The sequence below is a fragment of the Pararge aegeria genome, chromosome 7 (genome assembly GCF_905163445.1).
Source record: "Pararge aegeria chromosome 7, ilParAegt1.1, whole genome shotgun sequence".
Classification (NCBI taxonomy): Eukaryota; Metazoa; Arthropoda; class Insecta; order Lepidoptera; family Nymphalidae; genus Pararge; species Pararge aegeria.
Window position 1 is genome coordinate 1177101 of NC_053186.1, and position 72089 is coordinate 1249189.

The following is a 72089-nucleotide window of genomic DNA, read 5'->3' on the forward strand; positions in this document are numbered from 1 at the left end:
GATAATAGTCGCGGGTGAGTGTTTCTTTGCCGTTCTTTACGGCTTCAATGTCTAATAAAAGTATTTATACAATCGATCACTTCTAAAAAGATTTAAACTAATAATTCGTGCAATTCAAGTTTATATGTTCTAAATAGAGTTTCGCAGTTTCGAGTTTAGCAGTTTTCGAGGTTCAGATTAGAACTTCGAAAACTGCTACAACTATTTTCATGAAACGCTTTTCTTCTTACATCGATACATTTCTTAGTTCGCATCCCTATTCTATAGCAGTGCAATAATTTTCGTACAAAATACAGCACTTTAGCTTCGCCAGTTACTTTCGATACCGTATTCTCGACTTCTTTTATACAGGTTGCTCCAATTTTCTCATAACGAAGCGAGGTTTTAAAGATACCATAGATGAAATTGCATTTCATCAATCATCATTTCATGTTACTTCTAAATTAACGCAATTTGTTCCACCGACAATGACAGCGGGCATAAGAATTAAATATTTGCAATGCAAGGCTCAAAAGTTTTGTATTTCATATTATTTAATACCTATGTAATATGTATCCTATTTACTGTGTTTACTTGACGTACTAGTCCGGAGTTAATAAATTGGTGCTGTCCAACCCCGTACCTCGGAGAGTCTGTTAAGCGGTCGTTCCCAGTTATCGTGTTCCAAAAATAATCGGTAAAATGCCAGTGTAATGCGCAAGCATAACTTTACCCTCTAGGGCTTTATCTTATCACCCTTGTGAGAGCAAGCCCATGCCCAGCAGTGGGCCATGATGAGTGATAATAAGATTTGCTCGTAAAGTGAACACCCTGTACACGCGGTAATGAGTGAGCACGTACAGTGCGATGTATATTTAAATTTGATACCTAAGCTACGTTACGCCGGAACTCCGCAATGTTTATACATAAACATGTGTGTTTGTATTTACGTTCTCACTTACCACCCTAAATAGAGTACATCCAATGCAAGGACTGAGTATAGAGATCATTAACTGTGTTTTGTCTGGCGGGAGGCTTTGGCCGTGGCTAGTTACCACCCTACCGACAAAGACGTGCCGCTAAGCGATTTAGTGTTCCGGTGCGATGTCGCGTAGAAACCGATTAGGGGTATGACTACCATACTCCATAACAGGTTAGCCCCACGGCCTTGGACTGAGATAGCAGGGTCGCTGCCCACTGCGTCAATCGGCCGTCAATAGTTCTATTAATACTGACTCAGTGACCCAGAGTCAAAACGTACGAAACGTCTTACAAAAATAGTAAAAAATAGGGTAACGGGACATTTATTACTGGATTGCTTATTAGTTTTATGGACGTCTATGTCCTCGTCTAAAATGAACTTAAGACCGTGTCTTAGCTACAGGATTCGATTTAAGTAAGCGTTTTAAGCATGTTTTTTGCATATTTTTTTGCTTTCTAGAACTTACGAGTATAAGTCGTCATCACAAACTAAATTTTACACTTTTATAAAAAAAAAATATCTACACTTTGTCACCATTGTCAAATCATTGTGTGTCAAACATTGGCGTGCATAGAGGGCACGCACAGGGTATGGAGATTATATAAAATGATAAAAAAACGAGTTATAATAAACTTAAGGATAGTTAGTTTTTATAACTCGTACTGCATTATGTGTTTTAAATGTCTGGATATGGGTTTTGCCTGAAATAAAGAAAATTATTATCATTATTATCATTAATATAACTCATTTTATATCATCTGCATACCCTGTGCGTGCCCTCTATGCACGCCAATGTTTGACACAGTAAAACAACCAAAATACTCAGTTGTGACCATATAAGGTATTTTTAAATCTATTCCAAAATTTTAATAAATAACTAGGAAAAACGTACTTCAAATTTTACTCGGACGGTTTTCGGGAATCGTACCCTTCTTTCCTTGGCGTGGTGGAAAACTTTTATGGCTACCTCTGACTCTTGGGCAGGCTGAGGGTCCTGTGGGGCTCCCCCACTCTAATGGTGGTATAAACGAACTAAAAACAACCACGGCATGTCCCTCTTGTCAACCGTCAGACCCAGAGAGATCTTACTTTGTCTTGTACATTTATACATGTGGACGTCGGGGGCTCCATTTGTTGAGGTGTCAGTAATTCCTTAGGTACCCTGGGGTGTCACAGGGAGTACTCGAAATGAAAGATGTTAATGCGACTCACATATATAATGGATACACCGTGTTTCCCAAGCAGAGACGCGCCGAGTACTGTCGTTTCGCGCGCAGGCAAACTATCCATATATGTATATATATAAGTACAATCCACATGTATCCACAGTCTATAAACATTTTATTAATAATCAACGGTTATCGGACGGTTTTCGGGCATTTACCCTACATTTCTGATGGAAAGGCGCTTTTATGAAGGCAATCTAATTAGGACCCCTAGGTACGTCAAAACTATAAGAAAAACATCAACTCATATTCTAGACACGAACTGCTAAATAATCCAGGCTTCGGCTGCATTTTATTGCCTACTGCAGACGACGGCAACATTTAGGTTTAATACACACTGTTTATTGCTTTCGAGTGTAAAGAAGTGCGCGCACTTGCAACTTTGATCTTTGCTATAGTTTCATGTCTTTTTAATTTTTTTTTGTGTTCCTTCCTATTTTCCTCCGACATGAGGAACAGACCGACCTAGTTCTAACCTCTGGTTGGAGACTGTTCTAGGTCGGTTTCACTCAGTTATTGTATTTGCTCTGTTTTGTGTATTTTCATAAACATTGAGGTGCGGATTTGTCATTCGGTTTATATTCTTATCTATCAAGCTGATTATATGTTCCATGCAAGGTAGCTCTTGACTGCAATCTCACCTGGTGGTAAGTGATAGTAAATGGCATTAAACCCATACCCCTTATCAGCTTCCACTATACAACGGAAGCCTTCCAGACCAGACCAAAAAAAAAAACAAAAAAATCCCAAATTGCCCCTGCCGCACCGGCGATCGAACCAAGGACCTTAGCTCATAAGAGCTCAGCGTTCACCACTGTGAAATCCCAGGTCGTCAAGAACTTAAATATTTACGAAGATTTCATCACCATCTCCCACTGCTGGGAACAGGTCTCCTCTATCCGAGGAGGGTGGGATTCAGCGCTTACTCTAGGCTAGTAAGAAAAACAACATGTGATAATATTCTTGGCGAAATAGTATTTAAACACAAGCTAAAAAATTTATACCTTAACTTACAAATTGAAGCAGCGAGATTTGTCTATGCAAAATGAGTACTGTTTGGAATTATGTATATGTTATGTATTTATTTTTTGTTTTTTCTACAATTTCATTTTATTTTTTTTAATTACTTTTATTTACCTACTTGTTTAATTTAAGTTTGCGTTAGTTTTAGTTTTATTGGCTCTCTTTTACAGTTTATTTGGATTTTTTTTTTCTTTTATTTAAATTTCTTTCTTATTTACTCGGGCGTCGCGGTTGTTTGCTCAGTCGGATACTGGTGCAGACTGAAAATCAGCGCTGAGCATTGTTGCTAATGCACAGCATAAGGCTGAGTTTGCGGCCATTTGCCATATTGTTAATATTAATGGATGATTCTTTTAGTTATTAATCTTGTATTAGCAATAGTGTATGGCAATAAAGAATTTTTATTATTATTATTATTATTAAAAGGGGGTGGGTACTAATCCGGTGAGGTAGGACAGTATTTATGAAAAAGGACAATATTTGACACTCCAAATTTTCCAGACATCAGAAGTGTTTTAGAATTTCACTGTAAAAAGTTTTTGTTTCGAATACGCAGTGACATTCATAACATTAGTATTAATTAAATATGAATAAATATATTACAACAAAACACACATAGCCATCTGGCAATCACACACGTACACACTAAGATTAACTTTAAACTTATACCACGCCGTCGTTTTTGCGTCGGTGGTTAAAAACGGCCACTTGAAAAAATAACTTTGAGTTACTAGTTATTCAATTATTATCGATATTAAATGCCCGGCTGTCGCGAGCTATCAAATACAAAAGATGCTCGTCTACACACGCCCTTACAATATTTTTATAGTTCACTTTATTACAACTGCTCCAATCTTGGAAACATACGAAAAAAGACCTTTATTAGTTCATTAAAATATTTTAATCAACTTTTAACAGCAGAGGTTAGCTTTAATTACACTGTTATTCGACAAAAATAATTATCAAGAAAAAAAACGTGTGTACTTATGTACACGCGTTAGAAGTTAAACTCCTTTGGCGTAACAAGATAAAAATACTTTTCGAAATTTTTATCTTGCGCCTTATTCTACGTTTGTAGAAAAAACGATGCAAAAAAGGTATTTCAGACATTTAAAGTTTTATTATAACGCATTATCTAGTTAAATAAAGTTTATTTAACTAGATAATGCGTTAGATAATGCGTAGTTCTCACGCAAACTTGAAGGTGTCAGTTTATTGTGCGCGCGTTTTTTTTTATTTACTCTCATAATTTATCTGTAACGCGTCAAAAGAAGTATAACGTCAAATATACTTTCAGCTAAAGAGCTGTTTATCAGCTTTTAATGGTTAATTTTTTTTTATTAATAATAATTGACGCACTAAACATGGACATCCCGCTGTAACAAACTGAGTAGATTTTCGCTCGGAATTCGCACTGTTATTAACACGTCCTTCAAGTGCCGCCCTGTACGAATCAGCCTGAGTAGATGTTAAACCTTACTCGCAATCTATTAACATGGCACTGCAGAGCGCAGACCGAGTCCTTAAAATTGACCGAATATATATATTACTAGCTGTTGCCCGCGACTTCGTCTGCGTTTGATTTTGTTTTTAAAGTATTCAGTATCGCTAAGCCTTAAATGAGCATAGTTGTATATACATATAACATGTGACTGTCAATTAATTATAGACAAATAATTTGCAATAAAATAAAATTGTGACTTTACTTAAAGATCTAAGCTATCCTATCTCTTAAGTTGGACCAGACTGCTCACGGTGTGCCAATTTACTTTAAAATCGGTTCAGTAGTTTAGGAGTCCATCGCGGACAAACATCGTGACAGGAGATTTATATATATTAAGATTATTGGGACGATGATGTCAGACAAGTGGCAGGAGTCACATGGAACAGAGTGGCTCAAGAAAGAAAGTAATGGAAAAGGTCGGAGGAGGCCTATGCCGACTGGCAAGCAGATCTAGTAAAGATCTAGGAACAACTTATGACCATAGACAAATTGAATAATTTTTCTATTCATATCAACAATAAAATGACAAGTGCCAGAAGAAAAATATAAAATAATGCTTGTTTGAATCTGTGTCAGCGCGCCATTTATTTCCAACCGTGACGGCGTGTGGAGCTGAGGGTTTTCTGGATTTTATAATAAATAAGTACAGTGTTTTGTGTAGTGACTAGGTTATTTTATGTTCATAAAGCAACAAGAAAGCTATTTTATCAATTGGATTTGTGAATTTCGTTGTATTTTTATCGCTATAAAGGTCAAATACCGGCACCATGTTTTAGCCATTTTCATGCGATTTCGGTGTAAGTTGACGCATTCTTTACGATTTTTTATATAGACTTATACTTCTATAAATAGCACTATGGTAAAGATAAATTATTTAGGAAGCCAATGCCGTTTACAGAATCATGAAAGGTGGGATAGATATTTATACGCATTTCCCTAAAAAGTGTCGTAAATGTAAATTTTTAAAAAAAAGAACGGCTTCCAAATATGATCTGTTTGAAACTGACATTTAGATCTTTGAGGATGGATTCAGAGGTTAAGAATCAAATGTACCAAGTGATCTGAATATAAGGCTACATTATTATTATATATTATTGTTGACATACAAATAAAAACATTTAATTTCATTTCAAAGCTTGCAAGGTTATTACGCTGGTTTAACGCTTGTTGGTTTGTTACCATAAATGTTAGTGTCCACAAGGAAACCGCACGCTTAAACTCTTATATTGGCAAGGAACGAAGTAATGGGAATAACCAATTGCATGTTACAGAACTGTAAAGGATATTCTGTTAAACCAACATAGTGTGACCATGATGTCGCACATTTCACATTTTTTTTTTAACTTTAAAAGAGGTACAATCGCGTAATGCATCATTTTGGCAAAACCTAAACAGTTTGCGTATCGTACGCATCGGAAGCTCACAAAAGAGTATTTATTTCCCGTTTTTGCAACTTTTTTGTCATTGATGCTTCGTTACAGTCCTATTGGCATGATGGTATATAAACTATAGCTCTATAACCTGTAGCAATATAATATATAGGTTCCAGCAGTGGCGTGCATAGAGGGTATGCACAGGGTATGCAGACGCTATAAAATGAAAAAAATGCCCAGTACAAGTTATTAATACTTAAGGGTAGGCTTTTTATAACTCTTACAATGCATATCCTTAAGTTTTTTATAACTCGTACTGGAGATTTTCTTCATTTTATATCATCTGCATACCCTGTGCATACCCTCTGTGCACGCCACTGGGTTCCAGAGATTACCGCGGTCTGCAAACAAACGCTTCAGCTTTAAAATATTAATATAGAAGTTCAAATGATATTCTGTCTGGCGGAGGGGAGCACTGCTGTCTTTTAAGTAGGAGATTCCTAGTTCGTTCCCTGGCGGCGCGTGCAATTAGAGAATTTAATTTTTTTTTCTTTCTCCTTCCGCCTACAAATTAAAGTAAATGCCTTACCCCTACTATGTTAGCCTGCTACCATCTTAGACTGCATTGTCACATATCACCAGGTGATAGTGCAGTGAAGGGCTAACTTGTATAGAATAAAAAACAATCATCATCATAACAAGTACTGGTCTACTTTCAGAATAAAAATGGTGTATGCCGTAAATCGGAGTATGGCAATAATTTTTTTTTATTATTACTATTATTATCTGTGTACACTTTAGTGTCTCAGCTAACAGCTGGTATTTCCGGTGTGACGGACCTAAGTCAAGTGCACAACCAGAGTAAAAAAAAAAAAAAAAAGTTTTAATTACTTAATAATTAATTAAGTTATTACTTAATAATTAATTAAGTTAATTATTAAGGTTGTGGGTTTGTATGTGTGTAGGGTTGTGTTTGTGGGAAATGTCATGTCTGTGTAGAAGGTTGTGGTTGGACATGATTGTGATTGTGCGTGGGTTCACCAGTTCGATGTGTTCTCTTCACTACCCTGTAAGAATTTATTATTATTAAATCGTGGTAATTACAGGCATATGCGGCTCAACACCTACGTCTTAGGTTAATGGACACAGGGTGGCACTTTGTAGGACCAGTAATTTACACACCCTGCAAAGTGTTACTCTGTTTATAGCCGATGATACCGTTTACCATCAGCACGGCTAGAATGGGCAGGAGACAAAAATTATATAATTTTGAATTATTTCATTGTTCTAATCAGGTTGCTTATTTCATAGTTTTTAAATGAAAATGTGAGATGGTGATAACGAAAAATAAAATAACAACCGGCTAAGTTTGTTGTGGACTTCTTCTTAGACCAGGGCGCGTTTGGAACCCGTAGCTTTAGTTTTAAAAGTTGACGAATTTATTTACCGCCATCAACTCACTCCTATGTCATATTTTACATGTAATGTACGCATAAAAAGTGCCATCTATGTGCCAATTTGAATAAAGAAATATTTGACTGACATTTTTATAAAAATCGCGCGACAGGGGAATTAATCGGGGAATAACTTGTTTAACATGTGCACCCGCTAAATCATGGAAACATGGAATAGGAAATGTTTATCCCCGTTTATTATCTTATATTTCTTGTGTGCGTGTGTATGTCACTGAACTCCTCCTAAACGGCTGGACCGATTTGAATGAATTTTTTGGTATGCGTTTGGGTGGCACCCTGCATGGTTTAAATTCACAAATCCGCCCGACAGATAGCGCTGGGGTCAGCTAGTTACATATATATATATATATATATATATATATATATATATATATATATAGTATTTATACGGCCGATTGGCGCAGTTTGCAGCGACCCTGCTTTCTGAGAAAATGTTTGTGTGATGAGCATGAATGTTTTTCAGTGTCTGGGTATATTCTAAGTATTTATGTATATAATTCATAAAAACATTCATCTGTCATCTTAGTACCCATAACACAAGCTACGCTTACTTTGGGGCTAGATGGCGATGTGTGTATTGTCGTACTATATTTATATTATTTTATATATTATTTGGATATAGTGCTGTCGGCGTTGAAAAAGCTGTGGGAGAAGATAATTTTTTATCCTTTCCCCGGGGATATTATTTTCTCCTGTCCATGCTAGCCGTGCTGGTGGAAAACCTATGAAAAAAGAAACATGGTCACCCTACGAGGAACGGTAAAGAGCTCTCACATCCCAAAACGGCGGAATGATATATGTTTACTCGCACTTGTAATTTTTATCGACTATTACAGAATTCAATTCCATGAGTCTGATGTTAAGGGTTCATTGCTGTTTTATGGTCCAATTTTTTGTACCATAAAAGAGTTATGGAACTCGTACATTTAGTGCTAAATAAAGGTGTTTCGTATGAATCTTTATGTCGACTGGCGCAGTGGTGGCGCCACTTGGGAGATATCCCGGGTTCCATCTTTCTATCCGGTTTTCTCAATTCTCTCTAACCTGTAGCTCTAGCATGCACACCACGAGAAAATTATGTCTACACATTATCTCGACTACCATACAAAACCCCACAAAAGGCTAGAACGGTCTGCCTTTTGTGAAGTTTGGTTCTAAGAAATCTAAAGAATTTTTTTTGTAGGCGTAAGATTTATTTATACAATAATAACTTTCAATGTGTAAGACGTATTTTACAAAATAATACAACAAATAATTCATTAAAATAAAATTAATATAAATATAATACGACAATATGCATTTACAAATTTCATTCAATAATTAAATTAATTATGATAAAATAAAGTTAATCCCGTTTCCGTTACCCGTTTCCCGTTCCCGTTAAATATATAGGAAATAAATAATAGATATATTACTAAAACACTACTACTGAGAAAAATACTGGTGGGGAAAAAAACCCCAGTAACAAAACTATAAATTTTTTTATGACAGTTCTGTAAAACTGGACTTTTTTCTTAACGTTAGACTTATTGGAAGTTTTAAGAAAAAGATTATGGTACAGTAACATTATGATAAGGTCTTTTTAGTTGCAAGTTTTCCTCGGTAGTTAATCTCTAATCGTTTTGTCCAACTAAGTAAGTTGTGAAATCTTTATCGGTTTATGCGATAAAAAAAACGATATTAATAGCTGATAAATATATACTGATAAATATACACTATATAAGAACAGATATTATGATCTATTCATACAAAGTAATAATAAAATTTCACTATAAAATTAAATTATATATAATTTTAGTGCCCTATATCTAACTATTTTCCTATTATAAAAGGTGAAATTGTCTTTTGTTTTTATATCATGTTACTTTTGGTAGAATTTTTTTTCAGTGAGCAAATTTTAATGCGCGATAACGGCGCGGTGGCAGCGCTTATTTCACAAAAAAAAAAATCAACAGTAATATTTTCGAATATCGTAAAAATAACACATTCCGTGTTATTAATGCAAAAATGCTCTAAAACGAAAAAAAAAGCAAACGAAGAAAAAAAAACACAAAAGTCCTATATACTCTAAGACTACATTTTTTTTATAAGATGGCGTGTGAATGCCTTTAGTTAATTCTCTTATAGTCTTCTTAGGTTCATAGAAGACTTTGAAACTGAGGTAAACTTTGGTCCATTTTTCTTCTCTTACTTGTTCATGAACTCTTTTTACTTGAACAGCATCTGCAACAATTTTTATATTTTAAAGAATTTCACCTTATTTAAGACTAACCTTTTATTCAACCAGCGTGTTTTACTTTGCACACTTCAAGGTACCTGTGCATCTTTAAAAAGCACCATATGGTCAAGTGGAACTGATTTAAAGACCATGGATGGTCAACGGAACTATACATTAATTAGTATTACACGGCTTGCGATTCAATTATGGTACAGGGCTGCTAAGAAATTTATGCTCATCATGATAAAAAAGCTGATGGTGAACTCCTCAAACTTTAACATCCCGGTCTCGGGAAAAGCAATTTCTTGTTAATTGTTATGAGTAGTTGATATTTGGCTATTAAAACTTAGACAATTGCAAAACTACCCACTAGAGAGCGTGAAAAATTATTGACAAAAAAGAACATCGCCATGTGTATTTCTGCCGCTAAGCAGCAATATTTTAATGCTGCTTAACGGCAGCAGGTTTCGGTATCAAAGGCGTGGGTGCAAGTGATTTTTTTTTGTATTCCGCTACAAGTCAGCCCTTGACTGCAATCTCACCTGGTGGTAAGTTATAATGCAGTCTGAGATGGTAGCGGGCTAAACTTTTAGTAAGTATGATAGTCATATCCCTTATCACTTAGCGGCACGTCTTTAATAATAATAACAGACATATGAGGCTACCACCTACGCCTAAAATTGATGGGACACAGGGCGGCATGTTGCGTGACGTGCTCCGTGCATGCCCTGTGAAGCCTTAGACTTCGTTCCGGACATATTCCAACAAATAAGTTTGCCTACCTCATTGGAAAAAATGAAAGTCTAAATTGCCCCACATGTGGGGTAATTGAGGATATTTATCACGTTGTGTTGGAATAATAATAAATAAGTTTACTAGATAGTTATTTAAGTATAGTAGATGTAATTAGCTTTTTAGCGTTTCCTCTTAGATCCGAAATAAAACTGACATATAAATTAGTTAGAACATATTTTAGATTAAGAGAACAAATATCTATACATAACTAACAGGGCGACATAGTCACTTTATGTGACTAAGCTCTTCAAATAAAGAAAAAAAAAAGTGTTAGGCGACGGTTTTCCACTTACAATCCGGTGGGCCACTTAAATATAAATATAAATAAATATACTACGACAATACACACATCGCCATTTAGTCCCAAAGTAAGCGTAGCTTGTGTTGTGGGTACTAAGATGACTGATGAATATTTTTATGAATAATATACATAAATACTTATAATATTGTAACGTAATAAATGTCTATTTAATTACGTTACATAAATTTTATAATAATATTGTTGGAATTTGCGCGCGGGCAATCTTCCGAAATGTCGCGAAACTGGTATCCCGGCGCGAGGGGAGCGGTGCGCGGGGACCAACCGCGCTCGCGGCTTTCTAACTTCGCACGGCTCGTCAGTCGCCCAGGTCTCTGCTAGAGGCTGGACGCCGCGCGGCCGCTGTGCGGCCGCCGCCGCGTTATTTTTCTTACGACTCTCACTTGATTACTGTTTTTTTTTTTGCCTTAGTCCTTAGGGATGCTATCTAGGCCCCGTGTATCGGGTAAGTGTTGAACGATTCCTTAAAGTTTAGACGTTAAAATATCTTTTAATTAGGTAAATTACACGCATGCGGGTCGGCCATTACGCTCGTTGCCTTTGTTCTTTGTTCTCGCACATTGACCCATGCAATCGATCATATTTGGCTTAATCCTTGCATATTCTTTGTTAAAATTTCATCTAAATGTTTTAATTCCTATTTTTTTATAATTAAGTTTCCTATTTCGATAAATTCCCAGATTCTCATACTATAGTAGTTCTCTGTATTTTGCTAATAACCTCACGTACCTTTTGCTATTTGCTATCTTTTAATTAATATTAGTCTTAATGTCTATTGTTTTATTTTAATGCTTCTCACGCTCTCATAATGTAAACTCCGTCTGATTGTGAACAACGCATCCGCCATCTTGCGCAGTGCTTGCCGCTTAGCTGAGCCACGTGTTCGCAATCAGACGAGTTGAAGCGGAATTATTTTTCACACGCTGGACGAAAATTCCAGGGTTCGAGTTCGACGCTCTGCTGTTGTCGACGTCACCTCCGACGCCGATCTCCTGGTGCAGCTGAAGACCACCTCGTCTTCGTCTGCCTCGCTTCGAGTTCAACCCAAGTTCCGGGTTCGACTCCCTGTTGTTGTCGACGTCACCTCCGACGCCGATCTCCGGGTGCAGCTGAAGACCACCTCGTCTTCGCCTGCCTCGCTTCAAGTTTCGAGTTTCGAGTTTCGAGTTTCGAGTTCGAGTTTCGAGTTCAAGTTTCGAGTTCAAGTTTCGAGCTCAAGTTTCAAGTTCCGGGTTCGACTCCCTGTTGTTGTCGACGTCACCTCCGACGCCGATCTCCGGGTGCAGCTGAAGACCACCTCGTCTTCGCCTGCCTCGCCTCAAGTCTCAAGTCTCAAGACTCCCTGTTGTTGTCGACGTCACCTCCGACGCCGATCTCCGGGTGCAGCTGAAGACCACCTCGTCTTCGCCTGTTCCTTCTGGGCCACGCAATCAACGGCTACAAGGGCGGTACTCGCCCACTGCGGAATTTGGAAGCGAACTAATTGACGGGCCCTTTCACCCACGACCGCTGACCTTGTTACCCTAAATAAATTTGTGATTACGTGTTCCATCTTTTACTAGACCTAACTAGAACCGTTTCAATATAATATACAGATAAACACCCAGACACTGAAAAACAACAAACTTACTTGGTCAGTCAATTTACAAAAACAAACTTACGTTATCATAGAAGTTGTTTATTTTATTATTCAGAAACAGCAGTTGATTTTCCAGATATTCTCTAACGCCGGTTATGTTATTCTGAAACAAATGAAATACTTTGAAAAATTTGAGTTGAATTTTTTATTTCCAAAGAGGCAAGCCGTCAATCGTGAAAAATATGCCAACACTAAAACTGTCTTAAAATTTGAATAAGAGATATTTTCCTGACCACCCATAACGTAGCATGAGGGCAAAAAGAAGACACAAACGCTAGTGCCAAAAGTCTGCAAGAAGCCACTAGAGTATATAAAAAATAAGTCCCTTTTGACGTAAGAAATTCATTCAAAAGAGTTATTGTTTTTACGACAATACACACATCCCCATCTAGCCCCAAAGTAAGCGTAGCTTGTGATACAACTTACTTTTAAATGCAAAAAAATCCAAGTGTGTCGAATAATATAATAATAAAATTTGGAAAATCAAAAAGTGCACGCCTCATAATCTCATTTTTTTCACAATAAAATTGAATTTCCTTTAACTGAAACTTTCAATGCTCATTACAAATTTTTTTTTTCATATTAATTATTATTCATTTTTTGTAAACAAGACACGGGAATGTCATAATGATTGCACATTGAAAGTTACAATTAATATTAGCTAGAATAATTACATGGAAATTTAACGACAGTGAATTGAACGCTCATATTAACTAAGAAATTATGTCGTGTGTTACTTTAGATAATTAAAAAAAAATTATTCCGATACGATCATTTTTTCGACCAATTTTGATGCCACATACACCCGTTCATACACGGACGACCAGAAAAGATTATGTTTAATGTTATTATTTACTATGTTAAACAAAAAAATTGTTATTGAAATGTATTTTATGTGCCTGACAAATTATTTGACTTGATATTAGTGTACTCAAATTAACCTGTAAGTGCAATATAAATAACAAAAAATCAATTTCAGTTTCGAGAAAACTGCTTTTTTTGATATGTCGAGAGTAGAGCACAACCTCAACGCTTCGCTTATGAGGCGTGCAAAAGAAATATAAATAAAAATTGATAAAAATATATTGATACATGAAAAATTACTAAAAATGGAGACCTCCACAGTTTTTTTGGGCATGATCTTGGATAATGAGCTACAGTGGTGTGTCCATATAGATACACTAGCGGGTAAACTAAGCTTGGCTGTCTACGCAGTCAGGAAAATTAGACAGATTACTGACGTTGAAATACTCGTAGCTAGGCTTGTTTATTTTGCGTACTTTAATAGTGTGATGTACGGTATCTTGTTGCAAAGCTGCTGATATCGAAACTATATTAATCGCGAATACCTCCGTCAGAAATTTAAAGAAATGGGTATACATATAGTAGCTTCACAATATATTTATAATATTATAGTATTTGTAAGACAACCTATTAATCTTTATAAACAAATATATATGGATATAAACATGACATGTCGACATTCAAGAAATGGTCATAAATTAGTGGCATCTGCATATCGTCTGCAAAAGGTACGAAGTCATTTGAGGGATTGAGTATATACGCTTTTATAATATGATTCCTAAGGTAATTTTGAATCTACCAATGCATATGGTAAAACAAATAAATAACAGCGAGGTTCCTATACAATTGATGACAAGGTTGCTTGGAAGCATCCGGCTCCGCTTTTATCTCTCACAAGATAGAACAATTAATGTTGAAATGTAAAATGTAAATAGTTGATGTTGCAAAAGAGCAACCGCTGAATTTCTTGCCGGCTTCTTCTCGGAATCTGCGTTCCAAACTGGTCTTAGACTCAGTACAAACAGCTTATATTAGGCCTACTTGAAACAAATCAATTTAGGATTTTGTTTTTTTTAATTTTATAAATATTGTTACTAATGATTAATTCTTGAAATTATACAAACAACAAAGGATAGTTATTTTGAAGTTGAGATACAATAAATAAATAAAAAAGGCCTTTGATTTTTAATACCTTTTCTTCGTCCGCCATGCCGTCGTACTGCTGTATCAAGTCCTGGACAGCGCGTATGGTCCCCAGACATTCAGTTTTGTCATCTTGATTGGAGTCTTCAGTTACTGTGGTTAGATATTCAAAGCTCGTTTCCGTAGATTTCGCTGCAACGTCAAGTTTAATCAATTCATCAGTACTCTATCTCCAACCACAGTTTGGGCAAAAATAAACACATATTATAAACTCTACAGTAAAGAAAAAAAAGTGTGTGTCAGCTCCGACGCACGACTGGAGTTTACTGCTTAAGTACGATTGTCGAAACATACACCAAAAGAGTTTATTTAACTGAATAAAGATTAATACCATATGAAAGGGTAAATTAAAAATCCTGTGCAATTTATTCACACACGGCGGAAGTGTAACATCTTAAAAGCGACGACTTTGCTTTCTGACGACGACGACTCTTTCTTCCTTTGCAGCGACCCTGCTTTCTGAGTCCAAGGCCGTGGGTTCGATTCCCACTACTGGAAAATGTTTGTGTGATGAGCATGAATGTTTGTCAGTGTCTGGGTGTTTATATGTATATTGCTATTATTTATGTATATTATTCATAAAAATATTCATCAGTCATCTTAGTACCCATAACACAAGCTACGCTTACTTTGGGGCTAGATGGCGATGTGTGTATTGTCGCAGTATATTTATTTATTATTTATTTATAATGTAATCTTAGATTCGAAATCTTACAATATCTTATGGGGTCATCGTAATCGGCCCCCATTGAAACCCAGTCACCAAACTGAGTGCTGTCATCAGACGGGGCAGTTAACCATTCAAGAAAGTTGTGCAGATCTGACGGTAGTTCTAAAGAGTGAAAACGAATTTGTTTTTTACATCATCATTTGTTCTTACTTCTCGTAATCCTCGATCTATTTTTTAGATTAGCATTTGTCTGTAAGCACAGCTGATGATAATAAAAACCCCAGAATTAAGAACATATACATATATATATATATATATATATATATATATATCGATATATATTAGGGTGACCAAAAAAATTTTTTTTTATTTTTTTTTCCAAACAGTTTCAAAAGTTTCTTTTGGGGACTTCAGAATGGGGTCTAAAGCTTCACTCGTTAACAATTTTTAATCCTACCATGGGAACTATTTGAGAGATCGGTATAGAAAGTACATGTCCTTTTCCATAGCAGAGGTGACATGCATGTCAAAATTCATCCAAATCCGTTCTGCCGTTATTGCGTGATTGAGTAACAAACATCCACACTTTCACATTTATAATATTGAGTAGGGTCCTAAGAGTATACTCTGGCTTCTTCTTTGCATTATTGGCATTTACTTACTCGCACAAGTCTTCTGCTGTACCTGGATATCTACCAGGTCAGACATCATCCGTACCAGTTGTTGCATTATAGACGTGGCAGCTGCGTTCTCCTTGCTGCTCTCTCTCACTACAGTTTAAAAAAAATAATAATGTAATCGATATTTAAAAAAAGCGGATAGTGGGTAGGAGCTAGACTCACTTTCGGGGGGCCGGGTTCGAATCCCAGCACGCACCAGTAACTTTTCTAAGTTACGTGCGTTTAAAGTAATCAAAAATATCACTGGCTTCGACGGTGAAGGAAAACATCGTGAGGAAACCTGCATGCCTGAGAGTTCTACATAATGTTCTCAAAGGTATGTGGAGCCCACCGCACTGGGCCAGCGTGGTTGACTACGGTCTTAATCCCTTCTCATTGTGAGAGGAGACCTTCCTCCAGTGGGCCGGTGAGGGGTCGCTATGATGTTGAAAAAAAATTAAATACTATCGTTCGTAAGCACAGAATGGCTTTAATTTCGGGATCAAAAGTATCCTATGTCCTTCCTCATAGTGCGAACTGTAATCATGCCAAGTTTCATTTAAATTCGTGCAGTAGTTTCGGTTTGGTTAAAATACAGTTAGATGACGTATGTTGATCACTCATCTATTTACTTAGTTCAACGTGGCTTATCCAGCAGCAATCGACTCGTATTGGTGCTGCTATATATTATTCTTAAATAATAGACAAAACATTTCTCTATTATTAGAAGTAATTGGTGACAGGGAATGAAAGTAAGAAGAAACTGTAGTAGGTCGCCGGGTCGGTCATTTGCGATTGACAATCCTGATTGTGAATGTTTGTTTGTCATAAATATTTTGCTCGACTTTTACAGATCTTGATGTTTGGCACAGTAAGCTGTACTTAGAAAATCTGGCTTCAAATTTTTTGTCAGAGGTATGAACATTATATGTATGACGGCCGATTAGCGCAGTGGCGGCGACCCCGCTTTCTGAGTCCAACGCCGTGGGTTCGATTCCCACAACTGGACAATATTTGTGTGATGAACATGAATGTTTTTCAGTGTCGGTGTTTATCTATATATTATAAGTATTTATGTATATTATTCATAAAAAATATTCATCAGTTATCTTAGACCCATAACACAAGCTACGCTTACTTTGGTACTAGATGGCGATGTGTGTATTGTCGTAGTAAAAAAAAAAAAACATTTGGCATTTTTTTTGTACGTTTTACTGAATTTTGTAAAATGGATAACCATTCAGTCAGAAATATGGTCTAAAAAGCGTTATATTCTTCTTTCTTATTTTAGCTGTGAAGAAAAACATAGATTATTACTATAACATTACATAAATTTAATAAATTAATAAATAAAAATAAATAAATAAATAAACATTTGAGAGTTTGATTCTTTATATTTATTGTAATTATTAATTACAAAAAATATAAAGAATCAAATGCAACCTTACCAAAGGTGAGACTGTCTCTAGCATTAAGTTTCGCAAATGTGTAGAATGTATTTTTTTGTTATGCGAGTCATATTAAAAAATACAATCTATCCTACCTTCAATATTCTTTGTATTCTGTATAGCTTTCGCAGCTTCTTGGCAGACTTTCTTCATGTTAGCATTTAGAGCGGCGAAATTTTTCTTTGTGTTTCTACGTAGAGTCTGTGACAGTAAATAAAAATCAGTGTCAAGAATTTTTATAAACTAACAGACACGTTAGGTTTTATCACGTACGGTAAAACAGCCTCTTGGCGTAGTAGTGAGCGCTGTGTCTTACAATTGGAAGGTCCCGTGTTCGGTTACGATTACCATACTCTACTGACATAGACGTACAGTGTCGATAAGTGATTAAACGTTCCGGTACGATGCCGCGTAGTAACCTATTAAATATAAGTACCTTACCTGCTTACAGGTAAGCCAGGTGATATTGCAGTCAAGGGGTAAGTTAGAGTGAAAAAAACATATACGTCAAACATATAAACTGGGGTGACTCAAAACGCACGGGCTTCATAATAATGAAAAAATATCAGCCATCTCATCAATTCGGAGTGGTGAAGCGAGTGGCAAATTTTTGTTTTTAATAATCTAGCGCTTTTTTCCAATCAAACCTGATTAGAAAAAAGATTAGTAACTAAATGCAGTCTTACGCTGAACGCATTTACGTGTAAGATAATTAATAAGTTTATACTTTAAACTATCCAAAATAAAACAAATAATATTAAAAAACTATTTAAATTTTTTATCCTCTTTTCTTTTAATACCAAAATTTAAAAAAAATTTACTCAATAAGTATTCACATTATTGAAACTTACTCGATCACTGTCTCTTGCATAACGTTCTTTAATAACAACTTCAGAAGGTCCGAGAGTATCATTAAACGTTTTTCTGTAAAGATAAATAAATGAATGAATACTTCGGCGATACATATATCAATGCCGTCTAACTAAGATGACTGATTTTGAATTTGATAAAAAGTTTAATAAAGTTTATCTACTGATTGTCTTCATAGTAAAATTATTTTTCGGAAGTATTAACTCTATGCCTACAAATGATGATTGAAAATCACGTTCGATATTAGTTAGAGCATTGTGGCTCACAAGATTTAAAAAGATTTTAAGATGGACTAGAGACAAATGTTTTAGTAATACAGAGTATTTACGAATAATTTCCTAGCAATCGAAGTGAAAAACAGAGTGTGTAACTCGGTCATAAAAACCATTTTATGTCCTTGTTTCTCAATCTATTACTTATTTTTAATTATCTTTCTTGGTTATTACTAACCCTAATAAATTATCCGTTGCGCAAGTAGTTTTCTTCTGGATAGTATTCTGCTTCCACTTTCCTTTTAATTTGTGTGTTACATTACTTATTTTGCCTTGCAGCCAGGTTTTGGATTTATTAAGAATATTTCTAGTTTGCTTCCCTCTGGGATCGCGAATATCATCTGTGTAATCAACTTTTACGCCATATTCATTATTGTCATATAAATCGTTCCAAAATACTAAATTCTCTCTTAAACTTCTTTTAGCTACAGTTCTAGTTGCATTGTCCTCAGTTTTTGATTTGGCATTTGGTTTTTCTGTATCATTGGTAGCTAAAGCGAGCGCTACTGGTACAATGTCATCTATTTCTGTAATTTTAAATTCATTTTACATTTTAATAAGGATCTGCTTAAAGTATTAACGTGACTTTCGATACGATTGATTGAAAAATAAATTAAACAATGGTTTGCAATATTGTTATAATATATATTCGACGGCTGACTGGCGCAGTGGGCAGCGACCCTGCTTTCTGAGTCCAAGGCCGTGGGTTCGATTCCCACAGCTGGAAAATGTTTGTGTGATGAGCATAAGTGTTTTTCAGTGTCTGGGTGTTTATATGTATTTTCTTAGTATTTATGTATATATAATTCATAAAAATATTCATCAGTCATCTTAGTACCCATAACACAAGCTACGCTTACTTTGGGGCTAGGTGGCGATGTGTGTATTGTTGTAGTATATTTATTTATTTATTGTTATTTATTTGTTTTAGGTTATTTATCTTGATTATCACAACGAATCAATGTTTCTGTATCGCAGTAATATTTAGAGAAAGATGATATGATTGAATTTTTTTAGCATCATTCAAGAAACTACTACGTAATTCTGTCTCAAATCCGAGAGCTCTGAATTGTAAAGTAGTTAAGATTTCGATCTTTTTGTTTTTTTCTGTATTCATTTTGACAACTCGATAAGCATGTAGCCACAGTAATACATTTATTTAAAAACCTACAAACAAAACAAGGCCAAAAATGAGTCAAAAGTAGCCTAGTATAGTATTATTTTCATAAATTTAGTAACAATATTATCAACATAATGCAAATTGCGTTTTGTCGGTATGCAAAAAAAAACCAGATGTCTTTTAGCACGAAATGTGATGACGACAAGGACTAATGCAGTACATTAAAAAAAAAATACCTGCACTAAAAGTCTTTTTGGAATCATGATCAGTTTTAGAAATGGATTTCTCCATTTCCCGTTCATCTTTTACGGCGGAATTATCATCGAGCGACATCAACATTCTGGATCTGTGACCGATATTGTCTACCATTTCCACTCCATACGATGGATACATAAAGTTAATATTCTCTTCTGTTATTTTGCCTTTTGGTTTCGGTGCAGTTTGATTAAATCTAAAAGAATATGTTTGTAATACACTCATTTATACGGGATATTATGGGAAACAATGTGATGCAAAACACTTGTTAACGCTAGTGAAACAATTCAGTTAGTAGCTGTGATGCTGGCCAACTGTAGAAAGCCCGAATACAAAAATTAGAATTCATGAGAATCTCATAATTCGATTTTGAAAACGCATTTTTTTACACGTCGTGTAAAGTTGCAGTTCTCGGAAAGTTAGATACAGACTGGTACATAGATACCCAACATAAATCCTTGCTTACAACAAACTGCATGCCACGAGTTACATTCATACAAGTTGAATCTAACTGCGCAGTACCATCTTTTAAAAATTACTATGTGATTCGGTCATACAATTCTTTGTTATGACATTCAATTGGTAGGACAGTGGCGCCTTTGATCGCTCAATTGTAAGTTGTCACCCATTCTGAACGATCAAAGCTAAATAAAAAAATATACGAGAAATAAAAATAAACATACAAAGTATTATTATTTCTTTTAGATTCCTTTATTACTTCATTCTTTATTTCTCCAGATAATTTAGCTACAGTGTAAAACCAATTTGACATTATTTTCATAAAACCTTGAATACCGTTTATTCCGTTGTTAGATTTGTTTTTAGCTATATTAATAATATGACTTTTAGTAAGATTAAGTGAGTTGGTTTCATCTACTGTATCATTCAATTTATCCGTATCGTTTTTAATTGTGATATCCCTTGCAGTTAACTCAAGTTTACTTGTTTTATTGAATGTACTACTGATAGTATCATTTATTAAATCTATAGATTTTAGCGATCTTAAACATTTTCTTAAAGTTAAACTATTTGGTCGTTTATTTGCGATATTGTTATAAGCTGCATTAAATGGGCAATTTCCATGTGTTCTTTCTTTAATTTCATTCTGATTTAAAACACTACTTTTATCTATTATATCTCTCGTTTCATCTGCCATATTAAGATCCCCTATATTGAATACTTCATGAACACTCTGTAGTTTAGCTTTTTTTATTCCATCAGTGTCTCCATTTGTCACATATATAGATTTAGGCGTCCTTGAACTTTTTTTGATTGACAGTATAAGACATGACGTTGGAATAGTAGTTGATGCATCTAAACTTGTATCAAGTAAATTATACGATGGCATGAGTAATTTTTCTAATTCAAAGTTCATTGGGTTTATAGGCTGCTCCATAGGGTTGAGAGCTGTGCTGGTCCCATGGGAAGTTCCACAAAATTTCAAATGTTTTTTGAAGGCATCTAAGAAGTCTTTGTTATTTGATGTACTTCCAGGTCTGACATTGAATCCAAAATTAATCTCTGACGCTCGAGTTGAACCTGTCAAAGTAAATCATGTTTTTATTTTACACATTTACACTTTTAATTTTAATTTTTTTTACTGCTCTTGTGAAATTATACAATTCGTTATGGATATAATAGAGCCTCCTAAAGTTTAAATTAAAACTTTACGTGTGCTGGGACACCAAATTCATTAATCCCTTATCATTCTCTTCACTTTCTAATTTTTGGAGAATTTACCTCATACATACGTAGGTATCAGTAATATTACTAAAGCGTATGCTTTTTACGCATACACGTCAGTATACGCATATATCTACGGCTATATTGGGGTGTCATTCACGATTACTTTAATAAAAAATTATTAAAATAAAACCTTTTCCTGGGTTCCCAAAGATATTTTGCATACTGAAAAGTCTTGACAAATAATGGGATTTAGCCCTTCTACTGCTCTTATTTATATTTTCTTTTTTATTACTCAGCACTCCATAGTCACTATACGCTTGAGCCATTCTTATAATTTTCTTGTATTTATTATCGGCATAATCTTCAACATACTGAGTGTCACTTATTTCTTTTTCTCCTGTGAACAAGTAAACCCTTATTTACCTCTTTTACTTCGAATCCTAGTATGAAAACGAGTTTTTATAACATAACTAGAAAAGAAAGGCGATAAATTTTGTGTGATTTACATATAAAATGTGATTATGTTGATGGTAATGTTTGGCAAGAAAGAAGTGCAAGTTGTTGAGGAGGCTTCTGCCGTGACAAAGGCATGACGCCAATCAATTTCGCGCTCTGGTATGATGCAGAGTTGATTAGAGTATTACTTTATTATAACTGCCGTAACCTTAACAGGTAAGCCCGCTGCCCTCTTAGACTGCATCATCACTTACCACCAAATGAGATTACGGCTAAGGCTATCTGGAATAAAAAAAATAATAGGGCAGTCTGGAAAGACGTTCAGGTCTTAAGGTTTGTTGGCGAGTTGGTAAGTTAGTATGCACGTTCGCATATTGTACCTATATTTCTTTTTTCTTTGATATCTTTTGTATTCACAGGTACTTGCATATCGAGATTTTGTAAATCAGCCTGCTTTATTATAGCATTTAGTTCATCCGGGTAAAGCGGCATTGGTCCTTTCCAATTTTGATTGTAAACAATAGGAGGATTGTGCTTATCTTGGTTGAATTCTCCTGATATAATGAAATGCCCTTCCTGTAAAAAATTGCATCACTAACGATAAGGCCATTTAATCCATTTTTTCATGGAAATAAATAAAACTGCCTCTTTTTAAGTTCATTTATTATGATTATTTGTACGATAGAACAATACAAACACCAAAGAAAAATCCTTGTCTGGCCGGTACGGTTTCTATTTTGACGGGACTTTCAAATGTGGCAATCGAAGAACGTATACAAGACCTATGTTTTTAAAAAGTAAGTTTGATAAATAATTTACACTGCCTAAAAATTTTATTGTTATCTTAATTTCAACTGGTAATACGCTGGACATAAGAGAAGATACGTTATTATGATTAAGGAATAAAATAATTACATCGTGTCTTTTTTTCTTTTCCCCATGTCTATCCATATCGTCGTGACCCTCTTTGTCGTCAGTGAGTACTTCATTTAGGTCTTCGTAACCGAGTTCTTCATGTTCTTCGTCTTCCTCATCATCTTGTAAAAGTTTTCTCTGTCCAGTATGTAGATTTCTTACTAAATTAGGTTTAAAAACGGCTTTGTTCATTGGATTTCTAAAAAAATGGCTACTTTAAAATATATAATATCAAAAACGATTCGTCGACTGGATTTATAACTGATTAAAAAAGGGCACATGCAAGAAATAATGGGAAATCTTATAAGCGCCTATTATAAGTGAAGACTTTGAGTGCGCATCAAGGCACTTTTAGATTAATTTGTTTAAAGTACTTAGAACTCTTAAATAACATTGCAATATTCCAATAGTTGAATTCACGTTAATGCATCGACACTTGAAAAATAATTACGAAAAATAAAGGCTACTCACATTAAACTTGGAATGGTAAAATAAAGATCATCATCAATATCACTTTTTTTTACATCATTACCAAGCGTTGTTCTTATTGTAGTAAAATAATGAGCAAGATGTTGATGTGTTGGCCCATCATTCTTGTCATCAAATCGTTTAAACTGTGCTTTCTCTCGCATTCGCTTATCGTAGTCTTTTGCTGCTTTAAAACTTGTTTCAGAATTTTTATCACTATGGCTTTGAATACTTTTATGATAATTATTATTATTGGCATGATTATGTATGCTGCTTTCATGACCACTACTTTTGTCATTACTCTTTACAATATTGACATGCTCATTACTTTTTTCATATTTCTTTAAACTGTTTTCATGTTCGTTAGATTTCTCACCAACTTTTGGTTTAGGACTCATTTTCGTAATTGATTCTATTAAACTTTCATCATCTTTATCAGTATCATATGTTTTATTTGTAGTCTCCAAATGTTCATCGATATTATTATCGAAAATAATATCAAAATTATCAGTTGTGGCGTCAAATGTTGTGTATGGGTCAAGCATATCGTCAATCATTTGACTGTGTTTGTAGAATGGATTTTTCAAATCTTTCTCATGAGTTTTTTCATTCTTTACGTGAGAGCATTTCGGGAAATTCCTTTTTTTATCTGGATCGTGACGTATTACAACCTCTTTAGATTCAATCACGTAGCTAGGTAATTCTAAAGCACTAGCGGTTGTTGCGTATCTTTTTTTATCATTTTTATATATTTCACCACAGGTACTTTTTTTGGTATGTTTTTTAACTTTGTGTCTATTAGCTTTGGCGTTATCAATATGTTTATTTATTAACTTTTTTAAAGCTCTTTTGTATCTGCCTGTTTTTATATTGTCAATTTGGTAATTGTTGTTATTTGTGGTCTGCTTCAGTTTTCTAATTTGTGCGTCTGTTTGTAGGAGTTTCTTGAAAAACTCTAAAAGAATATTGTTATGAGTGTATAGTTTTTATATTCATTAATACCATATCTCTAAGACTAAGCGCCCAAGGTTGTTCGATACCATTTTATCGGTTGCACTTGGTCTTGAATAGAAGTGGCTTCTTTTTTACGAAATTCAGCCGCTAATCCAGGTTATTATCAGCATCATTAATAACTTTTAGCAATCCACTGCTAAACTAAAGGTATTTTGATTTGGACTTGTATTTTATATGGGCTTCGTTGTCTAATGCAAATAAAGAAAGCTTTAGAATCCATGCTGGAGCATCGTGAAGGTTTAAATGATAGAGAAGGTCTGTATTTCTCTCATGGCTCGTCAATACGCCAAGAACTAGGATGAAGATAATTGTGGGAAATATCAAATTTATAAATTTTGTGCAGTGTCTACTGTAATGTGGACCATTGGAAAAGTAGATCGTAGCTGAAATGTTTCCTACACTGACAAAGAGAGCAAACATGTATGGTAGCTTAGAGGTAAAGCGCTAAGGCAGCGATTTCCAGAGAGCCGCAGGTTCAAATCATGTCTGTTTGTTAAATAAAATTTTGTTAAATTTATATATTTGATATTTACAACGAATGCTTATTATCGACTTACCTCTTAACCTTTTGTTAGTTTGGCCTTCCATCATTTTTCCGTTGTCCAAGATACTCGCCAAGTCTTCACTAATGCCAGCTTCTAAGTCATCCATGATAATCTGTAGAAGAAAATTACTATTGTTAGCAATGAGTTTCAACCTAGCAACAAAGAGGGTGCATTTATTAATAAAATCAAGCTCAATTTGCTTTACTCCGCGGAAAGTAGGAGAATCTGTATGGTGTAATGTATAATTTATACTCCACAGAAAACCGATCTTCGACAATGTACCACTTCTCGCTTCGAAACCAGAGCATCCTCTGAAGAGTTTGACTTATCACAATTGCAAAGTCAACTTCTCCTCCTTAAATAATCTGTCAGTTAATAATACTGTTTAATTGCGGAGGTAGGATAAGAAAACCGGTAACAGACAGACATTTCCGTCATAAGTAGAAACTCAAAATAGTATCAAATATCAAATTCAAAACAAATTACCGCTGACCACTTAGCACGATGTAGACTGTGCCTGCTTAGTGGAAACAGGTGACTTAATCGAGAAACTTGAAATTACATAAAATATCCCGCTCTAATAGAAATACAAAGCTCAGATCATATGACACAAGCGATAGCGGGTATGTATCGCACTTTCGATCTAAAATATACTCTTTCAAACAGCATAGCATAGATTTAAAATTAATTTTATTTCTTTAGAAATCGTGAACTATTTGCACTTTATCATCTTATAAATAAATAAATAAATTATCAAAAATACATATATAGTACGAAAATACATTGCCATCTACGTATCCCCAAAGTAAGCGCAGCTTGTGTTATGGGTAGGTACTAAGATGACTGATGAATATTATTTTAATGAATAATATAAATAAATACTTATAATATATAGATAAACACCTTGACACTGAACAATATTCATGTTCATCATACAAAAAAATTTCTAGTTGTCGATCCACGATTTAGGCCTGTACCAGTCGCACTCATCGTCATCATATCAACCCATTACTGGCCACTGTAGGGCACGGGTCTCCTCCCATAGCGAGAAGGGGCTAAGGCAGTAGTCCACCACGCTGGCCCAGTGCGCATTGGTGGACTCCGTACACCTTTGAGAACATTATGGAGAACTCTCAGGCATGCAGGTTTCCTCACGTAGTTTCCCTACCACCGCTTGCTTCAAGCAAGTGATTAAATTACTTAAAAATGCACATAACTCAGAAAAGTTAGAGGTGCTGGGATTCAAACTCAGTCCCCCGACAGTGAAGTCGAGCTCCCTCCCACTGGGCTATCACCGTGTCGGTTTATCCAAATCAGCACATGATATTTCTAAGCTCCGCGTCAGTCCAAAATAAATGTTTTATAAACGCTTCCGTGCCCACTGCCTCCTATACAGCGTGACACCTATCGGCCTTAAAGACCCCAGCATTTTCTATATTAACCCTTCACAATAAATATGTCTGGATGTTATTTAAAAGTGAGCAGGTGGGGTTTTAGCGCGCGAAAATTATTCCACCGTTTAAGTGCTAAATAATGAACTTTTTTTTAATTTTAGCACGCCGCGGCGGGCATGGGTGATATTTATAATGGTCTTTAATGGATTTTCGACAAAATTAAATGGCATCTATATACTACCTACCTACTAAAACGGTGATAGCTCAGTGGTTAGGCCTTCAGCGTCACTTTCCGGGTGGCCAAGTTCGAATCCCAGCACACCTCTAACTTTCTTAAGTTATGCGCGTTTTAAGTGAATGAATAAATACATTGTACACCACAGAGGAAATCCACAGAGATACATATATATACAATAGCACAATAAGGTAGAACGTATATATAGCGATCTCTTCCAGCCAACCATAGGCAGTGGCGTGCACTTCATACATGCACAAAAGCACTGCATACCCAATTATTTTATATGTCATATTGGAGGAGAAAATTTCCATTTTATGCCATGTACCTGCTTTATGCATACCCTGGCCAAAAACCCTGTGCATGCCACTGATCATAGGCATACGGGAAAAACTGCGTGATTAAAATAACGTTTGTTTTAACGGTGTAGGAAAACATCGTGAGGAAACCTGCATGCCTGAGGGCTCTGCATAATGTTCTCAAAGGTGTGTAGACTCCACTAATCAGCACTGGTTCAGCATGATGGACTACGGGCTAAACCCTTCTCATTGTCTTTCTCATGTCTCATTGACGGCTGATTGGTGCAGTGGGCGGCGAACCTGCTTCCTGATTCGTGGCCGTGGGTTCGATTCCCACAACTGGAAGATGTTTGTGTGATGAACATGAATGTTTTTCAGTATCTGGGTGTTTATCTGTATATTATAAGTATTCATGTATTATATTCATAACAATATCCATCAGCTGTCTTAGTACCCATAACACAAGCTACGCTTACTTTGGGGCTTGGTGGCGATGTGTGTACTGCCTTTCTCATTTATTGTCTTTCTCATGTCTCATTGACGGCTGATTGGTGCAGTGGGCGGCGACCCCGCTTTCTGAGTCCAAGGCCGTGAGTTCCATTCCCAAAACTGGCAAAATGTTTCTTATATGAACACTAATGTTTTTCAGTGTCTGGGTGTTTATCTATATTTTATAAGTATTATTTGTGTATATTATACAATCAGTCATCATTGTATTTGTACCCATAACACAAGCTACGCTTACTTTGGGGCTAGATGGCAATGTGTATATTGTCGTAGTATATTTATTTATCTATTTATTGATGCTGATAATGAAACCACCTACTTACTATAGCTATGATAGCTTAGTGGGTAAGATTTCGTCTAACCTTTTGAGGGATCGAGTTTTATCCCCGGCACGCATCTCTAACTTTTTTTCAAATTCAAATTCATTTATTTCAAGTAGGCCTACTTTATAAGCACTTTTGAAACGTCAAGTATGTATGTTTGTGTGACTCTACCACCGGTTCGGAAAGCAGATTCAACCGAGAAGAGCCGGCAAGAAACTCAGTAGTTGCTATTTTCCAACATCAACTTTACAATCATTTTGCTATCTTGCGGGAGATGAGAGCGAGGCTGGCTGCTTCCATTCTACCTTGTCATTGAGGAATTCATCAAATGTATAGTAACCTCGCTGTACTAGATGCGTTTTTACACATTTTTTAAATGTATGCATTGGTAGGTCAAGAATTTCCTTAGGAATCATGTTATAAAAGCGTATACTCAACCCCACAAAGGAGTTCTGCACCTTTCGCAGACGATATGCAGATATCACTAATTTGTGACCGTTTCTGGTCTTACTTTGGAGTTACTTATGTGCGTTTCTTATTTATTCAATTAAAATATCACTTGCTTAAACAGTGAGGGAAAACATCGCGAGGAAATCTGCATGCCTGAGTTCTCAGTTCTCCATAATGTCCTATTCGGAACTGAAGAAGATGGCACATCATCTTACGTTTTCCCCTTCTCTTTACCTCCGAACTTCAATATATTTTTTTATTAATTTTATTTAGAAGTGGGACCCTAATGATGAGGATGATGAAAGTGTCTTCAAGCGTGTGTAAAGTCTACCTTCGGCTCCATCTCAGTGTAATCTGCCTTCAAAACCGGTGGTAGAGTCACTACAAACTGAAATACTTGACGTTTCAAGGCCTTCTTGAAATAAATTAATTTTGAATTTAGCTTATTATGCTTACAGCATGGACTTCCACAAACTAGCGCCAACTTATACCCAATAAATAACTATTAAATCCGGCGAAACTAAAACGAATTAATATATTTTATGCGGAATCGATATATTTAACTGCAACGTGTAATTGTTTCGGGAGAGTTTAGGAGTTTATACGGAACGCACACATCGGGTAATATAATGAAGTTCGTATGAGTTAAGGCGAAGCTTAATTATTACACTAGCAATTTACCTCGTTCTTGGTCCGCGTTATAAAGGTTTTTAAAAATTTACAAATCCCGTGAGAACCATTTGTTTTTTTCTGAGTTGAATGGATGCCTATGTTACTTTGCGGCTTTTCAACTAACTAGACATAAAACGGTCGATTGGCGCAGTTTGCAGCGACCCTGCTTTCTGTGTCCAAGGCTGTGAGTTCGATTCCCACAACTGGAAAAAGTTTGTGTAATGAACATGAAAGTTTTTCAGTGTCTGTGTTTTTATTTGTATATTATAAGTATTTATTTATATTATTCATAAAAATATTCATCAGTCAACATAGTACCCATAACACAAGCTACGCTTACTTTAGGGCTAGATGGCGATGTGTTTATTGTCCTAGAATATTTATTTCATTAACTCTGTACCAAATATCCAGAAGTTTGGTTGCTTGGTTAAGCCGCTAAGCAAGGACAAACCAACAAACACACTTTCGTATAAATTTATAAATTATTGACCGAGCAAGTAGATGGCTCATTTGATGTTTAGATGAAAATCATTGCCTCTAAATAGAGCCACATACACCCATCGCCATCTAACCCCAAAGTAATCGTAGTTTGTTTTGTGGGTACTATGTTGACTGATGAATAGTTTTATGAATAATATAAATAAATACTTATAATATACAAATAAAAACACAGACACTGAAAAACTTTCATGTTCATTACACAAACATTTTCCAGTTGTGGGAATCGAACTCACAGCCTTGGACACAGAAAGCAGGGTCGCTGCAAACTGCGCCAATCGGCCGTTTTATGTCTAGTTAGTTGAAAAGCCGCAAAGTAACATAGGCTTCCATAACTGAAAAATAATTAATTAATAGTATATAATTATCAATACATTCATGTTTATCACAGAGACATTTTCCAGTTGGGAATCGAACGCACGGCCTTGGCACTCGGAAAGCAGGGTCACTGCCCACTGCGCCAATCGACCGTCGAATCTCCACTGGGAACCTGCCTCCTCTCTCATAGGAGAAGAGGTTGTAGTAACTGACCGACCACGTTGTTTTTGCGGTTAGTGATAAAAGCCGGGATCAATTTCCTAATTCCACTTAGTATTTTACTGGATTTTGAATTTCTGAACGAAAAATTCCATATCTAACAATTTTTAGGCTAACCCTTACAATTTACTACTACTGGTTCTTTGGACCAGTTGTTGGTCTATGAATTGCGGAGAAAGTTATACAAGGAAAGTACGTATAACTTTATTTAGAAATAAAGTTTTAGTATTTGTGATAAAGCCGTTTTGGTCAAAATACCTCTAAATAAAGTTCGTATCATATTTTTCAAAGGTGTTTTTGCCCACAAAGAATGCTTTCCTCAATTGATACTAATGTATGATACCCAATTTTGTTTAAGGCATCATTTCTGTCTATAACGTAAAAAAAATATTACATTATGTAAAATACTTTGGTCCTTTAGTAATCACAAACAGCTTCCCCTTAACAGTCACCAAATTAAGGCATCGTTACTAACATGTGACGTACGCGTTACATTAAATCACTCGCCGTCTCCTTCTAACTCGTAACGAGCGAGCGAGAGAAAAACCCACTAAATTACTTTCCTAATCACTTACACTAGGGACGTGCGATGTAGCTCGCTGAAAAGAAAGAGAGATACATATCTATCTAAACAATGACGTGTATATTTTATTTGAAGACAGCCGCTGTGTTTCCTGATTCGTATAACTTGAGTACTTGAAGGCAAGATTATGCATAATAATGACATTAAATCATTAAAAAAAAAAAATTATACACATCCACATATTTGACACCCACATGCATAATATATACTCTTTTTAAACCTTAATTTTTATTATAATTTGTTGGAAAAAAATAGACAAAATAACAGTGTCAGTGTCAGTGTCAGTGCCTTGGCAAAATCTGTGATAATAGAGGTATAGTGTTTGCATGCATAATGCTTAAACTTATTATTTAAATTAATTAAGGGCAACATACCACGATAATGTATTTGGATTTGTCGATATTTCGACCCAGTTGCATGTATCGTGGTCACAACGGGACAAAGATCACAACATGCAATTCAAATCATTTTCATTTTATTTCTCAGTTCATTTATATCTTTCGTTCGCAAACAACCCTAACCGCTCGTTATTAGTTAAACAAGGAGAGTCGAATCAATTTTTGGGACGTTTGACTGAATTACTATAATGATCTTTGCATGTAAGGGCGTGAGTTTATTTATTGGCTTTAGATTGTTTTGTAACTTAACATCATAACTCTTTTGTAATTGCAGTTTAAGAGTCTATAATAGCGTTGTTGGTTTAGTTCTCGTGTTCACATGCGGATCACGAGGTCTCGGATTGTATTTCTGGGTCGGGTAAAAATGTAAAGTATTCGTTTTTTCGTTAAAGAATAATAAATAATAATAATAAATATCCTACGACAATACATACATCGCCACTTAGCCCCAAAGTAAGCGTAGCTTGTGTTATGGGTACTAAGATGACTGATTTATATTTTTATGAATTATATATACATAAATACTTAGAGAATACATATAAACACCCAGACACTGAAAAACACTTATGCTCATAACACAACCATTTTCCAGTTGTGGGAATCGAACCCACGGCCTTGGACTCAGAAAGCAGGGTCGCTGCCCACTGCGCCAGTCGGCCGTCAGGTAGTTGACTGGAATTAGGAATTGTGGTTGGTAATGCATTTTCTTATATGGCTCGTCCGAGAAAGTGCTACATACTTTACATTTTAACATCGAAAAGCCATTAATTAAATTTTTTATTGACGACCTCCCTGGGAGAGCGCTGTGAATTAAATAGTATAGTATTATAGTATATATTAATAGTAGGGGGACCTGGGTTCGATTCTGGCAGGGGCAATTTGGGAACTTGTGAGTCCTGAATTTCCTATACTCTGGACTAGTGGGAGGCTTTGGCTGTGGCTAGTTACCACCCTACCGACAAAGACGTGACGCTAAGCGATTTAGGGTGGATTGCACCAAAATTCTAGTTAAAATTACTGTTAGGGTTAACTATAACGAGAATCTTAACGAGCGTTAGTTCACATCGTCGAATTGTGTTGCACCATCATAAAATTCGCTAACGTTAAAGTTATTCGGGTTACTAGTGAAATGAGGCATTTATGTCCCTAAAGATGCGTGGGCAGTATTTTTTCATATGACAATACTTTATGAAAATGACAAGTTGACAATTGACAACTGTGATTGACATTGACGACATGACAGATGAATACACATTTAGCGCGATTTATTGGTTACAATTTGTAAATTTTGTGCTAAAGGTTCTTTAATTTATTGAAGCACATAATAATGAATTTCAACAATTCCTGGCCAAGTAAGTATTTATTCAGCTTCAGATGTATTTTTAACTTAACACGATTGCAGTAATTTGTATTCAAAGCTTTATGATCCCCACATAAATATGACTGATAATTTTTTTTCCGCTTATCTAGAGGTCCCCGATAGAAGAAATGATCATGACCGAAGCTGTGGACCGAAGTATTTATAAAAACCTAAATATTTGACAATAACTTTAACGTTTGACCACCCATTTGGCGGTGGTTATTGTTAATGTCAAAAATGACGTCATTTTAACCATAGTCAGATGGTGCAACTCATTTTAAGCTAAATCGTTAATTTGACGAACGATTTGACGTTAACGTTTCATATTTAACGATAACGTGGGATGGTGCAATCCACCCTTAGTGTTCCGGTGCGATGTCGCGTGGAAACCGATTAGGGATATGACTACCCTACTCCCTAACAGGTTAGCCCGCTACCATCTTAGACTGTATCTTCAGTTACCACCAGATGAGATTGCAGTCAAGAGCTAACTTGAAAAAAATAAAAAAAATGTTTATTACACTATATACTAATATATAAAGTTGAACAGTTTGTTCACTTGAACGCGATGATCTCAGGAACTAGTTGTCCGATTTGAAAAAATATTTTAGCGTTGGATAGCCCATACATCGAAGAAGGCTATAGCCTATATATATCATTACGCTAAGACTAGGAGCATAGCACCAATGATGAATATTTCAAAATCAGGGTTCTTTCCCTTTTGAGAGCTTCCGCTGCATGCTCTGCTTAAACGGTTAGAATTTCGAAAAAGCCATGTAAGACAAAGTTTTTCCCAATTAAAAGCCCGCGCTACCTTATGTCTGACCTATAAGGTTGACTTATACGCGGATGAAGTCGTGTGGGACCGCTAGGAACTTTATATTTCGACTTGTTAGCAAATACATTTTTCTACATTTCTTCACCGTTGAAGCAAACGATATTTTAATTACTTAAAACGCACATAACTTAGAAAAGTTAGGGGGTGCGTGCCGGGATTCGAACTAACCCCCTATCACCGTTTAATTAAGGCTATCATCCCTCTTTAAACTATCAGCGTATTGTAATTTCAAAATGGCAGCCAATGACCTTATCTTGGAGACAAAAAACAAGTATTTGGAAAGGTTAAAAGCGAGTTCCCACAGACAGCGCGGTAAAAGCAATATTAATAATACACCCTTGCATTTTTACGTCAAAACAGATTCCAAAATGGCTGACGGGACCACAGACTATCATAACAACAAAACAGCACAACAAAGGGGTTGAAAAATATAAAAAAAAAATCGTTGCCCATTGAAGGTTCACTCTCCATAGAAAATACGGAACAACTTATTATAATGTGAGAGCTAGGTACCCTTTCTCTGTTGCAACAGTGCCTTAGAATTATTTTTTTCAGCTCAGCGGTTCTCAAAGACGACGTTGTTTCTCTTTTTTTCTCCTTTGTTTTCACTTAGTACGTAATTGTAATGAGTATTGTAAGACGGTTTCAATTGATATTTCCTTTTCAATTTTGTATTACATTTTGTGTGTGCATAGGAAAGAGTTTGCATGAAAAGACATTTAATGTATTGTTTCTAAGACATATTTAATCCGCGCATAATAAAAATACAACTGTTTCATAAGAAGGTTTATAGTTATTTATTTTATCCTCTGTATTAGGTTTGCTGTGTTTTTTTTTAAAACATCTTTCATCTGTAAGCAGCATGTCACTGATACAATTTTTCTCTGATTACTCTTATGATGCCAATTATTATTTGTCATTTTCAGGCATGACAAAAGAAATTCGTATCATTGTCTTTGTTTTATAAGTAATTTGAATCATAGATGCTTTACAATGTGAAATTTTAACTGAAAAAAAATTAAAGAAAATATGTGGATAGTTGGCATATGATCTAAATCATCAATTTTGTAAGAATATAATGTTGGAATTAAGCAAATTAAGTTTTATGGTAATCTTAAAAGGCGAGATTAAAAAAAATCCAATTTTCTTTTATGAAAACTAACTATAGTTTTCTCTAGATTTTAAGGAGCTCTAAATTTAAAGAAAGGTACTAGACGAATCAAGATTTGCGAGATTAAAAAAATCTGGTTTTCTTGTTTTTAAACCATACATGAATTTCTCTATATTTAAGGACACTTGGCACTATACGAATATGCTCATGAATCGTAGTGCCAAGTGCACTCGGTTTCAAAGTGCCTTCTACTACAAATGAATAAAGTAACTTTTGAATTTAAACGATTCGTGGGAAAATGTACGGTGTTTGACTGAGAGATTGGAAAAACAATACGATTTAAACAGTTTGTCAAAATTGTTGAATGGGATATTTAAATCCGCACACTGTCTCTCAGACTACGCCATCATAATGAAACGTACAAAAAACGCGTTTTCGTGGACCAGACGTAGCGTTCGGGCGCTCTAGACTAAGTACTTGTTTATATAGTACTTAAAATGACTTTCTTAATGTCCCGCTTGCCTTCTGAACTGCTCGTGAATTTTACAAATAATTTTTATATGTATTAAAGCGTTGACAGCGCAGTGGCGAGACTGAAGCTTCCCCTTTGAGGCACCAAGGTCGATACCCGGCACGCATGACGTACCTTAAACTTTTCCGACTTATGTTTCGTATTAAGAGCACTAAAAACATGACTATTACACGTTTTTAAACATAGCACACACACAAAACATGCAATGATATGCACGTCAATTACAAGCGCACATAGCATTGACAAAACGTCATGTAAACTTAATTTGACAACAAATTTAATTTTCCTAATAATAATCTATACTTATAATAAAACTGTAACTGAAAGATTTTTGTACATTTAATATATTTTGAAAATTTTGACCGGGGGATGCTTTATAATCGATACTGAAACAGATTTTTATTTAATTTTTGTCTGTCTGTCTGTCTGTCCGGGCATCACGTGAAAAGTACTGAACGGATTCAAATAAAACTTGGTATAGTGGTAGTTGATATTCCGGGTCAACGTATAAGCTACTTTTAATCCCGATAAACAATAAGTTTCCTCCGGGAAATGGGATGAAAACTTTTATCAATTTTACTTAATATCTCTGTTAAATTTGCACCGATTTTAATCATTCTTTTTATATTTGAAAGTGTATACTATCAAGCATGTATGGTCTAATTTTAATAAGGATCGGATAAATACTGTCGGAGATATGAACATAACTCTTCACAAATAATTATCAGTCGTAAGGCGTATGGGACAGCGATCGAATGCATACGTACCATCCTACTAATATTATAAATGCGAAAGTTTGTGAGGATGGATGTATGGATGGATGTATGTATGTATGTTTCAACTAAAATAACACGTAAAACAATAGTAGGTACACAGCTACCCACGAAGATTATGATGTTAGCATTAGATATATTCTAGCTTCTCGATTGACTCATACGCTGACGAAGTCGAGGGGGTCTGCTAGTAATAATATAAAGATACTAGCCCGTCCGGTAATCCGTCCGGTCCGATAATGTCCCGGCGAACTTCGTACCGCGGGATAATTTCAAATTTTATCACAATCGGTCCAGCCGTCTAGGAGAAGTTCAGTGACAAATACACGCACACAAAATATATATATATATAAAGATTGGTGCAAGCTAATTAAGGCCCTTAAGAGAGTTCTGTAAAGTTCTTAAAATTAAAGCCAAACATTAAGACCAGTGAGTGCCAATCGTAACTGCGCGTTCGAACACCATTTATGTAATTCTGCTTAAGAGTCTGGAGAGAATTATTGACGAATCAAGCAGATGGAAAGGTATGTTGAGTCCACCAACCCGCACTGGGTCAGCGTGGTGGACTACGGCTTTAACCCCTTCTCATTGTGGCAGGATACGCGTGCTCTGTAGTGGGTAATGGGCCGATATTATGAATGGTTCGATGAAATTTCTGGAGCAACAACATTCTATTCTGGCAAAAAACTTTCAGCATTTTGAACAAAAGGAGAAATGTGCGATGAAGTTCCAAAATGCGATTTAATATCTCTGTAAAGACGATTGTTAGAAATCAGCCAAGCTAGAGCTAGATTAAATTTTTGCCGATTCACGACGAATTCCAAAACTAACTGCTCAGCTACTTCTAATAACGTCATTTGCAAATAATATTACCTGCCCCTTATACCTATTTTAGGCGTAGGTCGGTCCCTAACGAGGTGGAAAGACGACATCAGGCGAGTCGCTGGTAGCCACTGGAGGCAAGCGGCCGAGGACCTACGAGTATGTGCAGCAGTGGACGTCAATTAGTTGAATTGAAGATGTTGATGATACCTATTTGACTAAAGCGGTTAATCTTAGAAAAACTTTTACTAAAACTATTACTTACTTAAATTAAGGTAGACTTCACAGACATTTGAAAACAATACTGAGAACTCGAAGGCATACAGGTACTCTCACGATGTTTTCCTTCACCGTTAAAGTAAGTGATATTGTAACTGCTCAAATCAAAGGAACAATATAAGAAAAAAAAGATAACCTTGGTGTAAAATCAGCTATAGCTACAGAAGATAACCGGCTAGAGTTAGATTGAAAATTAATTTCGCCTACACCGTATTGGAGGGCCTAAGAATACAAAAAGATTTAGATTGCAAATAGATAAGAAAATCTCCTCACATAGCGTAGACTCTCGCATATTATCTGCGACTGTAATATAGGTACAATAATAACCGCAGTGCATCTAAAATTGTCTGAACGTTTTACGTTAAGGGTTTTTGCAAACGTAGCTTGTTAAAGCAGCGTAAATGTTAGTTTTTTTTAAGTTTATAAAACATGTAATGCGTTTAACCTGGAAACAGCTAGCGATTTCGATCAGGTTTTATATTAACATAGTGGTTACGTTCGCGATCCGCAGAGCTTTCACTGAGCCGTAGATTTTCCGTTTGTGTATTTATCCCAAAACTTTAATTGTATCCGAAAATAACTACTCTTCAACATACATATCTTATTGAAAAGATAGTGACATGTCAGGATATTGACAGCTGAATGTCAGATTGACAAGTAAACGTCAACTGGATTTTGCTATTCAAGTTTTTTTTTTTCAAGAATAGAGATCAATTTCCCTCAAAAATAATAACTTTGTGATTACGGTTCACATTCTTAAAATATATTTCTTATAGCTGAAAAAAGGCTCTTATGGTTGGGATAAAAAATATTCAGTTACATATTAAGTAAAAGTTAATATTTTCAGTTCTGAATAAATATTTTCATTTCTTCGAAAAAAAACACGAGAAATAAAAATGAACGCCGAGCGAAGCTGGGTCGCTTGACGCGCCGTGACTGTCAAAAATAAGCCGGTTTCATATAAAATGAAAACCGCCAAGTATGTAATCACCCTTACACCCAACTAGCGAAGTACCCGCCGTGTTTTTTAATCTGCCAAGCGCCCGCGGGGCTCCATTGTTGGGCCGGACCGTGGTCCCTTTCATACGCCTCTTTGTGTGCAAAGCTGTGTGTTGTTTTATTATTGTGTAAGGGCGGCGACAATCGCGCGGGCAACATGCGTATGCAGTAGAGCATTATATATCGGTTTCAAATCATTACCACCAAACACCAACACCAATAACATAAAATAGAAAAAAAAAATTCATTGTTATTTAATTTATTCTAATTTTAATTTTTGACTATAGATATTTATTACTTCATTTGCTATACTCGACGAAAAGCAGGAGAATCTGTATGGTGTTATTTATAATTTCTTCAATCTTTATACTCCACGTCAAACAGATGCAATGTACTCTCTACGCACGTTTCGCTCCGACACCGGAGCATCCTCAGGAGAAGTTCGCTTTACAGTTATTAATATAGGCGTAGAAAGTACATTAACGAAGATCTGTTTCGTGTGGAGTATAAAGAATCTTTATTAAACTCAATTTCTTCAATCTTTATTAAAGATTGAAGAAATTGAAATAAGTAGCGTGAAGTGGCGTTGAAATAAGGTTCTATTCTTTTTTTTAAGACATTAATGGTAGTAACCGATTCGGTGCAGACTAAGTTGCGCAGCTAGTTTTCAAAATATCTTTTCTCTTGTTGGTTAACTCTTTGTACTAATTGGGTACTGTATTTGTGCTACATTAATCCACGTTATAAAACGTCAAAATTTATTAACCCGAAAACGGAGGGCTACATGCTATATCACGTTTCCCTTAAGTAGCATAACTTCAGAAGCTTTTAAATATATTTGTAAGAACACCTTTAATACTCAAAATTTGGGTTTTCGGCCACAAAGCTGCACTCAAATTTCAACCCTATTACATTAGAGCATAAATGTCAGGTTTATTGACGTAAGGTTTTCGGGAGTTCTTGGTAAAATGGTTAAAGGTAGAACCCTCTGGCGATAAATATTAATATATTATTTCGATGCCCTAATGGGAGTCAATTGGTGAAGATGCTACCGCAGACTATACAGGATGCTTTAAAATTGATCATATATTTTCAATACTTATGTTTTAATGTAATCTATTTTTTTTAGGTACTTACTTTTATGAACAAAAAGGAAGAACACGCACAGAAAAATACAATGTTTTAAAAAAAAATAAAAAAATCAATAAAAATAAAAATAACATAAATCCATACTAATATTATAAATGCGAAAGTCTGTTAGTTTGTCTTTACTTTACGCTCCAACTGAGCAACCAATTGAATTGATTTTTGAGAATAGTTAGTTGGAAAGACGAAGATTATATAAGTTAATTTTTATCCCAGAAAAACAAACGGTTCCCACTGGATTTGTAAAAAATCATAATAAACGCAGACGAATAACGCGGCAACAGTAGCTACTTAATAATTGAAAACTTACTAATTCCCGTTATCACTAACAACGAACCAGGCAATAAGCAATAATTTAATAAGCAAAGCCTAATCTAAGGAGAGTATTGGTGAACGTATTGACATATGCCTATACATCAATACGTTCACCATTACTTTTCACCTAAGTTGGTAAAACGTTTTTTTTTAATTGCCATTACTTTTTTAGAAATTCTGTATAAAACTGATAATATATACACAAGAGGTGGTATTACGACCACCAAACTGTAAGAGTAGATAATGCAGAAGATGTGACGACGACTTGTCAACGATTGTGTTCCGCATATTTTGCCAGACTGTGTGTGTAATACTCCTACATTAAATATTTATGTGGAAGACGCTATCATCACCGGTTTGTTAGCTATTTTCAACATACAAAAAATATATATCAGATAAAATATTACAACGTTTTCAGTGTCGCACACGACAAACGTCAAGTAAAAGAAACATCCCGTATAAAGGTGAAACAAGACAACAAATCATAGCAAGTCTTAAGGCTGTATTTATTCCCCCCAGAGCTTTGTTTGATTTGTGGGGACCCGGATATAGACACAACTCTTTTTTTAGGGTTCTTTATATGTATTGAAAAAACGTACGTGCATTAACAGCAAAATCTTATATCTTTAAACGAGCGATGCTTTTAAATATATACTAGCTGTTGCCCGCGACTTCGTCTGCGTTTGATTATGTTTTTTTACGTGTCATTAAATTTAGTTGTAGTTCTAAAAATTTTTAAAGTACTCAATATTGCTAAGCCTTGAATGAGGGGTTTGCTGCTGTCCGCTGCGGAGTTCTGTGCTCTATCTCCAACCACAGTTTGGATTAAACAAATATAACAACCTCTATCGTACAGAAATAATTATTTAAATCGGTTATAATTTGTCGGAGGTATGGTATAAATCGTCAAAAACTTTCATCCCCTCTCCCAAAGGAACCGAGCTTAATATCGGGATAAAAATTATCCTATATTACTTCTAACACTTCCAAGAATATGTGTACAAAGTTTTATGAGAATCGGTTAAGTAGTTTTTGCGTGAAAGCGTAACAAACTAACTTACATTCACATTTATAATATTAGTAGGGATTATAATTGGAATCTCGGAATCGGCTCCAATAATTTTCATGAAATTTAGTACAGGGGGTTTCGGGGGCAATAAATCGATCTAGCTAGGATTCATTTTTAGAAAATGTCATTTTATTCGTGTTTTCCGGTAATAACCGGTTTGGTGCAGATGAAGTTGCACGGGTCAGGTAATATTTACCATAGTAAGTAAGCGTCCAGAACCAGTGTTCTTAGATTCAAGACTAAAGTTATCTTGGGACGATCATCATCATAATATCAACCTATTACAGGGCACGGGTATCCTTCTTTCGTCTACGGTGCAGTTACGCATATTCAAGTTTTTTGGCCACATCTCAAGGAACGAGGGGTCGATTGAACGATTGGTGGTGCAAGGACAGGTTTTTTTTTTTTTTGGCTTTACAGAACCGCTGCATGTCAGCCCTATTGTAACCTAATAAATATTAACCTCTATATTTTATCAGCAAATAATCTAAACAAGTGGCACGCCTCGATGGAGTCTGGTCTTCCTAATAGGTTATGAAACACGCCAACGTGCAATTTGTTTAGATTTAAAGATGCAACCGGTTGAAGGAAAAAGAAAATAAACAAAATAAACTAAAACATAACTAATTAAATATTAAATTTAATTATATAGCTTTAATGAAATTAATTTTAATTAGTCAAATTCTCAATGTTTTTAATTATTTTTAAGTTAAGATTTGCATGCCTTTAAATGGGCTAAACATTGTTCTGTATAACTTTTTGTAACATCTATAATTTGACAACATCTATAGTTTTTTGCAAATAAATGATTATGATTAAGAGCTAGAGGGCGGTCACCTACTCGTAGGACAGATACCGCTGACCCAGACAACTGTGGTGGAATGTTTTCGACACGCTTCCAACCGCCAAAAGTGGAGAAGACTCGCGCGGGAAGCCGTGCAATCCAATTATGCCTAGCGCCATGAAATTCATCTCAGCAGCCACGACCACTCTGCCAATAGTGCACGACTCAGAAGAAGGGTATCCTTCTCAGTGAGAAGGTGGTTAAGGCCGTAGTCCACCACGTTGGCCTAATAAAGCTACGTTTGTTTGTCTGTTTGAATGCACCTTGTTTTTATTCCACTAAAAATGAGTCCTTGAACGCAATCAGTTGATGATGAAATCTCAGACGGTAGTGGACCAACCTAGTAAGGGTATATCAGTACCTAGTATTAAACCTGTACCCCTAATAAAGCTACGTCTGTTTGTATGTTTGAATGCACCTAGTTTTTTATTCCACTAAAAACTGATTGCACTGAAGGACTCGTTTTTTACACAAGGACAAGTTATTTATTGCACCACCTACCTCATTTCTATGTTTTTTCCTTTTACGCCATTGGTTGCCTGGAAGAAATCGCTATGTAATGATAAGGCCACCAAATTGTACTCTCTTTATATGTATTTATATCTTTGTAACTACTTTTCTTTTTCTTTGGTGTACAATAAAAGTGTATTCATTCATTCATTCATTCATTCAGTTGATGATGCAATCTCAGACGGTATTGGGCTAACCTGGTAAGGATATATCAGTACCTAGTATTAAACCTCTACCCCTAATCGGTTTCCATGTGGTATCGTAACATAACGCTTGGGGCCACGTCGTTTGGTAACAAACCATTGCCAAAGCTTCCCTCAGACCAAAACACTCCCACACAACGTTACTATGTAACCACAAGTTTTGTTAACAAAATTGTTTTTCATTTGATAGCCATTGTGGAAGGCTATTAAACATTTGGCTATAAATTTGACGAGTCTTGCAACGGGTCGGCGATGCCACGCGGTGAGTCGTAGGATTAAAGTTTGTTTGTGATAAATGTACCTTATTATCAGAAGTTGTATGGGATTTAGTGTCTTATTTGATACATAGAGAGGCTGTTTTTAGAAATATTTTGACCCAGGTTCTATCACAAACACTTTTATTTATTTTAATTTGTAGACTATACATCTTTAACACGTACAAGGTAAATGTTTTTATATAGGTAGAGTAGATATACGAGTACCTACAGATTATAAATTTCGTAAAACTTTGGTTAAGTACAGAACTCTTCATGATATAAAAAGATATTTCTTGGCATTTTTCTTTCCTATACGTCTCACTAAAGTCATACTTAGATACTTGCACCTTTTTCTATAAGCCAGGCTAGGCTAGCATCCATCGAGAGCGAAGATTTAGAAGGCATGTCTCGTTAAACATTGGAGCATTGGAGGAACAGAAAATTGAGAATATAATAGAATTTACCTATGGAATTATATATTTACTAGATTCTGCCCGCGACTTTGTCTGCGTGGACTTCAAAATTGGGTCTTAAGCTTCGCTCGTTAACAATGTTTAATCTTACCACGGGAACTATTTGAGAGATCGGTCGGTTAAATTGCTTAGAGCTGTTTAGCTCGTTAGCAGTAAGCAATTTAGCAATTTCCAATTTTCCCTCGGGAACTACATAAGAGATCGGTATAAAAGGTACCTTATGTTCTTTTCTATGTGAAATGCATGCCAAATTTCATCCAAATCCGGTCATCCGTTTTTGCATGATTGAGTATCAAACATCCACACTTTCACATTTATAATATTAGTAATAAAAAATCTTATTATGTTGGACTATGGATAACAGGGTAACAGATTCCCATACCGAGCAATTTTTTTTGTGGTTTAAATTTGTGATTTTCTGTGAAATTCACATTCAGTACCTACAAGATATAAAGGTTGCTCTGTGGTGCATTTGTTACCTTGATAAAGTTAAGTATGTAGGTTAGTAAAATATAGTTATAATGTATGTTGATAGGTGCATCAGAATCTACGCCAGTGCATTAGGAAAATTCCTGTAATACTAGTCGTAACCTATTAACCTGAGGCGTACGTATAAAGCCTCATGTGCCTGGAATTACACCGGCTTGCTGCTCCACTTTGATTCATAGCTATGTCTTCGCTATTCCAGTGGAAGCAAAGCCTTACTGATTTATGTCTAGTATATTTTATAGGTCTCAAGGCGTAAAGTGGCAGATAGGAACGGGGAATCTATTACAACGGGAATCCGATACAAATGGGACTACAGGAGACGGTACAATGAGGAAATATCACCTTGTTTTTTTTTGTCGAAGTTTCGCATCCGATATTATGATCCATAGTGTAAACACTACTGCTTCAGAAATCGGAAATTATTGAGATATGTTTTTAAACAGCTGTTGCTGGTTTCGTTGCTTTGTTTTGCTTTGTCTAATATCCGCCGGGAGCAAAAGTATAGAATACCTATATGTATCATTTGTCAAATTCCCTAGTTCAGTGGTGAGTGATGTGATTTTATAGATACGGTTCTAGGTTCAATATTTTTTTCAAAATTCAAAATTCAAAATACAAAACCCATTTATTTCAGGTAGGCCTAATATAAGCACTTTTGAAACGTCGAGTCCGTCTGTGTGTAGCGACTCTACCACCGGTACGGAAGGCAGATTCTACCGAGAAGAAGCCGGCAAGAAACTTGGCAGTTGCTTTTTTCCAATATCAACAATTTACATTTTACATTTTTCTATCTCGTGAGAGATAAAAGCGGAACCGGATGCTTCCAAGCAACCTTTTCATTAAGAAATTTATCAATTGTATAATAACCTCGCTGTAATAAATGTGTTTTTAACAAATTCTTTAAACTTATGCATTGGTAGGTCCAAAATTACCTTAGGAATCATATTATAAAAGCGTATACTCAATCCCACAAATGACTTCTGTACCTTTCGCAGACGATATGCAGAAGTCACCAATTTATGACCATTCCTTGTAAGTAGACTGTTTATATCCACTTTTTGTTTATATAGACTAATATGTTGTCCTCCAAATACTGTAAAAAATATTAAAGTGGGTAAAAAAAAAAAAGTATTTCCCTGTAGACATTTTTGTACACAAATTCATTTGAGTGAGTTAGCTAAATTCTAAACTCAAGTCACGCGCGCGCTTCGTATCGAGTGAAATAGGTATTCGGTATTTTTTTTTTACAAAATCCTTCAAAACTCCACCGCATCTAATACATCACGGCAGACAAAGACACCGGGTAGGTAGATATTATAATGCCGCAATACAAAGCTAGGCTGCTGTCTAGATCTGGAAGTACCGTCGACTAAAAACTTTACTTTCACTTATAATTTATACCTCTGTTTACTTTTTTCTTTGGTGTACAATAAAAATGTAATTATTAATTAATTCATTCAATAATATTGTGTATAGAGTAAACCAATACCATGGTTTTTACTGAAATATATCAGATATATGTATATATATATATATATATATATATATATACCATCACATGCAAAAGTAAAATAATGTCGCGTAGCGTAGATTCTATGCACGTGTCGGTCTTTTATCTTCAATAGGGTAACTAAAGGTCTGAGAATGTTTTGAATTCGTTTGTATGGAAAAATAAATATACCTCTTTTGATTTAATATTTTTACAGGGTGATTCCTTATGAAATATACCTATAGGGTGCATAGGTATTTCCTAATTCCGTTACACGTTGTATGTAGAGTATATGTATACCTATATATGCATATATATATATGTATATTTATGTGCACCACCTACCTCTCTTCTTGAGCTGTATTTTACGCCATCGGTTGCCATGAATAGATCGCTATATAGCGATAATACTTTGTGTAATTTTTTTTACATTCATAAAGCAGATTGCCCACATTTGTAACTTTTTGTATTATGCAGTAAAATATTTTCATTAATCACTAGTTAGTGAATAATAAGACGTTAATAGTTCGTCACTATTTGCAATTACTTTTTTTGTTATTTTTTATAGTAATAATTGACGGCCCTGCACGGCTAGCATAGACAGAAGACAATTATCTCCAGCTTTATCAACTCTCAGAGCATTGACGCACAAGTGGAAATAATTTCCAATTATATATGTAATAATAAACGGGGTAAACTTTTCATATTCCCTGTTCCCGTGCTTTAGCAGGTGGTCACGTTAATTATATACTATGTCATGGGATATAATTGGGGGATATAATTTTTGTCTCTTGCCTGTGCTAGCCCAGCAGGTAGATGATAACTTGTAAGTTGGTAAGTTGAAAACCATTGCCTAAATATAAACAGAGCAAACACTTCGAAGGGCATGCAAGGGACGCGTCTCCCTGAGTCCATCAACATGAGGCGTAAGTGTTGGATAGTAGCAGGCGGAATTCCAAGATAAATTATGAAAATTTAGCTTCCATGATAAATTTCCTATACGCCGCGAAAAGCAGGAGAATCTGTTTGGTGTAATTTATAGTTTCTTCAACCTATACACTCCACACCAAACAGATCTTCGGCAATGTACCCTCTACGCACGTTTCGCTCTGAATCCGGAGCATCCTCAGAAGATATTGACTTTACAATGAATTATTGTTACGAAGTTGACTTATTATTTTTCATAATAATAAATCACATTACATCATTAGATAAATACAATATTGTAGCGATTCTTTGTTACTGCCATCGTGCCTTTTGAAATAAACAATATTTTGTTAAAATCTTATATTTATATTGATAGAAGATCTGAGGACGTCATATATAACTCTTTTGATTATTTGTGTATACTTTTTTTTCCCAACAGTACTTTAAGCCTTGGATGATCTCAGTATCCCGCAACAGTGTTTTTCACAAAAGGGGACTTAGCGTTACTACCAGTGCCAATTAATGCTAATTTAGAAAGAACAAAAAGTTAATCAAATGGATATAAAAGTCAAATTTTATTGTATGATTCCTGAGCTTAAAACTGCTTCTTTTGCTGTCCGTTTAAGCCTACCTAAACGTTTTTGCCCATGGCTACTCAATTCAACTCCTGGGCAATTTATTATTTAACTGCCTAGGGTGTTTAGTGCCAGAATCGACAAAAAATTATTGAATCGACACCGCCTCCTCACCACGCCGCTTTCACTTGATAGAGGATGCTTCTTAAGTAACTAAACGATTCATTACATTTTCTTAATTTATTTTTAAGAATGACAGTCATTTTGGACACATTCCAAAATGTCACGTTAATATATAGGCGTAGGGCTCCGCAAGCTTTTAATTCGATCAACTGAAAACCAATATTTATGATCCACATAGTATTTACATAGATGGACCATTTAGTCAGCCTCAACAACGTCTCATGCATAAGGTAGTAAATCACCACATAGAACGGAAGGCTCCGGCCTACTAAGTACGGTGACAAGACCAGGAGAAGAAGAAGAAGGTAGTAAATTGTAATTATAAACTCACCGATCCTTTATACGGGTTCCCCGGATATTCTGTAAACAAAAATTTTTCTGTAATATCGGTTTACGGACGATAATTATACGTGATAACGTGCGTTCGAGTAGAAGAAAGATTAATGCGTCACAAATTGACCGCCAAGACTTATTGTGCCTCTCTATTCCGCGCTCTCGCTTGCTTGCTCTTCTCGGGCGGAACGTGACAATGAGTCATGCTTTATCGTGCGTGCAGACGGCGTTCATTTGACAAGACGAAAAAAACTATTCACGCCAAATAAACTATTATAAATAAAAATCACTCTATTTCCGTTTCCTGGATGCAAGCTATCATTGTGTAAAATTCCATTCAGTCGGTTCAGCAGTAGAGCCGAATATAGGTTACAAATTCAAAATTCAAAAATGTTTTATTCATGTAGACCTTATCACAGGCACTTATGAAGCGTTTATACATTTAAAATGCAACACTAATGCTAGTGATGGTGATAACTGCATTCGTTTACTTAAAACTAAAGCTTGTAGGGTTCCAAACGTGCCTTGGTCTAAGATAAGCCCACAACAAACTTAGCCCGATGAAAAAAAAACATCCAGCTATTTACTTAATTATGTCGAACAATGGATGTCCACTGCTGGAGATAGGTCTTTTGTATGGAGTTCAAAATACCACAGCCTTGTGCCGCTTGGCTCCTGCGGCTCCCTGCGACTCCCTTGAATTCCTCTGTCCACCAAAGCGGGGGTCTACCAAAGCTGTTTTACGGGTGCGAGGTCGCCATTCCAGCACCTTTAGACCCTACCGACCATCGGTTCTCTGAGCTATATGTACCGACTGTTGCCGATTTAGCTACGCGATTCTTTGAGCTATTTCGGTAACTCCGTTACTCTGGTAATTTACTAAATGATTAAACCTTAATAACAAAAAAACAATTCTTAAATTTTTGTATGTTGTCTATTAGCTTCGGCTAATTTCTAAAACGGTGTACTAGTTTTGACCGGAATTCGTCAAGCAGGTTGGATTGCAGACACATAAGTAACATTTTATTTCTGAAATCTAATCTTGGATTTGCTGGTTGGAAGCCACCTCATAGCCAGCCATATAACTCTAAATTATGAAGTTTCTTTATGACGCTAAAAAGGAGCTTCTCTGAAGTATCTCTAATGGAAACGGTGGTTGGAAAATTGTAAGAAGTTACAGGACATTAAAATTTCCTTTTGCTTAAAATAAAATATACCTCTTATAGTTTTTTTAAACGAACCGCAAGAGTTAATAAGAATATACATACAATACGTTCGAATTAGTTTAAATTTTACGCGAACAAAGTAGAGGTAAATGGACGAAAACTAAACTTTCCTTACCAGAACCCAAGACGTTGGGTAAATTGCCAACCGGGTTCATCAAAGAGTCATCCCATTTAGTCCTGAAAAAGAGATAGGATCATAAAAACGGAACTATGAAGCAATCGTTTTTTGGATTTGGGTTACTTTTTTTGAAGTTATACTTCTTTAGCGGCGTTAGGAAAAATAATGGGAGTGGAATTATACGATGTAATGAAATGCGCGCGCACATGATTACACGATTTTAACAGCGTGAAGGTAGTTGCGAAACCGAGTGAGAAAGAGAATACATCGTTCGCCAGCTCACTTTTAACGATGCGCGCGCACACCGTCAAAAAACAGCACCCTGAAGTTAGCTATCAAGTTTGACAGTGTATACTTTCAATTGTCAGTCTGCGGGGTCATTCCGGTGATTTAATTTATTGTTCAAAAATTTTAAACATTAAAATGTTTAGTGAAACGTGGTGGTCCGATAATGAGATAATTGGATATTGCGTTATAATAAAACTTTCAAAGTATTAAATACCTTTTTTCTATTGTTAGTGTCCTTTTTTCTACAAACGTAGAATAAGGCGTCAGATAAAATTTTTGAAAAGATTTTTATCCTGTTACGCCAAAGAAGTATAACTTCTAACGCGTATATATAAGTACACAAATGTTTTTTGGGGGCTTTTGCATAAAACTGTATATCAGCGCTTTCGTACCTTATAACATGTAACGCCTCAGGTTGCAAGGCACAGGGCGGCACGTTGCAGGACGTTGGTTTTTTATCATCCGTCAGGTGGGCCATTTACTTGGTCCGTCAATTATTAATATAAAAAAATATATTTATTATTATGCTAGGGGTCCCTCGCGACTTTGTTTGGTTAGAAGTCGACCCTAAAAGATTGACATATGCTGTCACAGATTTTTTTTTAGAACTTTGAAGGGAAACCACTTGACTTTATCGAAACTGTAACCTTTTACGCAGCGCAGCGCACGCAGCGGAAGCTATCAAAAGGATAAAAAAACACGACTTTGAAACATTTTTTATTGGTGCTTTGATTCTATTGCTCTTAGTGTGCTGATATACAACCAATAGTCTTCCTAACTAATGGGCTATCTAACACTGAAATAATTTTTGAAATCATTAGTGCCCGAGATCATCACGTTCAAGTAAAAACACAAACAACCTCTTCAGCTTTATATATTAGTGTAAGATATAAGTTATGCCTTACTTCTCAGTAAAGTCATATCCATAGTTCTCGGTCAGCTGGCGCTTTGCCTTCAGCATCAGCTGAATCTTGCCTGCCAAGTTCGAACCCTGGGCTTCTGCTGGTGCTTCATCAGACGGAGGCATGTTCTTGAAGACCAGGAGGAAGGTCACTACCACAGATGCGGCAAAGAGGATCAGGAGAAAGCATACACATGTGTATTGTGAGTGGATCACATTCTTCAGCCTATAACATAATAAAGAAAAAAACGTGTGTGTACTTATAATAATAAATGCTTTTAATTCAGGCCAAATACTTATATGACAAAAATGACAAAAATTAAAACAAAAATACAAAAAATACTGTGAAAATAATACAAAAAAAATTAAATACAATAGTAAAATTAGAAATTTAAATAAATATCCAACTAACCACTTATATACACCCATTAGAAGTTATTCTTCTTTTGCGTAACAAGATAATCGTATCTCACGCCTTATTCTACCTTTATAGAGAAAACGACGATAACAATAGGCTTGGAAGGTCACTTCTGTGGGATGCAACTTGTGTTGATACCCTAGCTGCATCACACATCCAGGCCACTTCGTCAATGGTAGGTGCGGCTGCTTCCAGTGCCGAGCAGGCCAAGAGGCGTAAATATGAAAACCTGGATAGCAGCTTCATTTTTGTGCCTTTTGGAGTAGAGACTTTGTGACCGTGGGGTCCGGAGGCAAGAGCACTTTTCAAAGAATTATCGAAAAGGGTTATCGAGTCTACCGGTGATCCTAGAGCGGGCCACCTTGGCCAACGAATTAGTTTGGCCATCCAAAGGGGCAATGCTGCCAGCATCTTGGGAACTGTGCCTCGCTTCGGTGGTTTCGAGGAAGTTTTAGATTTTATTTAGTTTTTAAATAGTTTATTTTAGGTTATAGTTATGTATTAATAAAAAATATATTTTATTTAATAAATACATCAAAATTAATTAAAGAATAAGCACCGCTTATGGATTTTTATAAGGCATTATCTAATTATCTCATTATCGGACCACCAAGTTTCACTAAACAGTAAAATTTGAGATTTTCGTACAATTGAATCAATCAAATCACCGGAATGATCCTGCAGACTTTGACAACTGAAAGTGTACCTACACTGTCAAACCATATAGCTAACTTCAGGGTTTTTTGTGACGGTGCGCGCGCGCATCGTTAAAAGTTAGCTGGCGGGCAATGTATTCGCCTCTCATTCGGTTTCGCAACTACCGTCATACTGTTAAAATCGTGTAACTATGTGCGCGCGCATTTCGCTACATCGTGTAATTTCACTCCCATGATTTTTTTAAATAATAGAGAGAAACTGTTGTTATAGAAGTTTCTTCTACAAACGCAGAATAAGGCGAAAGATAAAATTTTTGAAAAGATTTTTATCTTGTCACGCGAAAGAAGTATTACTTCTAACGCGTGTACATAAGTACATACGTTTTTTTAAATATTATAGCGGCAACAGAAGTACATCATCTGTGAAAATTTCTACTGTCTAGCTATCGCGGCCTATGAAATAAAGCCTGGTGACAGACGGAGAGACAGACAGACAGACAGACGGACAGTGGATTTTCAGTAATAGGGCTCCGCTTTCGCGTCACTGCCGGGGTATCTGCTCCGGTCATTTACTTTAACAAATAAATATTCGTCAGATAAACTTACGCGCAAGAAACGCAAGAGTAAGTGTCTTCCGATTTTTTTTTCATGTGACGACAACTCCTGTTATCCTTCTACAAAAAAGAATATTAAATTTATTATATTAAGTAAACATGCACTCTCTTGAAGTCTTTATTAAAAACAATGAGCTAAAAAAAGCCAAATAAATTTAAAATTCAAAATTAATTTATTTCAAGTAGGCTTAATATAAGCATTTTTGAAACATCAAGTATGTCTCTTTGTAGTGATTCTAAATAATTTTTAACTGTTATAACTTTAGCGCTAAGAAGAATGTTTGCATTGTGTGACAAGGGAGCTAACAATTTGTTATTTTAGTTTGTATGTAATTTTTTAATGTACTTTGCTTGGAGTCAAGAAAATTACATAAAATTTATCTTACACGTTAAAATTAAAAGCAATTAGTTTAGTAGCATTAACGAACCCAAAACCACCAACTTTCTCTCCTTTCATCTTGATAAACCTGAAAAAGAATAAATCAAAAGTTAGTACCTACTTAGAATTCTAAGCGTTCTTAATTTAATGATTGTAACATCCAAAAACAATCTTTTGACAAACCATCAAGGTCCCAAAACTAAACCAATTCCACTGTTATTCGATTAAATATTTAATATTAAAATTTTAATATTTAATATTACAACCAAGTAAAGCCATTTTAAACTATAATTAATTAATCTTGATTATATTTTATCGTTAGGTATTGGATTCATCTGCTAAAATTCTCTGTATTCTCTCGGGCGATTTAAATATTTTATTTATATATTTTATTAAGTAAGTAAGAAGAAAACGTAATAATTATAAATAGAACTTTTTGTGACAAACCTCGTCTAATTCTGTGGAGATTCGTAGAAGAACCAGAACAAGAGGAGAAAGGACGGACGTTGGGGTCTCAAGGTGCTGGAATGGCAACCCCGCACTGGTAAGCGCAGCGTTGGTCGACCCCCAACGAGATGGACAGACGACATTAACGAAACGACGAAATTGACGGCGCGTCGCAGATAACCGCTGGATCCAAGCGGTACGAAACCGTGGAATTTGAAACTACAAAAGGCCTATGTCCAGTAGTGGACGTGTATCGGTTGATATGAGGATTATGATGATATATATATTTCTAATACAAAGCAGCATTTCTGTGTTCCGTTCTGAAGACCGTTGTCGCCGCTGTAATTTCAGGCACATAAGGGCCTACGCCTTAGGTCGATGGACACAGGGCGACATTTTGCAGGACGTTTATACTCTACGTACCGAACTTCTGGATCTGTCTCGGCTCGAATGTTGGTCCTCTTGCAGATTTTGAACGGTAATCTTACCGTGCTTGTGACTTTTATACCTATCTGTGCTGCTTGAGTCGTAGGATTTCTGAAAATGTTATATTTAATGTTACTTTATAACAGTGGATACCCTGTGCACGATTCAGTAAAATATTTTCGAATGAAAAAAATCATAAAGAGACCTACAACAATATTTTGAAGTACGTTTTTCTTAGTTATTTATTATTGTAGGATTAGGATTTTCGTATTTCTTATTAAATTGTGTTTATTAATTAAGTACCTGTTATTTTTATAATCATGAAACACAAAAAATGAATAAATAAGCAATTGCACATTAAAACGGTCATGTCGCGCTCTCAAGTCCATACCGTTGTCCGTTAGTAGTAACTCTACTGACGGTGCAGAAGTAAGCTTCTACCGAGAAGAAGCAACAAGGAATTTGGGACAAGACAACATCTGTAGTCCCTCTAATACTATCAACTTTCGTAAGGATTTAAAGATGTGTGTTACTCTTTTAAACAAGGTACGTTCAGTACTTAACTGAAGGAATTTAAACTGTAAGTTCTTTGAACTTTAAGGAATGAAGCCCATGTGACTTCTATTTACCCCGAATAAAGCCATGCTTCCCGTAATATTTATAAATAACTAAATTTCACGTCGATAAGCTAAAATCATAGCTAAGTTGCCATAGCGTAGGTTAGTCAAATAGAACTAACGTGGTCTGTCTTGTTGGATCTTGAATCCGAGTATGATTTCTTCCTCTTATCTTTAATCTTATTTTTAACATCCCTTAGTAGGTTAATCTTCTCTGGATCTCTGAAAATACAATCAAAACTAAAATTATTATTATTCGAATCTTTTTAATAGGTATATTTGTTTTTTTTTTCAAATAAAATATGAAGTGACAAGCTGATTGGCATGATCAGTTGATGCAAGGAAACTGAGGTGTTGGTGTCAAGCCTTATATGTCTGAAACTACATTGCAGCTTGGCAGAAAAAAGCATGGCGGTCATACTTCCCCGGAAGAACGCTGTCACAAAAAGCTTTAAAGTGTTTGACTTAGTCTTAACTTCTAACTCACGTTTTCTCTCTCTGCATCATGTCCTTGAATATCTTCAACACTGGAGACTGAGTTTCTTTATCTGACTTTCGTTCATGGCTGAAACACAATTGGATATACAGTGGCAGTCAAATCCATACTTTATATTATACACGTGAAAGTGTGTCTGTTTGTTTACCTATATTCGGTTCAACCCCCTCTTGATGAAATATGAAAATTTGACACATACATAGCTTGTGTCTTATGGTCATAAGATTTTTGAAGTAAAACTTCTGTAGGCGCAACTAGGGAGTAACTCCGATTTTTTCGGAAGTAACGCTTACGTCGGACGTCTGCGTAGTTTCCGCTATTTAAAAATAATAATTTGAATTGGTCGTAAGTATGTGTCATATACTCCACGCTTCTTGACTTATACGCCAGCTAGTGGCAAATATTATTATCAATTAGGATTATTTAATATTTTCAAACGGATCAATTGTGAATAGCAAAGTGAATAAAAATTAAACAGTTTTAACAAGTAATAAATTAATCATTAATAAATTTTCTGAGGATTGCGACATTCTATAATATTCAATGACAAGGTTATATTGATATGAGCGGATCTAACCTTTAATTTTCTACTCTCAATTATTCTATATACAAATGAAAATATTTATAAAATCTGAAAGTGATATTAATGAATTTTCAATAGAATATAAAATGAAATAGTGAATATTAAATGAAATGGCGGAGTCTCTTGATTTGAAGGTACTCATATTGTAGGCACTGGGGAAAATGGAAGCTGGAAGGGCATTCCAGATCCTAGCGGTGCGGATAAGAAACGAAGATGCGAAGCGCTTTGTACGCGCCCGCGGTATATCGACCACGTAGGGATGCAGATCCTTACGGGACCTCCAACTTAAAACCACAGCGCGCACCTCTGCGCCAAGGAGGTCGACACAAACAATCACATACTAGATACATGTGAAAGAACATAGAAGTAGAAGAACAAGAACAAAGAAGAAGAAGCAGGAAATCGTTGGATTGTGTGGAAGAGGATAAACGTATAAAAAGAGTGAATTCTTTATGGATAAAAAAGTGAGAATATGAATATTAAATTGGTTGCCATAATCCGGGAAAACCTATAAATATAGGGGATGTGAACTCTATCTGTATTTGGCAATCATTCTGAGAAGAGAACTATGCCAAGTCGTGACTGGTAATGGATGAATATTAATAAAGAAGAACTCACCTTTTATGACTAATGCCCATAATAATCTCCGATTATAATAATGTAAAAGCATCGTAAAATCTCATTCTCAAAACATTGTTTTAAAATATGTTAGAATTGTATGACAGAAACATTCAATGTCATTATAATAAAAAGAAGAAAGACCTGCAAAGGTTTTAACTACTTATGTATTTAAATTTTTATGCATTCGTTTTAGCTGCTTCTTGATACTATAGCGGTCTTGAGTGACAAAAAATCCTCCTGACCCTTCATATAATACTATTTTCTGCCAGAAATCTTTGTCATATTAGACACTGCCGATCGGTGCACTCTTTTAAACACAATCTGAAGGAGCATTATCTATCGTTGTCATATATTATCACTCTAATTAAAATAGATATATATTTAAATATATCTAGAATAGTGTATATATGTAATAGAATATTTATATAAAATAAATATAATATAACATATACAATATATACCTAAAATACCCAAATTATTTTATATAACTCGTATTGGTGGGGAATTTTCCATTTTATTCCATGTACATACTTTATGCATACCCTGGTCAAAAACTCTGTGCTGTGCAAAAACGCCACTGCTGCTCAGTGATGATCATAGGCAGACCCTCCCGCTTCGAGAGGCCTTTATTCCAGCAGTGGACTGTATAGCCTACAGTCCACTACACAGTATGACTAGAGTGGTCGTTGGACAGTTTAATGATTGCATGTTTATATGCAATAACATAATGTTACTATATGATAGCAATAATTCTAATAAAACATAAGTTATATAAAATAGCCCACTCCACTCCAGTTAAACTGTTTATTACATGTTTAGTACGCTCGTACCTCAAAAACAACATTCAATAAACTTTAACACAACTTGGTAAGGTGGAACACGAAAGTAGAATGTTTGGTTCCGTATGTATCTACACCAACACCAATAGCGCAAGCCAAGACAAGCTTTGAAGCTTTTAAGTATTATAGAGCTTTTTACTACCGCCAATCGCCATGTTTATTTCTATCGCCAAGCAGCGGTCTTGAATGGACGTAGGCAGCGGCGTGCACTTCTTCCGTGCACAAAAGCACTGCCTACCCTAGATATACATATAATTCGTATAGGAGGAGCATTTTTCCAATTCCTATCTTTAAACGTAACCTTATCATTGAATACTATAGAATGTCGCAATCGTCAGAAAATTTATTAATAAACTATTATTATTTATTTCTTTCACGGCCGATTGGCACAGTGGGCAGCGGCAGTGCTTTCTGAGTCCAAGGCCGTGTGTTCGATTCCCGTCGGTTCGTTATCTTAGTATCCATAACACAAGCTCGAAGTATATTTATTTATTTATTTATTAAAAAAAGTAATAATATAAACAAGCATATTTAGAGTTTAGAGAGAAAAAACATAGCAATTTAAAATATTATTTTAAAAACTGTTGAATTTTTATTCACTTTGCTAGTCACAATCGATCCGTTTTAAAATATTGGAAATAAATAATCCTAATTGATTATGATATTTGCCACTAGCTGGCGTATAAGTCAAGAAGCGTGGAATATATGACATAAACTTACGACTAATCCAAATTATTATTTTTGAATAACGGAAACTACACTGACTGACTAACTGACGTAAGCGTTACTTCCGTCAGAAAAAAATCTGAGTTACTCCCTAGTCGCGCCTAAAGAAGTTTTACTTCAAAAATTACAATGCAAGGCCTCTACTTTTATAGGAGAGACAGTTTGAGAGAATAGACCATGCTACTCGAAAGCTGGCTGGCGGGCCATAATGATTATAATAATCATAATATGTTATAGTGATATTAACCGACGTTGACGTTAGAAGTGGGAACACCGTCAACTAACTAGAAAAAATCCAGGAATGGATCCCAGGATACATCAAAAATCACTATCCATTGCTTTGCTAATCCATTGCTTCGTTGCTGCATGAAAGGTGGATAAACTCTTATTGCACGAACGAACCCTAAAAGTTCAGTATCACTCAAGGAAATTGCGCACCTATACCACATTACGTTCCGGGGCAAGCAATAAAAAGATATTTGATGCTTTACTTTTGCCGCCAAAATAATTGGTCGACATCCCCCAAGGGAGTAAAGGAGGTATATGCTGCTTGTACTTTATGTATACTGGATTACGGTCAATGCGTTTAAGGTACTTAATTCATTCACACTCATTCTACTTTGTATCTCTCTTACATACATGAGATAAATAAAAACTCCAGCTGCGAAGAAAAGCATCATTAAAAAAAAAAAAATTTTAGAAAACTATAAAAAACTCGCTTTATATAGAAAAACCAAACTAAAAAATAGATAAATAATTATTTTTAAATAAAAAAACCGACTTAGCCTTAACATAGCTTCATAACTTTCAAAATTTTTTATACTCGTGATACCTAGAAATTAAATGTCAGATTGGAATTAATTAAAAAAGTATTTTAATGGTACTTATATACTCGTGATGATGAATGAGAATGTTATGGAGAACTCTCAGGCATGTAGGTTTCCACACGATGTTTTCCTTCACCTCTGAAGCAAGTGATATTTTTATTACGTAAAACGCACATAACTTAGAAATGTTAGAGATTCGAACTCTGCCCCCCGGAAGTGAAGTCCAGCTCCTATCCACTGCGCTATCATCGCTTTTTCATTAGCATAGCTTAAACTTAATTTTCATTGTGTAAAAAATAATATAACGCCAGCATCAATTGAAAAATTACCTTTAGAATAAAGAAACAATTACTAAATACCCTGCGTGTAAGAAAAAGTGGGGTAAAACGTAATAAAACAATTTGAACCCAGCGCAGGTTAGCGCTAGGGTAACAGGTTTATGGGTTAACCTCGGGGGTGCTGTTGGGGTTTTCACCCTCAAGGTGTATCGGGACTGCAATATGTCGCCGAGCTTAAGATACTGGACATAACCGCGGTAAAACTTGTGTATAGAATCCGTTGTCCTTTTTCCCCGTCTACTTACGTTTACTTTTTCATTCGTCTTGTGTTTTTTTCCGACACAAAGTACGACGTACTGAGTGATACTTTATTAAATCACAGTGTAACATTTAAAAACGCGGTGAAAGCATATTATCTTGTACAATAATGACGACTTTTAGTACCTTGTTTATGTTTATTTTTATTATCTATATGTTCTTATGTATTTATGTATGATTGAGTATATATTGGTTTATTATTTTATATTTACTAGCTGACCCGTGCAACATCATCTGCACCAAATCGGTTAATACCGGAAAATACGAATTACATTTAAAAAAAATGAATCCTAGCTAGATCGATCTATCGCCCCCGAAACCCCTGTATACTAAATTTCATAAAAATCGTTGGAACCGATTCCAAGATTCCAATTATATATACCTACTAGCTGACCCCTGCGCCATCTGTCGGGCTGATTTGTGAATCTAAACCATCCAGGGTGCCACGCAAACGCATACCGAAAAAATCATTGAAATCGATCCGGCCGTTTAGGAGAAGTTCAGTGACATACACACGCACACAAGAAATATATATATAAAGATATACAAGAATTGCTCGTTTAAAGATATAAGATTTATTATATTTTTCTTATTTGTGCAATTTTGTTTATGAATTTGTAGTTAGCTATTTGAATGTAGGTTTATAATAATTTAACACCACCTGTCCGCCCTCGCTCATCTTCTCCTAATCCAAAGGTTGCCTGGCAGAGATCGCTACTAAGCGATAAGGCCGCCTTTTGTATTCTACTTCTGTCTTTGTATTTCTATTGTTTTTTTTTATTTTCCTAACTTCATAGTGGTGTACAAATAAAGAGTTAAATAAATAAAAAAAAAAGTAGCCTAAAGACTAATTACTATTATTATTATGGACGGCCGACAGGCGCAGTAGGCAGCGACCCTGCTTTCTGAGTCCAAGGCCGTGGGTTCGATTCCCACAACTGGAAAATGTTTGTATAATGAGCATAAGGGTTTTTCAGTGTCTGGGTGTTTATATGTATTTTCTAAGTATTTATGTATATATAATTCATAAAAATATTCATCAGTCACCTTTAGTACCCATAACACAAGATGGCAATGTGTGTATTGTCGTAGTATATTTATTTATTTATTTACTAAAATTAATTTAACCTAATCATACAGCATGCAACTTTGTCTGCGTGGACTTGAGAATTGGGTCTACAGCTTCGATCGTTAACAATTTTTAATATTACCACGGGAACTTTTTGGGAGATCGGTATAGAAAGTACATGTCCTTTTCCATAGCATAGGTGACATGTATACAAAATTACAAAGCTTTCTGGCCGCGGCTTAGCTCGTACACAATTTTCAATTTTCTCTCGGGAACTACTTAAGGAATCAAAGGTAGCCTATGTTCTTTTCCATGTCAAAGGCTACATGCATGCCAGATAGCTTTGTAATTTTGTATACATGTCACCTTTGCTATGGAAAAGGACATGTACTTTCTATACCGATCTCTCAAAAAGTTCCCGTGGTAATATTAAAAATTGTTTCTCAAGTCCACGCAGACAAAGTTGCATGCTAAATAGGTTAAAGGCTAGGTTAAATTAATTTTAGTAAATAAATAAAATAAATAAATAAATATACTACGACAATACACATTTCGCCATTTCATCAAAATCCGTTCAGCCGTTTTTGCGTGATTGAGTAACAAACATCCACACTTTCACATTTATAATATAAGTAGGATAAGATAATTGGGTCTAATGACTTTATTGTAGTTTTATTTTATTCCACTACAATCTCACCAATCTCTATATTACAATCTGGTAAGTGATGATGCAGCCTAAGTTGGTAACGGGCTAACCTTTTAGGGGTATATATTAAACCCATACCCTAATCGGTTTAAACACGACATCATACCGGAACGCTTAATCGCCTCTGCGGCACATCTTCGTCGGTAAGGTCGTAACTAGCCACGGCGGAAGCCTCCCACCAGGCCAGACCAAAGAAAATTAAAAATTTCCAAACTGCTCCTTCCGAGACTCGAACCTGGAACCTCCAGGTTAAAACCACAGCGGTCGCTACTTCACCAGAAGGTCGTCAAAATGTTATTGTAATGTAGAGATTGCATTTTGTATTCTAAATTCATTCTTTCCAAGTAGTCTTTATTAGAACTTGCTGCAAACGTTATGTCTATCTGTTTGTACTGATTCTACCGTCGGTTCAGAATTCTACCGAGAAGAACCCGACAAGAAACTCAGCACCTATCCATCTACAACAAAATTGCAGCTATCCTGAATCAACATTTCACAATTTAACAATCATTTTTTTAAATGTTGGATAGGCGTTACTTTGCGGAATTCCATAAAATATTATGAAAATTAAGCTTTATTTGCTATACTCCGCGAAAAGAAGGATAACCTGTGTTATGTAATTTATAATTTCTTAGATCCTTATACCCCACACCAAGCAGATCTTCGGCAGTTTACCCTCTACGCTCGTTTCGCTCCGACACCGGAGTATCCTCAGATGTTGACTTTAAAAAATAATAAGTATTTATTGTAATTTTCACAATAATTTTTCCAACTAATTGTCATAAATTTACAGACTTTGAGAACATTATGGAAAACTCTCAGGCATGCAGGTTTCCGCACAATATTTTCCTTCGCCTTCGAAGCTAGCGATATTTTATTTGCTTGAAACGCACATAACTTAGAAAAGTTAGAACGATTCGAACTCGGCCTGCCCACTGGGTACCGCCGCTACAATTCTACTACGCCTATCCTAGCAAGGATCAAATTTATTCGCGGGGTTTGTAATTTTTCACCCCCAAGTTGTTTTGGAGGTTAAATTTGGAGTCGGGGCAAACATGTTGTACGTGGCGAATGTAAATGTCGGTAACTGATAAATAAAGAAAGAGGTAAAATGTTTGAGGTGCCCTTGCGCGGTAAACACGCGCTAGGGGTGCGGCTCGCGAGTAGAACTGATACAAATAAGTTTCTTAATATTATAAAAGGTTCATTATAAAAAAATAAATTATTAAATAAATATACTACGACAATACCACATCGCTATCTAGCCCCAAAGTAAGCGCAGCTTGTGTTATGGGTACTAAGATGCCTGATGAATATTTTTATGAATAATTAAACGCGCTGCTGGGTACGCACCCAGCCCGCTTCCCCGGGCTAGATTTAATGATGTAATTTTATTTAAACAATAAAATTACATCATTAAATTTTTAATTTAAGTCTCATATCCCAAGGTGCTGGAATGGCAGCCCCGAACTGGTAAGCGCAGCATTGGTCGACCCCGAACGAGGTGGACAGACGACATTAAGCGCGTCGCAGGTAGCCGCTGGATCCAAGCGGCTCAGAACCGTGGAACTTGTAACTCCCTACAAAATACCTATGTCCAGCAGTGGACGTATATCGGTTGATGTGATGAAGTCATGCAAAAAACACGTCTTTCAAAGTACCGACTTGTGTCTCTCAACAATATGTTGAGGTGTGGGAAACCAGTAATTACATCTGTAACGCACTTCATAATTGAAAATCCATTCGTTTAAAATAGGCTCACTCTATAAGATAAAAATATAACAAATTTTAAAAAGAAAGTGGACTGTAACAATGGTAATATTAGAAGTAAAAATAAAATTGTAGTGCAGTTTACTAGGCTGCATAAAATTAGATATTCATTTTAAAGTAATTGTATATCTTTTTATAACAAATTACCAGATGAAATCCTTGAGATGTCTCTCAATAAGTTCAAAGTTTACATAAAACGTAAGCTTATAGAAAAATCTTATTATTCCTTTTAGGATTAATATCCTATTATTAAGGATTACATGTATGATAAAAAAAATTGGTATGAATTACTCTAACTTCATAGCTCAACATTAACTAGACCAGGGTGCGTTTGGAACCCTCCTAGCTTTAGTTTGAAGTTAACGAATGCAGTTATCACCATCACTGAAATTAGTGGTAACATGTTAAATGTATGAACGCTTTATAAGTGCCTGTGATAAGGTCTACATGAATAAAATATTTTTTAATTTGAATAAGTACTTTTGAAACGTCAAGTATGTCAGTTTGTAGTGACTCTACCACCGGTTCGGAAGGCAGATTCTACCGAGAAGAAGCCGGCAAGAAACTCAGCAGTGGCTTATTTCCAACATCAACAATTTATATTTTGACATGTATTTCTCTATCGAAAGCGGAGCCGCATAATTCCAAGCAACCTTTTTCATTTGGAAATTCAGTTCGGACCGGAACTCAGGAATAATGCTCGACGGCAGAAATAAACATGGCGCTAGAGACTATAACAATTAGGTATTATTTATATTTATAGGTTTACAAACCTAGAAAAAATACCCTTTGTGCCAGCCCTAGCAGCTAATATGTGAGTGACAGACGGACATAAATAACAGGCGTCGCATGATGCCCCAGGGCGCAGCGTACGTTCGATTCCCGCTTTATTGCCCGTACCGACTATCATTCCCCGGAATTACTGGGCACGTGCAATCATAAAAAATCCACACGCGCAGCCCACCAACCCGCGGTAAAGCGTGGTGGTCTCAACTCCATATTCCTCCCTTCTAGGAGATATCTGTGACCAAGAGTACTAAGTCAATTCTCGCAAAATTAAGTTTAATTTGCTATAGGACTGCTTTGAGTTGAGTTTTTTGAGCTGTTCCAGTACTTAGAGAGTATATTGCCGTAGATCTATTCGGTGTCGAGTATAAAGATTGGGGACATTGTAAATAACACCGTATATCACTACTAATATTATAAATGTGAATGCAAGTTTGTTTGGTACGCTTTCACGCGCAAAAACTACTAAACCGATCATCACGAAACTTTGTACACATATTCCTGAAGGTATAAGAAGTAATATAGGATGCTTTTTATCCCGAAATTAAGCTCAGTTTTCTCGGTAGAGGGGACGAAAGTGTTTGACGATTTTACACCAGGCTTAGCTATCCTAAATACATAAAGTGCTGCCGCATTTATGAAGCACATGTCTTTCGAAAAACAGAAGCGAACGAAGACGCGGGCAACAGCTAGTTATAAAATAAATTAAGTTTAATTTTCATAATATATCATACAATTCCACAAAGCAACGCCTGCTTCTATCCCATACTATAATCCCTATCCCTATACCTATCCCTACTAATATTATAAATGTAAGTTTGTTTGTTACGCTATCACGCAAAAACTAGTCAGCCGATCCTCATGAAACTTTGTACTCATATTCTTGGAAGTGTTAAAAGTAATATAGAATACTTTTTATCCCGACATTAAGCTCAGTTCCGTTGGGAGGGGGGGGTGAAAGTGTTTGACGATTTAACACCATAACTCAACAAACAAAATCGTCAAATTATAACCGATTTAAATTATATTTTTTGTACTATAGAGGTTATAATATGTATTTAATTTTGCCCAAACTTTGTGTAGATCTGTATGTGGTTGCAGATAGAGGGCAGAACTCCTCAGCGGACAACAGCAAACCCCTCATTTAAGGCTTAGCGATACTGAATACTTCTTTAGAACTACAACTAAATTGAATGCCACATCAAAAAACAAAATCAAACGCAGACGAAGTCGCGGGCAACAGCTAGTTTAGTTTATATTTGTTTTATAGCGTAGCCCATTTAGATACACTAGCGGGTAAACTAAGCTCAGCTGCCAACGCAGTCAGGAAAATTAGACAGATTACTGACGTTGAAATAACCAGCTTGTTTATTTTGCGTACTTTCATAGTGTTATGTCCCACGGGATCTTGTTATCGGGTAAAGCTGCTGATATCGAAACTATATTTATATTGCAAAAAAAGAGCTGTAACAAACTTAAATCACGCGAATCCCTCCGTGAGAAATTTAAAGAAATAGGTATACTAACTGTAGCTTCACAATATTTTTATAATAATATAGTATTTGTAAGACGACATATTAGTCTACTAGCGGACAATCGCGACTTCGACCGCGTATTATTTTACGTGATATACTGAGTTAGTAAGTTGTCATTATTTTAGTTGATACAAACATACATACATACTATTAAGCATTTATAATATTAAGTAGTATGGTACGCATGTATTCGATCGTTGTCCCATATGCATTGCTACTTGCTGTTATTTGTGAAGCGTTATGTCCTTTATCTCCGACAATGTCCATCAGATCTTCATTAAAATTAGTCATGACATGTTTTATCGTATATACTTAAAAAAAATATTAAAATAGGTAAAAATTTAACGGAGTTATGAAGTAAAATTGATAAAATTTTTCGTCCCGATTCCCGGAGGAAACTTATTGTTTATCGAGATAAAAGGTATCCTATATGTTGACCCGGAATATCAGCTACCACTATACCAAATTTTATTTAAATCCGTTTAGTAGTTTTACTTGTATATTTAGTTGCCCGGAACGACAGACAGACAGACAGACAGACGAAAATTAAATAAAAATCTGTTTTTGACTCAGTATCGATTATAAAGCATCCTCCGGTCAAAATTTTAAAAATATATTGTTTGTTTCAAAATTTCTTTATTTTGCCAATAAATTGTAACAAATGTTAAACAATAGATATTATAATTTATTTTTGCTAACGTAAACTAATATTTTTTATTGTTCAGGCTAACACACCTTTTTATTAAACATATACAATGAGTAAATAAAGATACAATAACTAAAACATAACCTAAACACCTACGCAAATATAAACGTAACATATTTTTTAACTTATATAATAATATATACTATATACTACTACGACAATACACACATCGTTATGGGTTCCGAGATAGCTGATGAATAATTTTTTTATGAATATAATACACATAAACACTTATAATATACAGATAAACAGCCAGACACTGAAAAACATTCATGTTCATCACACAAACATTTTCCAGTTGTGGGAATCGAACCCACGACCTTGGACTCAGAAAGCAGGGTCGGTGCCCACTGCGCCACTCGGCCGTCAAACGTTCTGCTTCCGAACGCAAGCAAATTATTCACACTTATTCAAATAAATTATAACATACAATAAATGAGTGAGCATGCTATTAATAGTCGCTGAAAATATCAACCTTTATTACTTTTTTAAATATCGCCAGTGACACAATTCTTGACACGAGTTTTGACACAAATAGCTCTACTGCTCGTAGCTGGCGTTTCCAATTCTGTCAGTGTATGTCCTTTATTACACCGTGTCTTTCGGTAAAGCTTAAACATTACGCGGTATTACAAGATTACTTGTAACAAGAAAGGGTGATGCAATGAACGTTTTGATATCCGACTGCATATTAGAAGATTTGGGTGTAGTGCTCTCACAGAATACTGGCACGTTTATAATTTAAATAGCGGAAAACTACACAGATGTTTGACGTACGAAGCGTTAGTTACGTCAGAAAACAATCTGAGTTACTCCCTAGTCGCGCCTAAACAAGTTTTACTTCAATAAAATAAAAAAATAAAAATTCAAAATTCATTTATTTCAAGTAGGCCTAATATAAGCACTTTTGAAACGTCAAGTCTGTCTGTGTGTAGTGACTCTAATAAAAACTGCAAAAGGCGTAAGTATGCCTCTCTAAAGGTTGCTTGGAAGCATCCGGCTCCGCTTTCATCTCACACAAGATAGTACAATGATTGTTAAATTGTAAAATAATGTAGGAAAAGAGCGACTGCTGAGTTTCTTGCCGGATTCCTGTCGGTAGAATCTGCCTTCCGAACCGGTGGTAGAGTCACTACAAACAGACTTGACGTTTCCAAAGTGCTTATTGCAATATTGTGTCAGGGGAAGTTTTACCGCCATGTTTATTTCTGCCGCAGAAGCATTGCTGTGTTCCGGTCTGAATTGAATTCCTTAATGATAAGGTTGCTTGAAAGTATGCGGTTCCGCTCTCATCTTTCACAAGATAGAAAAATACATGTCAAAATGTAAATTGATATTGTTTGGCTAGCAAGCCCGAACTAAAATGTATTACTAACATAAAGGCCTACTTTTTGACATCATTTTTATTCCTTAAAGTAGTTACGAGTTAGAGATACGATACATACAAATGAACAGACAAAAATATGTTTACGTAGGTATTCTTTTTCTTGTCATGTATATGTTTTTAAGGCGGCTGAAATTAAATTTTAGGAGCCAATACACAATGACATTGCAGGGGATATAAAAAAGCCACAATCGTAAAAATACGTTGTCTCACTCCATCGGGGTCACCCATCGATACCTCGCCGTAAACAGACAGGCCAAGGCATAAGCGGCAGCGATTTTTTTACCCCACGCCTTGTTATCGAAGGAAGAGACGTTAACTCCGCATCGTCAACGTGATAGTCAGGACAGGTTTATTTTGTGCACTTTGAGTAAACTCATAAGGATAGCGATTTTGACTATATATTTTACTAATACCTAATAGTTAAATAGTATGGTAATTTTTTTTTTTGTGCTACATTGTCGCATTGGCACAATCTGTCCCGTAATGAAGGAAGTATGACTTTTTTGGTAATTTTTAAATAAATATAATCAATCATACGAAACCGTAGAAATGTAGAAACCGATCGGGTTGGTGTATGGGTTCAATCCGCTACTTAGGATGCATCGCCAGTTAACACACATCATACGAAAGCAAAAGTTTTAAATTTTAAGATATTTTTGCAAATACACTCTTAGATTATTATTATTGTGATATTAAAAATGTCCGTTTGAGTGGTTACGACCTTCTTCGTTAGAGCAGGGCGCTTTTGGATTCCGTCTAGCTTAAGTTTTTTTGTTGACGAATGTAGTCAAAAAAATTAAAAAACTAGGTTATAAGTTAAATAACGTATCTACTTTCAAATCTGTCTTACGTATCGTATTCTATGTGTTGGTTTTTTAAATTAAGTAACTGAAAAAAGATATGTTGTTTTCATTTATATTTTAAATTGGTTTATTGAAGCGGTGATAGCTCAGTGGGTAGGAGCTGGACTTTCGGGAGGCCGAGTTTGAATCCCAGCACGCACCTCTAACTTTTCCAAGTTATGAGCGTTTTAAGTAATTGAAATAAATGCTTCAACGATGAAGTACAACACCTGCATGCCTGAGAAGCCTCGATAATATTATTAAAGGTGTGTGGAGTCTATCAAAAAAAAAAACAATGGACACAAAAGGGGGAAACTTAAAAAGTAGGAAACAAAAGGCGGCCTTATCGCTTAGTAGCGATCTCATCCAACCTTCATTACATGAGTCATCTAACGCTTGCTCTTAACAACTTGTTCCACGTATTCCCAGACGTTTCCTTTAGTACCTAAAGCAGACATTTTATGGGCGCTGTCACCAGGTATCCCGGTTGATGGGACCCCAAATATTGGATTTTGCCTCATTTCACCAGTAATTGAATACATTTCGCCAGATACTTAAAGCCTGTTGGGCCTTTTAAATCTGCCATCCTAACTTATGGCGGAAGAGTGACGACCACGGCGCAGGGTTGAGAGCTGTGGTCTTATAAGTGGGAGGTCCCGGGTTCGATCCCCGGCGGGCATTTTAGCAATTTATAATTTTTGGAAGGGATTTCTGTGAACTTTGCGGTCGTCAAATTGTATAGGTATTTGAATTTTCTGTGTGGTTTGGGTTAGGTATAAATTTATTCATATCTGAAGTGTTTCGGATCTGGTCTGGTCTGGTGGTAAAGGTTTGTCAAATCAAATTGTAAGTTACAGAGATTAGCGCGCTCGAACAAATCAACGAAAAATAAACTCTTCAGCTTTTCTTATTAGGTATTAAATACCTATAGATAATCTACGGTCGTCGAATTCGTCTTTTCCATGTACGCCTTTATAATACTTGGGCGGTTTTTTATTGGCTTACAAAGTTGATTTTTTTGAAAATTGTTTTCGCTTGGGATTAATTTTACAGTCGAAGCCTTTCGCCCACATACCTGCGCCGCCCCCCGGCCGCGCCCGTATTTGCGAGCGCACATTATTTATATTCGCTTCACAATCGGCGCTGCTCGCTAAATGGGATTTAAAAGCTCCCAACAATTCACGGCGATGCTTTTTTTGGACGGCGTTATGCGAGATAGACGCAAGAAAGTTAAATATATATTTTTTTAGTTCCAATACAAATTAGCCCTTGACTGCACTCTTAGCTGGTAAGGTAAGTGATGATGCAGTCTAAGATTGTAGCGGGCTAGCCTGTTAGGGAGTATGGTAGTCATACTCCTAATAGGTTTCTACGAAACATAAACTAAATCGCTTAGAGGCACGTCTTTGTCGGTAGGGTGGTAACTAGCCACGGCCGAAGCCTCCTACCAGACCAGACCAGAGAATATTCAGAAATTATATATTCCCAAAGTGACCCTACCGGGAATCGAGTCCTGCGCACGACCAATCACAAGAAACGTGCGTTCGGGCTATAGTTGTATGATTAGTCACTCACAGGTCGCCTGGAAGGCGCAGTTTGGCATGTCCCTCTTACCTTAAGTCCATCCGTATGAAGCCATTCTTTTTCTTAAAGATCAGAGATACAAAAATTAACTACTACTGTATACAACTTCAAATTATCCTAAGATAATATCCGGAGTTCGGTCCGCGAGCACGATCACCCGCTCGGAGTAAGATCTTCCTATAGTTACGGTGGAGCGCAACACCGTAGTTCCCGTAAAAATAAGTTGTAGTGATTGTGATGCTGAAGTAATATGTGTTTAAATATTTTAAGTATGTAATGGCCGCCAAATTAATTTTCTTTTTTATGTAGGTACTTTTTGTGGTGTGCAATAAAAGTATATTCATTCAATCATTCATTCATCATCATAATCACATCAACCTATTACAGAGCAGGTAAATTTTGTGCAATTTTTTTTTTTTTGGAATGAATAGCTTGGAATGAAGCAGGCGTTACTTTGCAGAAATCCATGATATACTTACTCGTATTATGAAAATTAAGCTTAATTTTCTATAGTCTGCGAAAAGCAAACCTGTGGTGTAATTTATAATTTCTTCAATCCACACCAAACAGATCTTCGGCAATGAACTCTCTACGCACGTTGCGCTCCGTAACCGAAGTAACCCCAGGAGAATGAGTGATAGATATGAATGAGGAGAGATATGTCAAATAAGTCAAATAGGCACGTAAAATGTAACATAGGAGTGAGTTGATGGCGATAAATAAATTCGTCAACTTAAAACTACGAGGGTTCGAAACGCGCCCTGGTCTAAGAAGAAGTCCACAACAAACTTAGCCGGTTGTTATTTATTTTTTCGTTATCACCATCTCACATTGTCATTTAAAAAATATTGAAGAAGCAACCTGGTTAGAGCAATAATTTACACCCAAGCATTTTTATCTTTGTTGTAGTCCTTAATACTATAACAGGACTTTTTTATAAGCATAGGTTTAATACAAACTTTGAACTTTTTCAGAGACATCTCCAAGATATCAACTGGTAATTTATTTATTTATTTATTTATGTTTAATGTTCAAATTATTGCAGTCACATTTTCTCTTAAATTTAGATATATTTTTGTGAACATACATTCAAAAATTTTCAAAAATGTATTGACTAAAAACTGTCATTATCTTAACATCTTTAAATTTATCTCTCAATCACTATCTCGGACCCATTTTATAGATAGCACGAACAGCCCTCTTCTGCAGCACGAAAATAGTGCCAATATCAGCAGCATTACCCCATAGTAGAATTCCATATGACATAATGCTGTGAAAGTAGCTAAAATAATATTATATATGAATAGTTGTTAACAATTATTCATTGTAAAGTCTTCCGAGGATTCTCCGGTTTCAGAGGTTCAGGTTCTCCTGCTTTTCGCAAATTAAGCTTAATTTTCGTGAATGGAAAGAAATTTTTACTTTTTTGTTATTAATGTCTACGTTGGCATAGCACCGTCCAGCGCTCCGCCGGCCCTCCGCAATTAGAGCGTGACTGAGGATGGGGGAGTAGTAATAGATTTGTAATACATATCCTTCACGTACTTTAAACTTGTATTGTCATTGCTGGTTAGACGTCTTCAAAGTTGTTTGCTCGAATGGGTTGCTTATAGGAAAATACTTCAACTTTTTGTTGTGGAAAGAGTTTTTTTTTTAATTGCATTGAGTAGGTTATTGAAAATGGTAACTGCTAAAAATTCAAATTCAAAGTCAGAGTCAAAGTCAAATATTCCTTTATTCAAAAATGCACATAGACGGCGATGCATTGAATACATACAGAATGTACATAGTAGTGAGTAGTGATGGCGATAACTACATTTGTAAACTTAAACCTAAAGTTTAGAGGGTTCCAAACTCTAGGTCTAAGAAGAACCCCACAACAAACTTAGTCGGTTTTTGTCTTTGTTATCACCATCTTATGTAGACATTTGAAAATATTTAAGAAGCAACCTGGGTAGAGTAATAATTTACACCCATGATTTTTCTTAATCCATTATACGATAATAGGACTTTTCTATAAGTTTTCGTTTAAAAACAAACCTTTTTTAGAGACCTCTCAAACATATCAACCGGTAATTTATTTTTAAATTATATTCGATTTCCTTTAAATTAATTACTTATTTTATCATAATCATCAGTAATGAATCAATCAGTAATGAAATATATATTTTATGGGTATATGTATACAGTATATGCATCATGTATTTTTTCTTTAACTGTTTATTATCTTCGCCATTGGTTGCCCGGAAGAAACCGCTATGTAGCGATAAGGCCGCCAAATTGTATACGTTGTTTTGTTATACTTTTTTTTGTTCTATGTACTTTTTGTGGTGCGCAATAAAAGTATATTTATGTAGTATGTTTTTTTTTGTAATAAATAAATATACTACGACAATACACACATCGCCATCTAGCCCCAAAGTAATCATAGCTTGTGTTATGGGTACTAACTACTTTTAAGATTAATATACATAAATACTTATTAAATACAGATAAACATCCAGACACATTTTCCAGTTGTGGGAATCGAACCCACGGCCTTGGACTCAGAAAGGGTCACTGCTCACTGCGCCAATCGGCCGTCAACGTTGCAGTGCAAGTTTATTTTTGCTTCTTTTCTTTTTCATTCAATCCCCAAATTTAAATGCCGGATTGTTCCCGAAAGAACATGTTTCCAAAACTGTGTTGGAACCACTAATAAACAGATAGTAGTTTAAATAATAGTAAAGCTTTTTAAGACAGAGTTCGTCCGGAAATATGTTATAAGCTAAGGCCGAAGACCAGAGCAGACCAGAAAAAATATGAATACCTATATGTTTTCCTTGTATTTTCCTTTTTTTGTTGTGTTGCTATAAAGTTTTTCTATTCTATTCTATTCTAAATGAAGGAGAGATCGTCAAAGAGGTACTTTAATTTTATTTTTTTATTATTTATATTTAAATTCTTCCCCCAAATTCGTAAACTGTGAACAATGTAAACATTGTAATTCAAGCCGCGACTAAGACACTGGCCCGACCGCGCGGAATAATATTTTAATCCAATCGCGAACAGATGTTTAAATACGAATCTCATTATTCCTTAGGGTAAACGTACCTATTCAAGATAATACTAACTGCTCGCCGCGGATTCACCCACGCTAACCAAATGTCGAAACGTTATTATACGAGTTTATTTACTTTTCTCATAGACCCATACCTTTCTAACGCTATAACACATCATGACCTAATATGGGCAAAGGTTTTCTACATAAGATTGTCTTGATAATTAACTGTTACTTTTTGACGTGACAACGTCTTATAAATTGGTTTGCCGGGTGACACTTCAAGAAACTGCGTTTCGCTCCGCTCACGTTATGCGCTCACAATGAGAGCGAGTGAGAGGCACGCGTCCCTTCCACTCGGGCATGGTTAGCCCGCCTAAGAGCGAGAGAGACAGACATAAAAAGTGAAAGGCACGCGTCCCTTTGTAGTAAACGCTGTTTCATTGTACGCAAATGTATTGCAAGTTATTGTATGTATATTTGTATATAAATACGTATGTATGTGTAAAGGTAAAAATAAAATTTTGTTAATATGAAATTCAGTGCGAGATTCTTTGTATAAATTAATGTTTTAAATATAATTCTTTGTATAAATAAATGTTAAAATTGTTACTATTATTTCATCCTTCTTCCTACTATACGAATGAATATTCACATTAAAATTATTTTACCACTCAAAGTCGTTGTCACGTAAAACTTTCGCCCGTATACCGACTTTACAGGCAACCAATTTTTATTCTTTATTGCTTAGTGAATATAAATAGACAAATGTTGAAAAAACACTCATGATATTTTCAAATCTCTTTTTATTATTTAATCTGCATATCGTCTGCGAAAGGTGAAAGTCATTTGTGGGATTGAGTATACGCTTTTATAATATGATTCCTAAGGTAATTTTGGACCTACCAATGCATAAGTTTAAAGAATGTGTTAAAACTCATTTATTACAGCGAGGTTATTATACAATTGATGAGTTTTTTAATGACAAGGTTGCTTGGAAGCATCCGGCTCCGCTTTCATCTCTCACAAGATAGAAAAATGAATGTTAAAATGTAAAATGTTAGTCCGTGTGTCTGTATGTGCGGATCCCGTATCTTGTGGTCACGATAACGAGCGAAATACTTCACTTATCGAGTTGGTTTCTTTTATAGGCTTCAGTATTTTGAGTAATTATAGGAAGCCTACTTTTCACAGTATGTAACGGTGGTTTAGATGTAGTTTAATTATTATTTCTCAATCTCAATTTTATTGTAATAAATGAGGCGTGCACTTTTGGATTTTCTTAATAAGAGCCGGGTGTATCATCATCACATCAATCCATTAACGGCCCACTACAGAGCATGGGTCCCACAATGAGCAGGGATTAAGGCCGTAGTCCACCACGCTGGCCCAGTGCGGATTGGTGGACTCCACACATCTTTGAGAACATTATGGAAAACTCTCAGGTATGCAGGTTCCCTCACGGTATTTTCATTCACCGTTGAAGCAAGTTGTATTTTAATAACTTAAAACGCACATAACTTAGGATAGTTGGAGGTGCGTTCT

General features: G+C 35.6%; 1 protein-coding gene across 1 annotated transcript; it reads right to left on the reverse strand.

The window, feature by feature from the left end:
* Window positions 1-9770: 9770 nt before the first annotated feature.
* Window positions 9771-54188, reverse strand: LOC120625002. The gene is made up of 24 exons (XM_039891911.1): window positions 54129-54188; window positions 52919-52996; window positions 52554-52653; window positions 51812-51925; window positions 50991-51029; window positions 50555-50622; window positions 48879-49100; window positions 47683-47744; window positions 46340-46368; window positions 24931-25030; window positions 23363-24314; window positions 22892-23090; window positions 22357-22552; window positions 21711-21917; window positions 20518-21373; window positions 19816-20030; window positions 18638-18986; window positions 18169-18241; window positions 17413-17518; window positions 15873-15980; window positions 15309-15372; window positions 14530-14704; window positions 12556-12636; window positions 9771-9785 (listed from the first exon to the last, which is right to left on the reverse strand). Exons 1-24 carry the CDS (start codon window positions 54146-54148, stop codon window positions 9771-9773), a joined length of 4428 nt encoding a protein of 1475 aa, XP_039747845.1. The 5' UTR covers window positions 54149-54188.
* Between the last annotated feature and the right edge of the window lie 17901 nt (window positions 54189-72089).

What these genes read in the sequence shown, in the direction of transcription:
- LOC120625002 (XM_039891911.1), bottom strand. Translation starts at nt 54,148, where the DNA reads ATGGGCATTAGTCATAAAAG. An exon ending in GATCCAACAAGACAGACCAC is followed by an intron (nt 51,926 to 52,553) that starts GTTAGTTCTATT and finishes TAACATTTTCAG; the next exon opens with AAATCCTACGACTCAAGCAG. An exon ending in GGATATGACTTTACTGAGAA is followed by an intron (nt 47,745 to 48,878) that starts GTAAGGCATAAC and finishes TCTCTTTTTCAG; the next exon opens with GACTAAATGGGATGACTCTT.